The 72089-nt window shown below is 40.3% G+C and overlaps 1 protein-coding gene across 4 annotated transcripts; it reads left to right on the top strand.

Annotated features, from left to right (window-relative positions):
• Positions 1 to 15982: 15982 nt before the first annotated feature.
• MLF2 (myeloid leukemia factor 2) lies at positions 15983 to 36069 on the top strand. Of its 4 annotated transcripts, none has more exons than XM_039338744.1 (9): positions 15983 to 16358; positions 17789 to 17861; positions 19296 to 19422; positions 22003 to 22038; positions 32420 to 32473; positions 33430 to 33555; positions 33861 to 34020; positions 34112 to 34351; positions 35494 to 36069. In XM_039338744.1, the coding sequence occupies exons 2-8, from the start codon at positions 17812 to 17814 to the stop codon at positions 34288 to 34290; spliced, it is 732 nt and encodes a 243-aa protein (XP_039194678.1). In that variant the 5' UTR covers positions 15983 to 16358; positions 17789 to 17811; the 3' UTR covers positions 34291 to 34351; positions 35494 to 36069. The 4 variants fall into 4 exon arrangements, with proteins under 4 accessions (XP_039194678.1, XP_039194679.1, XP_039194677.1 ...); XM_039338745.1 differs by lacking the exon at positions 15983 to 16358 and adding an exon at positions 16568 to 16588; XM_039338743.1 differs by lacking the exon at positions 15983 to 16358 and adding an exon at positions 16636 to 16654 and having other exon boundaries at positions 34112 to 34277.
• The last annotated feature ends 36020 nt before the right edge of the window (positions 36070 to 72089 follow it).

Here is a 72089-nt window from a genome sequence, read left to right as displayed (position 1 = left end):
TGTCTGCCATTCAATTAAAAACTGCCCTCCGTATACAGCTCAGGGTATGATGTAATTCAATACTCAAATCATGGCACTGCCACAACACTACATGGGTGAGGTCGTACATCTTAACATTTGGCATGCACATGAAGCTGTACTGACTCAGTGTTTGGAGGCTGTTCAGGTATGGATGGAGTAAACTCCAGCTCAATCCTGCAAGACTAAGTAGGTATGGTTTTCTCCCCTCCCCCAATGGATCGGGGACATTTTTACCACCAGACTTGGATGGCATTGCACTTCCTCATTTGGGGGTACACAATTTGGGGCCTCTTGTACAATACTCAGTTACTGCTCAAAGTGTAGATGGCAGCTGTGACAAAAAAAAAAAAAAAAAAGACCTTTGCATAGATTCATCTTGTATGCCAGTTGTGTTTTCTTAACCAGGAAGCCTTTCAAATGGGCACTCATGGCCTGATCACCTTACAATTGCACTACTGCAATGTGCTCTATACGGGCTGCAGTCAGACTATATGGAAGATACAGCTGGTGCAAAATGCAGAGTCAGTAATGGGCACTTCTCACTAGGTCCATGCACTGTTCCCACTATGCGAGCTGCGTTGGTTGCCAGTGGGGTTCCAGGTGCAATTCAAGGTGTTGGTTGTTACTGATAAAGTCATTTATGGCATAGAGCATGGTGATCAGAGGAACCATGTATTTCCAATTGTTTCTACCCACCAGTACATATGGGCAGAGTGGGTGCCCCGCCCCAGATCCCTTCTTCTAAGGAAATGTACTTTCTCTGTCACTGCCATCTTCTGGAACAATATCCCCACAGAGATACAGATGCCACCCAGTCTCCTGGTGTTCACCCACTTCCTCTCAGTAAAAAATGCACCCACTTCTCCACCCACCCACCCCATTGAGTTCACTATTTAAAAAATAAAACCTGGCTCTGCTCTAGGCTCCAGGTTCAATGTGTTTGTAGGTCCCCTGTCATGTTTTATTGTTATTATTGTTTCTGGTCTCGGCGGGCTCATTTTATGTTTTTAACTGTATACTGGATTTTGTAAGCTGCCTAGAATCTTACTGCAGTGGGCAGTAATAAAAAATTTAATAACATATATAAATATAAACACAACTGAAATACAAGATATATGAAATGGTTCATTTTGTAATACTCTTAAAGAGATATGAAGAAATGGCATTTTGTACAAAACACATGGAAACTTGATGTTTATTGTTATTTTTCTTATTTAGTATCCTAGTGCTTCTGCGCTTAGAACCTTAAGAGATATTCTACTTGGAAACTTGAAACATAACAGCAACCACAACTTCAATATTCTAACTACCTTCACACAGGAAAGCAAAGATGAAACAAAACTACAAAGCATGATTATTTTACATTACCTTTTATATTACATCAATATTGGTGGTTTTTGGAGTTATTTTAACATTCCCCAATACACCAAGCAATAGGAAGCGGTATCCTTTACACAGAATATTCTGTCTCCAACCTAGGGAAGCACATCATTACGAATCAAAAACTAATGAACACTACTGCTTTGCAAAATTAAAGTGAAGATTTCTGCAGAATCAGCTAAGTAAAAAATGCAGAAGAGTTCCAGTTGTAAATACTAAATATTCAGATTGCACAATTCCTCCCTCACAATTACTGCCCATATCTATCTAAAGTAAATAATATACATTCCCCAAACTGCTATTGTTTTTTATCCTCACCTTTTATTCTACCTACACAGGTTGATCTTTGGTAGCTACAAAATTCCATCTCCACTCCGCTTTGAGCAAATATCACTTTGTTCTGCAGCCAAAAAAGAAAAAAAAAGTGGAATCTTATTGGTTCTTTTCCATATTGCTTATGATGTGCACCTGCACTCTGTGACAGATGAAAGTGTTTTTTTTTCTTCTTCTTCAGAAAAGGCAACTGGAAATAGCGTAAGAGGACTTGAACCTGTCATTACACTGTTGCCTAAATTGGTAGCAATGGTGTTGTTGCTTGTTGTGCCACTGGAGGTCAGGGGGTCACAAGGTAGGTGCTTTGTACTGTACAGTAATGGAGAAGTAAGGGTACCATGTCCTCCCCCCCCCCCCGTGGTTTTGCTGGTACTTCTTTATAGGAGCAGGGTATGCTTATGGTTGCTAGCACAATTCTGGATATGTAGGCTTTACTGAAGTTTCTCCTGGAATAGTAAAAATATGACTACCGTTTTCCAATAGATGCAATATCCCTTTCCCACTTGACACATGGCATATATTTCAATAGTAGAGTGCTAGCCTATTTTCTCCTCCTTCAATCCCAACATCATTGGCATACAGGACTGCTATTGGGAAAATAAACCAAAGTAACGCCAACTATGCCACAGGCCTAAAGGAGATGAAACAGGTCCCAGGGCCACCAGCTATCTAGCCTGCAAAAACATCCCTGTCAATAACAAATCAGAACTAGTATGTTTTGAAATAAGGAAGATCATTTTACATTCTCCCTCAAAGGAAGTTTTTAAGCTAGATTACACAGTGCAATAAAAAGAGGAATAGTTATAAATGTACAAAAACAAAATAGGTGATATGATTATAATTAAAAAGAACAGTATGAAAGATGAAACTCTCACTTCAGACAAAACAGAGCCTCTGTTCAAATGACAATAGAAGTACCACATGAACCTCTTTGATGAGAGATTTCAAAAATTCAGTGCCCTGATTGGGAGAAAAAAAGGGGCTTATCTCAGTTAAACAAGCAGAATCCCGCAGAGTTAGGAATCTGGTTTTTAGTTTATATGCTGCTTTACATAATCCAATTCACAACCAACATAAATGTATGTTTTACAGAGGAAAAAAAAGAGTTCCAAAATTTAAAATATAAACTAGCCTTAAAGTAACCACTTTTAAGCAGACAAGTTTTTCATCTACATTTTCCAGCATCCTTCCAACCACATCTGCAATTAATGATGTTTTCAGGTGTCTTTTTAAAATTAGACATTGGTGGTATCTGTCAAATTACCTTAATCTTCAGTGCACACATCCTTGTTCCTCAATTTTTATTTTTATTTTTAAGAAAAAGGTTCAACATCTTCATCCCCTCAATTTAGTGCTCCCTAGGCACAACAAACTTTAAAGCAACTTCCAGAATTTGCAGCCTAGATCAGTGCATGGATAACTTGGATCAGAATATAGTTGATCCATCACTTGGAAAGCTTGCTCAGGGCACTTGGTGTCATGAAAGGCATATGTACCTCCAGGAATCAACTGGATCTAGAAGAGCATTGAAGTGAAGAGAATGTAACCTCATCCAGAAAAATCAAGACATCAATCTGCACATAGAAGTCACAAAACAGATTCCTGCTTTTTCTAAACTCCATTTCAGTTTACTGAGCTCAAGCCCCAATTCAGGGGTTCCACTCTTTTATTTCAAAAATAACTGGTAATCTCATCCAACAATTAGAAGCATAAGTGACAAAACAGAGCATAGGAGATTCAATATTGCAAGTGTTATGAGGTTGATAGTTTCTCCATCATCATCTTCTTGAAGTGGACATCCAGACAGTGTAACTCTCACAATGTGATGCTTACTTCCCAACTTGGATTAGTCAGTCCAGAACAGTAACAAAGCTGATGATATAAACCTTGATAAAAAATCCCCCAAAATCAGCTCTCTCACTTAGTTTCAACATAGGTCATTCATCAGAGTAAACAAGATTGTCTCTGGTCATATCAAGTTGCATCGAAGTGCTACCCACTTGTCCTCAGGTCTTAACATCTGATGCCTTATTCTGCCACAATAATAAGGCTGACAGTACTATTTTAATGTGGGGTAAGTTAAAGAAAGCAAAGGCTAAGGGAGGGAGAGGGTGCCATTTTTGCCTATTCCACTCCCATTCCTTTCTCCCAGAGATTACTATTGGGTGCTGCTACCAAGAGGCCTAACTGGAGTCATCCTCATTGTAGTTCTCTTGCAGCTATAGTTGAGGAGGAGAGTTTACTATTGATAGTTGTCTCCTGAAATCTCTCATAAAATGAATCCTAACCACTCCCATTTTGTTTTAATGTAGCTTTTACCATGCATGGCTAAGCATACCACATGCATTTCATTTTAAACCTACTGGAATTTAGAAAACAATAAAAATTTAAATATTTCAACAGGCTTTTGAAATAGAGACAAACCCTCGTGGTATACTGTTACTGATTACTGTTGTATGGTTCCTCAGTTTTGAGTTAGGGTACTATTTTTCATTGCTTTAATTATTTTAGTATTGCATTATCTTACACTTTTAACCTTGTTTAAGTGTACTAGGACTATGCATGAGTATATGTGTATTAGTAATATAAGCCACTTAGAGTCACTTCCATTAGCAGTAGCATATAAACCTACTAACATGAATACCTTATAACAATACACAAGTACAGAACTATTGATGCAAAAGCGTATCAGTCAATTTTCATTATATAAAGTTCCTCTAAACCAAAAATTCTATGACTATTAGGCTTAATGTAGTAAGGATTCATTAATTAACTTTAAAGCAATTTCACATGGATCTTTTAAGTTTTCTTTTTTGTCTTTTAAGTGACTTGATTCCAAGAGTCATCCTTGGGAGAATTTATTGCAAAAGAATCAGCACTTTTAACTGTGATGTGATTATTCTAATCTAGTCATTAGTGGGGAACCTAGCTTAGGCAAGCATCTTATTAAGACAGGTTTTTGCAACTGCACAGCATTTATTAAACCTTTGGGTTACTGTATAAGGACTGCACCTTAAGACATGGTTACATTGACACCTCACACATGACTAAATTTAACAAGGCAGTTAAAACCTCTGACATTAAGTGCCACAAACTTCAATAGTTGAGCAGCTAGGTATTACAGTACACTATACCTATCTAGGAATCTTGCTCATATCCTTGGGCCTCCAAAAATTAAATTCATTCAGTAACAGACAAGATTAAATTTTGGATTATTTGAACAGCTTCATTAAGTATGCTTTTATTAATATGGCCTTAAATGAACATATTTCAGCAGGTGAGTTCCTTATTCTCAGTTGGGTCAAATTATCATTCTGCTACAGTGAATGGCAGTGTGGAAATACTATATACATAATAGGAAGGAAGTGCTATGATTTTACATACAGTAGTTGCTCCTGTACAACGTATAGGGTCTTTCTTGTATTTAGTCTTTACTTGAATCTTCCACCACTTACATTGAGTTTTATCATGTTTAATTCTCTTGAAAATTGACTTTAGTCAGTTAACAATCCTGTAAGCCTTCAATTGTCTTTTCAACACAATGATTGACACTACAAGATCTCCAAGTATTTGATTGCTCGGCTCATTTTGGAATTTTAGAAATATGTTGTTGGTGGTCTTGCAATATAGTTTCCTGCAACAGGAACACGACACCCTAAGATACCTAACCAGAAAGCACTGATTTACCAAAAAGTCATCCTCTAGGTTTTGGGGAAAGATGAGAGTACTTGAAATAAGGCACTGGGCCATGGCATCTTCCATTTTTAATTTCTAACTTTGCATATTGGGTCCACAACTGTTCTTCAAAATAAAGTTTATATAAGGAGAATACTGCTTTGCAACTGCTAGGCTCCCCATTTTAATACTGTAAGCCATTTTAAAATCAGGGCAAGTAATTTGTCACTGAATTAGAACAATCTCTGCAGGCACAATGGCACCTTATGAAGCACTAGCCAACCCACACAGAAACTCTTCAGGGAGTCACAGAATTCCCTCCAATTCCATTTGCTTCTATAGTTAAAAAGTTCTTAATAGGCAAGTCCTGCCAAACAATTGGCAGCCTAAACCTCATCATGATTTGGGGAAGGGGGGAGCTTTTCCACAATAGCATTCAGACCTTGAATCGACCCAGATTTTCCATGCTCAAAATGATCTTGAACTGTGATGTCACACATTGAGATACCATAAGGAAGAAAATCTTATTTACCGCTAATGTTTAAAGAATCAGACCAGTGTTTGCTTAAGCGTTTTTTTCCCCCCCTTCCTCACTTTGCTAGCGTTCTGGAGAACTTGACAGCCTTGCATAATTGGTGGTCACCATAAATTGCACGAACGAAAATAACAATATGCATATTGGGACATTTTTTATCGTTGTCGAACGAACAAGGAATGCATCGTCGAAACATCAAGTGCTTGTTTGCTTGTTTGCGAGCGGCACCTAGCGAACAACATGGCGACACGAGTTGCGTAGAAAAGGCTACAAGCCTGAGAACACAAAGCCTCCATCTTGCGCTTTCTCATTCTAGTAATTTTCCACTCCAGCTGCCTGCCTGCCTGCCTCTCCCTCTTTCTGCGTCGCAACGCACCGCCCTCCTCGTTCCGCCCGCTCTTGCTTCTTGACTAATTCCCGGATTCAGAAAAACCTCCTTCCCAGGGTCCTCCTCTAGCCAAGGAGGCGGAGCTTATTCACTTGGGCGCGCGAGAGTACTGAGTTGGGGGGGAGGGGAAGGAACACTTTTTCCCGCGCTCTTAACCAGAATCCACGTGGTTTTACATGGACATGCCGCGTTTCACTCCCCTTAAAAGGAGAAAGCAGGAGAGGCATACGATTGGCTTATTTAAATGAGCAGGAGGCTTAGCAACAGGCTTTTTATTGGCTGTTAGGAAAAAAGCTGTACTGTGGAAGAAATGGAGGGAATGGGAATGAGACCATGGGGGAGGGGAAAGAATATTGGGCGACGGTTTCCGTGGTAACCGGAAAGTGGGTTTTCCCCTCTCGAAAACGATGGGGTGAGGTATTTCAGGACGAAGTGGATATTTAGGGTGGGGAAAGAATATTTCTTTAAAGTTAGCTGCTCCACATATGGCCACACAATAGGAAAAATAAAGCTTCAAACAGCGTAACACCTGGATGTATTAATATTTCATGTATATACAAGACTAATTCTCTTTGTTAAACATAGCATTTAAAAATACAGTAGGCTGCCCATCAAATTCTGTGCAGGTCAAACCCTGTTAAAACCTCTTGTCCTTTGTTAGGTGAAAGTTCGAAATGTTATTTTTCATGAGTTAAACAAAACGTGGCAAAAAGTTGATCCTATGTGGGCCAGGAAGCTTAATAGGGAAATCCAAAAACTCTGAAAAAACACAATCACAAACCACATATACAAAGGGCTTCTGGGATTATTTGTAAATGTTAAAACTGTAACTTCATGTAAAGCTCAGCAGGTTTAAGATACTGCAAGGAACTCCTTCAAACTGAGCAAGTTGCATTGGTCACCTCAAAATTATACCGAAGGGCTGGGCAATCAGCCCACAAATGGCCTTGAGGGCCACAGTTTGCCCACCCTTAGTACAATCCACAGCTTTAGAGATACCAGGGAGTGGGTTTACACATCAAGCCTGAAAAAACAAGCCACATTATGACTTTATGTGAATGAAGTTTCTGTGGCTTGTAAATTGAATTATAAGAATAGAAAATTTAGACTAGACTAAACTAGACTAGACTAGACTAGAACAGAATAGCAGAGTTGGAAGGAACCTTGGAGGTCTCCTACTCCAACATGTTCAAGTGACTCTTCACAGTAAAAATTATGTCATCTGAATCCAAACTGTGGCTAGGTCCGGGCAATTAAGAAATGTTTTCATTAAGCTTGTATCCATGGTTTGCTTTATGTAAAGCCCAATTCTTATCCAAACCATTTTTGGCTGTATATCAAGATTGAAGAACTAGATGTAATCAAAGTTGGATTAGGCCCCCCACTGAACTGTCAGGCAAATTTCATTAGAGGATCTTCATTTATATCAATCTGTGATATTATTTAACCCCGAACAATCATTTTTTCATGGAGAAGGGCCAAGAGAAACATTTTTCCTCAGGATCTTCTCCATACAGAAATCTCCTTTATCAGGCTTATAACTTTGAATGGCAGATATGAAAGAGGGAAACCAGTTCAGCCAGGACCTCCTTGATGTCATGACAGCTTCTACCAACTTGGTTTCATTACCTTCCCCAAATTGTTAAGATTTGCACTGAGGGAAGTGGCCTAGCCACTTGTTGCCTAATATGATCGAGAATTGGATAATTTGTTATGATTGGACTGTGAATGGTTGTGTGTCTTGATGGTGGTTGATGGTCTTTTGAATCAAAAGCAACATATTTAAATACCAACCGCTAAGTGGTGGGTAGGAGTAGACTATTGTATTCCTGGTAGGATTTATGAGCTTTCTTAATGATTTTGATCAGAAACTTGTGACACTGTATGCTGGTCTTTTTGCCTGATCCAACCCAGGTCTTATGTTGATCAGTTTTACTATATCTTGTATTTCATCTGCTGAGGATGGGGAGGCAAGATAAGGAATTGGTAAAGTAGACTCAATCCTGCTGGCACTCCTGAAAGAGCATTAACAGGGTTGGTGAAACAGGGAAATTGTTTGGGCAGAGTGTAGGTCTTTTTGACCCAAAACTGAACAAACCCAGAGGGCTGAGCTGACAGGAAAGAACTCTCCTTTTCTTCTTTTAAAATAACAGTACATTAATATATTGAATTCTTCAAATTTGTCCCAAATAATCTGGCAACCATATGTTAAATGTTCTACTATAGTAGTTACTCCTAAAATATTTTAGAAGGAAATCCAGTATAAATATTTTACAGTAACTTAGATTAGCATTACCCAATCAATCAGGTCAAATTCCAGTTAAGAGGCAGTAATGAAACTAGATAGAAGAGAAGGCTTCAAATATTAGAAAATATATTGCATTGAAAAGTTTTTGTAGCAATATTTATGAAAGTTCAAACAGAATAATGAGCTCTTAAAGTACAAAGTTTCAAACCTGTATCTCAGAAAAAGATAAAGTTGCCCTAGTGTCAAGCTCAACTTCACACAGTTATCTAACATTCATGTCTACCTACTCCATGGAGTTGTCAATTAGGAGGAAAACTTGTATGGATTGACTGCAAAGGCAGGTAAAAATATACAAACAGCACAATGTATCTCTTTGGCATGAAAGTCCAATAATAGCACTTCTATATGTGTGGAATACTGAAATTAAGAAATTATGATGACATCTGGAAAAAAATTATGCATTCTGTAGAAATGTTTAGAAATTATTTTGGATTAAAAAGCCATAATCAATATGGTCATACAGTATGTTTTTAAACAAGCATTACAAACTTATGAGAGTTTATAATATCTTCCTATTAAATTATTTCTGCACCCAGATTCTCGCCCCAATGTTAGCTAAAATATTGACAAATATAAAATAGACAAATTCAGTTCTATACCTGAAAAATAGTCATGGTATTATTTTTTAAAAAATATAAAGGAAACTACGTGAAGTTAGCAATTCAATGAGCTTTTTAAATATACCAGAGAGCTGTTATCTAAGCTCTGGATGTTTGAGAGCTAATATTTATGAAAGAACAGTATGGATTCATAACTTAAAGGGATAATGCAGTCAACCTTCTCATCTTACCTCACCTCATTCCCAATGAGATAGTCATATGTAAAAGAGAATAGGAAACTTAGACTTCTAATAACTATATCATACAAGTTATACCTGCTAAAATTCTGACTTTTATGAGACTACAAAATAAATTTCTACACTTATATCTGGCCTCTCTAAATACTAGCAAGCTCCTTTTTGTTCTTATTATTTTTCTTTTTATTTTGTCACTTTAAATTCCATCCCAGAAGTAAGAATCTCAGATAGTTTAGGTGCATACCATTCTATTTTGGGGAGAGTAAACTTCCTTAAAGTTAGTGGAATTTTCTTCTGAGTAAAGATGGATTATGCAGTACATATACTGCTTCAGCAATAAATAATGCATAATGCATTAAATGCCATAAAATATATTGTTCAGCTAGGATATTTTTTTAAAAAAATCTACTGTAAACAGTACTAATGCTAAAATTGAGGCTGTTTCATCCTGCCATATGCTGTAAAAAGGGAAATATTAAACATATTTTAGATGTTTAGATCTATTATTGGGTCATGAGCCAATATACATTCCCAGTTATTTCTGGAGATTTCTTGAAAGTATTGTTTAGAAATTAGGTTATATGATTAAATTGTACAGACAAGGGCAGGATTTTAACTGCTTTATAGTTTTAGAGTTGTAAGTCATCAGAGTCATTTGGCTGAGATGGGTGGCTATGGGAATGAATGAATGAGACCTATATCTTAATACTACACTGTCCTCTTTTCAGGATAGGTTGGATAACAGTTTCCTTCTGGTAAAGCAACAATAAATTGATTTTAATATGATGGCTTCTATTTCATTTTCAGACAAAGTATTGTTATAAGGTACAAAACCTTTAATAGTTTAGAAGCACATTATGAAGGAATTCTGTTCTATAATTTACCTTTTTTGCTACTCATCCCACTTTTCACACTTACTTTTTATTATATAATTTTATTTAAAACAATAAAAATGAAGATAAAAATTAATACAAGTAATCCCAAAGTTATGACAGTTCATTTACTGACCGTTCGATGTTACAACCTACCCCTTCCCCCGCCCAGTATTTACGACAGTCCCAAAATTACGAATGTTCCAGGACCACGGCAGTCGTTCACACGAACACAGCAGAGGCTTTGCAACATTCACCCTGCCTATTCCCCCTCCCCCCCCACCAAGTCTCTACAGGCACTAGGCCTGTGAGTACTCACCTTGTGAAGATCCAGGGAGTCTTCTGTTTCTTGGCCTGTTCAGTGTTTCAGACCTTCGGTGCATTTGCAGAGACTGGAGGCCTAAAGTACTGCAAGATCACGCAAGATCAGTAGCAGTAGCAGATTTCATGCTACTGATCTCACCTTATGGTACTTTAAGCCTCTGTTTTCTGCAAATGGAGGTCTGGATGAGATCTGCAGCAAAAGGCTTTGCAAACAGAGTGAAGGCCTGAAACACCAAAGCCTTTCCTCAGTTTGCAAAGCCTTTTGCCATATTTGAAAAAACACTTTGCCACCGAGAACAGAGGCTGGGGGGGGGGCGCATGCATCCTTCTGGGCCTCCTTTCTCGTTGACAAAGGCCTCTGCTGATGAGAATGGAGGCCTGGAGGGACATGCGCTCCCCTCCAGGGCTCCATTTTCGTTGGCAAAGTGCTTGAGGAGGCTTTTGCCGCTGAGAAAGGAGCCCCGAAGGGGAACATGCGTCCCTCCCAGCCTCCGTTCTCAGCATCGAAGGCCTCCTTAAGCCCTATGGGGCTCTTTGAAGCTGCACCCCATAGGTGTATAAACAGGCTGAAAGCTTCTGGGGGCCATGATCTCGTCAACTTCAGGCACCCATGCGCTTTTGCAAGAAAGGGTGCCTGAAGTCCCGTGAGATCAGCGCACCCAGAAGCTTCCACTCTGTGCACAAAAAGTATTTGCATGCCAACGGGAGGCTTGAAGCCCCAAACCTTCCTTCAGTGTTCAAACACTTATCCGTGCTGAACCTGGAAACCTTTGGAAGAGACTTACCAAGGCTGCCCACCGCTCCAGAAGTGGCAGGCAGCCTCGGTGAGTCAGAGAAGTCACACAGGGCGCACTCGTCCTGCTCGTCCTCTGCTCCCACTCCTCGCCCAGAGCAGGGAAAGAGACAGAGAGGCTGGAGAGGAGACAGATCTTCACAAGATAAGTGACCCAGTGTGCTTGGATTGGGGGAGGAGCAATTGTGGGGACCCTAGGGGAAAGAGAATGAGGTATCTGAGTGGGTCAGGGGAGACCTTGGGTGGTCTGAAGCAAGTGGCCTGTTCCATCACTAGGCCCCCATGGCCTTCCCCACCCTGAGATACCTCATGTGCATTTAATGACCCGCACATTTGATTAGCGAATGTGTGGGCAAAAGAAAGAAGTGATCCCACTCAAGTTATGCGATTCACCCCTCTGAATCCCCGTGTTAAGAATGTAATTGGCAGGCTCCATTACATTCGTCACTTGACTACCTATATAACTAATACAGAATAAGAAAAAGAAACAAAGAGAAATCAAAGAGAAGGCTAAAAGTGCAACAAAGGGAAAAAAGTAAAAAAAAAAGGTAAGAAAATGCAAAGTGACTTTCGATTTTCTTTGTAGCAGTTATAAACCCAATTATAAATTTACCTTTCTCTAAAGTTGCAACATCTCTCTTATTTCTGTAGTCTATCATGTCTAATCATCAAAACCATAATTCACAAGTTTTTTTTCTGTTTTACACAACAAGTCTATATATAGAGGGTTTCCAGCAGTAAACATATTGTCTTTTTTCTAATCAAACAAGTCAATTTAGTGATCTTGCATCATCTTTACCAACCATTCCTCCATTTTGAGTAATGCTAAATCTTTGCACCTTTGTACATACAATAATCTCGTTGCAGTTATCATGTATAAAATTAAAGTTCCATGATTCTTTTTCTAACTGTCCATTAATCCCAAAAGAAAAACCTTTGGTTTCATTTGTGTATTTATCTTTAAAATCCTCTGAATCACCTTTCTCACATACTCACACTGTTCATCATTAGAAGCAATGAACTTCATTAATTTTATTGGTTAAGGCATTTCCCAGTGCCTTTTCAGTAAAGGCCCCAAAATTATGAACCCTTTTCCTTGAGAAAAACCTTTCTTTTGGCTTTCAAACAAGTAATGCTTCTATTTCATCAGGCATCTGGCTTGTCTTAATAACCCTTCTGTTATGGTTTACTTACGACAAAGATGATGGGTGGGGAAAATTTCTTTCAGTATACCCAGGTGGACAGAAAGCCTCCAAAATGGACTTTCCAGAGGTGAAATATCATTGGATTTGTGCAAATATGCTGATTTCATTAATTAAAATTCATTTAATTGAGTACAATTTTAATTAGCTGAAGCCCTGAGTAGCTTTTGTGATTAGGTATGCTACACTGAACTTTTGAGAAGCACTTTCATATTATATTTACTTACAAATCAGCTATAGAAACAAATTCAGCTTAGTGTTAAATAGTTGATATTTAAAAGTGTTCAATCACTTCAGTTTATTTTAAATAACAGTAATAGGTATTACTGTGACTTAAAACTGAGAAAAATATGATAATAAATCATCCCAAATAATTTCAATGCACATCTTTTATATATTGGCTTCAGATCTATCACTATAATCTCCTTTTTGTGTTCTAATAAGCACATTTGGGATTATGAGAGCAAGTTATAGAAACTATTATAAAATAGCTGCCATAATCCTGTCCATTTCCAAAATGATTAGCAGTGAGTATAGCTAGCCATTAAACATCCATTTTCCAAAATATATACATTAGTTTGATTGAAAGAAAAGTAACTTTCATAAGAAAATGGGGAGAAGGAAGAAGACATAATTCTATCTTAGACAAAACATTCAGCTACCCTATGTATTATTCTTGAGACAAATAAAGTTTAGGCAAACAATGCAGGTCACTCCAAAATATGTAACAGGACAGGAGTATCTTCTTCACACTTTCCAGTCCTCCGTTACCCACTTATAATCTCAAGATGGTCCCCTTTGTGGCAAGATAAGAAGATTTCAGAGCAATCAAGAAACTAGTATTAACTGAAATGAAGGTTATAAATGTATTAATAAATAAATAATAAATGCTTCTCCTTGGCTATTTGAGTTAAATGATGTTACAATTAGGTATAAACTTCACGTTGGCTAAAAGGTACATCTTATTTAAAAACCCATGTCTTCCATTTTGTAGCAATTTTCTCAACATTCAGATACCTCTTCCCTCTCAAACCAGGAGAGCTTAAATGTACTTTCCTATGTGAAAACGGGCTGAAAAGTTAAGCATCCCTTTATATTCTGTGATTACAGTATGTGTGCTACCATTTCACAAGCGTGCAGAGACCTCTGCTGTTCATTTAAGTGTTTTGCAGGTTCAGTGACTACTGGCAACTATCCTACCATAATCAGGAACAGGGCATTCTCTGCCCATTTGTGAGAATGAGGGTGAAGCTGGACTGCTGGCAACCATTTCCTTGGAACAAATCTTACGTTCTTTTATTCTGTCTTGCAATATGGTCAGCCTAAAGGGATGCAGTTTCAGGATATCTATTAGGCTAGTCCCAATTTTTCAGCTTTCAAATGGAAGGGAATTGTGCATCACACAATTTCTATCACACAATGTTGTGTTTTATGTTTTAACAGTGATAGAAATTGTCTAGTCATTTTGTGAGGGAAGAACAAAGTATTATCTTCCAGGGTGTTTAAATAATGAAGTCAAGGGTTTGTTGACATGTTAGGTCTACTGCTAACCATAGCAATGCATATAGTGACCTACACTATTTTATATATGTATGTATGTATATGTATAGTGTGTATATATATGTGTGTGTATGCATATGTATACGCATATATGTATGTATATTAGTACATTGATATATACGCTGTTCTTGAGAACAGACTTCTGAGTTTATTTTGAACATCAACCTTCCTCCTTTTTTTCTTTTCTTTTCTTTTTTAGGCCTATCCTCCAAGAGCAACCATTGCTTCCCACACAATCTGGAAATTTTAGCCCAAAATAGCTAAGAGCAATGACAGGAATTAATCTTTCTAAGTAGGATTTAATTTCTGTGGTACTGAATAGTAGCACACAAATTTTTACAATAAAATTTAAAATTATATCCAAGGAATTTGTAACAATTTTAACACACACACACATTTCCTTGGCAATATTTTGTGTTAACAACTGTGGCTGAAGACTGGGGTTATGTTAGTCCTAACAAAATGACCTCGACATTTGCTAATGCTCATATTGCTGGAAGGTTAAAACTTTGGTCTACAGACTACTACACCTCTTTATTTATAAAATATCTGTCAAACCTTTCCTAACAAGAGCTCAAGATCACACGGATTACATTTCTATTCCTAAAAAATGAATCAGGGAAGGTTGGTCTGAAAAAGAGTACCTGGCTAAAAGTCATTCAGTAACTTTCCACAGCTGCATCTAATCTAGTCCAAGACCATAACCACTATACTATTCAAGGTTTGCCCAAACCACATAGACTGGGACTTCTGACAGTGGAATCCTTCCAAGTGGTGTGTTTTCCTAGAAATGGTTCCTCTTTTGCCTTTCCCCCTGGGAGTGAATGAGCTCCTCTGGAGCCAATAAAGCAACATCAGCAAAGAACAGGCAGGCAGTTCTGAAGGAGCCATAATTTCAGAGGACTAGGTGTACCTTGAAGAAGTCCATCCTAGACCTGTGCTTCCCTCATGCAGGTAGTTCTTATTTAGCAACCACAATTAGGACCAGCAACTTGGTCATTAAATGAAGCAGTTGCTAAGTGAAACCATGCCTGTGCTTATATTACTTTAGCTTTCCTTTGCTTTCCAGGTTTGTAAAGATCATATATGCAAGGATGGCTCTTTAAGTTTTTCATCACTGTTCTAATGGAAAATGGTCACTAAATAAGGCAGTCACTAAGTAAGGACTCTGTATTTTTCAGTGCAAAAGAATAGAAAAGGGCAAAGCTACCAGCCCAGATGTAGTAAAGTAGCTTTCCAAGAGTGGCATATTTTCAGGGGTGAATATTGGGTTCTTCCAGACCTGCATAGTTTAGTCCTAGAGAACAATCCTAACTTTGGGTTGAATTCTGTTCCACAGTTTAGATTAGTGTAGAAAGCGTTGCAGAGTAGTCTAGCATCGGTGCCCTACTCTTATCTTTGTTGCACAGGCACATAAATGTGTGAAAAATGTGTGACCATCCTATCATTGTATAACTGGATATTTGCGTGCTTAGAAGACTTATTTGGAGCTGTTAAGATAATTGTTTTTCCATTCAATTGTTTACCGGTACTAAATATTATATTCTTGTTTGTCTTCCATCTCATGTTTACAAGAATCATGCAAAACTTCACTCACTCACTCATACACACACAATATGTATGTCTACGTGTATGTGTATGTATACGTATGTACACATACAGAGAGCGAAGGAGAGAAGCCACCACTCAACCTGGTAAAAATTATTACTGCGTTGCTTTTCAACAAGCAATTTGGCTAGTAACTCTATTTATGGAAGGCGGAGCTTATAAATGAGGGTGGTGTTTCTGACCTCACATCCTGTTTAGGCCTTGTGGGTTTCTTTGAAAACGAAAAATATCGTTTTGCTGCAAACGGGATTTGCAGCCGTATTTATATTTTTGTAAAGGAAGGCGAGACAAAGTTGGACAATCTGACCTGCTTTTCCTGTTGCCGTGAGAGGCTGCGCTGTGGTAGCCCAGACCTGGCAAAGGGACCCTCTCCTCTCTTCTCCAGCCAGCCGCCCCCCACCCTCCCGCACGCAGCATAGTTACAACAAAGAACATACTGTGGGGTGGGGAAGGGGGTAGGAAGGGATGCAGCATTAATCTTCTCCTTTAGGGCTCGTGGCTGGAGCAAATTCCGTGAGAACAAGAGACAGGAGACGGCAGTAAGAAAGGATTTGGCCAGAGAGGTGAGTAGTTTTGCTGGAGAATTTTGTGTGGGTTTTGGAGTGAGGGGTATATGTGTGTGTGTGTGTGTGTGTGTGTGTGTGTGTGGGCTTAAGTATAGAAGAATCTGAGGATGTGCTAACAAAGGCCCAGGTTTCCCATCCCTGCCCCCAGGTCATTCTTCCTGGAGGCGGGCGCTTATACCGGAATTTGGAAAGGAAGGTTTGGAGAGAGAAGGAAGTCGGAAGATGCGGTAGGCCGGCCCTATAAAGGATACAGGGCAAGCTAGTGTTCTTGATGCGGTACTTCGTAATAAATGGTTGTTGAGATTACTGTGTTCTACCAGTATTTTAGTGGCATTTTTTTTAACCTTGTTATTGTCCCTGGTAATCTCTAATATTAATGCCATGTCTTATAATCGCATTTGCTAGATGTGGTGTGGGTGAGCTAGTGTCAACTTTAGGAGTGATGGGACACAGGGAGAGGAGCTTTCTAATTTGGGGAGAGGAATGCTGAGAAACGCGGAGCATCCTCTGTAGTGAGAAAAGAGCCAGATGATTTGAACACATGTGGGAGATTAGGATTTGAGGACTGTGTTTGGGCAATGCTGCTGGAAAGAAAGAGTGGATAGATGCATTGCTTAGTGTGTGTGTGTGTGTGTGTGTGTGTGTGTGTGTGTCTTACTGTGATTATAAAATCCTGCAGAATTCCTGATTGCTATTGTGTCTTTGATTTAAAAGATTCTGTTATATAAATTGAACTATTACTTCTGTAAACACCACATTAAAGCAGTCAGATTAAGAGGAGAACAAGACTTTATCATTTCTAGCCATTGAGTAAGAGATTTTTGGAAAATAGCTTGTTGTGCAGCACTGAGAAAAAGAATCTACACCCTTGTCACAGTTATTAAAGATGCAAGGATTTTCTCCTTCACATTTGATAGCTTTAACATTTGCATGAATGTGGGAGAGAGGACTGTATGGTTTAACGTGAAGGTAATTTGTGTTGGATGACACAACTTGAGTGGATCTTGGCAACAGTTTCAATTGTTTTTGAAGTCTATTTCTTAATTTGTTTCTCTACAAAGAAAGCAAGTAGCAGCTGGGTTCCAGGTGTTATTGAAGTTTATTCATGAAGTGTTTAATATTGTTTAGGGACTAGTATTTATAACTATCTATTGCTATTGCATGTAAAAGATGTGATTTAGAATAGAATAGAGCTGGAAGGGACCTTGGAGGTCTTCTAGTCCAGCCCCCTGCTCAAGCAGGAGAACCTATACCATCTCAGACAAGTAACTGTCTAGACTCTTTTTAAAAATCTCCAGTGATGGAGCGCCCACGATTTCTGGGGGCAATTTAGTTTGGATAAGAATGAGTAGAGTAAGACTGGTTGGAAGGAGAGATTTGAGAACTTAACAAAATTTACATTTGTTTCCTGTTTTCCTTTTGCACAGCCCATCCTGCATTTGAGGGAATTATGTTCCGGTTCATGAGAGATGGAGAGCCAGAGGATCCAATGTTTATGATGTGAGTCAGGCATCCTAGCTTTTCTATATAAGAGAAAAGGGTTAGAATAATATTCCTAATGGTGAGCCACAAGGATTGTACAAATATCACCGCTAGAATCACAAAAACATTTTTTTAAATGTTCCAAAACTCAGAAAATGCCTAATGTCGCAAGATTTTGATATGTTGCCTGAAATATCTTGAGATTCAGAGCTCTTGAGAGGTTTTTGATTTTAATTCTAAAAAGTTAAGAAATAATGATGGTTTCTCAGACACTACCTGGAATGGTCTTTTTATTTGTATGATGTCTGCAGATATTAAGTCATTGGTTGACTTTCTTCGGAAGCTTTTGCCTGATGACATAGTATAGACCAGGGGTAGGCAACCTTGATTCTTTTATGACTCGTGGACTTCAACTTCCAGAATTCCTGAGCCAGCCATGCTGGCTCCATGACTCCATGCTGGCTCAGGAATTCTGGGAGTTGAAGTCCACGAGTCATAAAAGAGCCAAGGTTGCCTACCCCTGGTATAGACCATATGAAGTAAAAGCTTGTGAACCACTGCTCTAGGACAGGGCTTTTCAACCAGTGGTATGGGTACCACCTGTAATACATTGGCACCTGGCAGGTGGTATGCGACCATCGTAAAAAAGTAGCGGTGGAGGGGAATGAGCTGAACCGCTGGTAGCACCGCACAGGCCTGAGCGAGAGATGGCTGGAGCTGCAGGGCTGTCAGGGCTCAGCGGAAGTGCCAGGATCGGTGCCGCTTTCCAACTGATTGGCACTTCTTTGGGACTGTCAGGGCTCAGTGGAAGCGCCAGGATCAGTGCCAGGCTCCAGCTGGAGCTCGGCGCTGATCCTGGCGCTTCTGCTGAGCCCTGAAGAAGCACCAATCAGCTGGAATGTTGCCTTATCTCCAGGGTCTTGTGATTTACATTCAGATGCGTGGCAACTGATTCATATTTATGATGGTCACAGTGTCCCAGGGTCATGTGAAGTGACCAAAACCTGCTGCAACCACCCATCAGACAGGGGGAACAAAAACCATACACCCCACCCCACTCCCACTGCCAATCCTCAACAGAAATGCTCACAACAATGGAAACCTTGAACAGGAGGAAGAGCGCTGCCATGTGGGCAGGCAGGTGTCTTGCTCGGCTGAAGCATGGGGGGCATTTTTTTTCAGTGCCATTGTAACTTCGAATAGTCACTAAGCGAAGTGTTGTAAGTCGAGGACTACCTGTACTTCCTCATTTTTTTCCTTTTTTTTTTTTGTTCATCAAGTTTTTGACACCTTGCTACGTGACTGGTGGTACTCAGATATTGTCGTATCCTGAAAGTGGTACAATGGGTGAAAAGGTTGAAAAGCCCTGCTCTAGGAAAAGGAAATAAAACTGTGGGATTGATGTGGATTATTTAGCAGTTTAACTCCCTTGCAAAACTTCCTTTCCCACAGGGATCCTCTTGCCATCCATCAGCAGCATGTGAATCGTGTGCTCTCTGGTGGATTTGGATATAGCCCTTTCCTCAGCATTGGCAATGGGACAGTACCCGGAGCACGCCAAGTTAGTCGAAGAATGCAGGTAATTAAAAAGTCAGTGGATTGTGGCTAGACCTGTTTATTTTTCTATCAAACTAAATTTTCAACCTAGTGCTTTGGCTTGATGAGAAGAATCTGGGTTGTGTCTTGATTATGTATCTATACCCAAAGGAAGATGGATACTGTACTTCCCAACATCAGAACAGAGTAATGCGATTAATTTTTAATTTACATTCTACTTTGTCACTCGGTGAGACTCTAGACATATAAATGATTAATCTAAGTTTCAAACTATCTTTCAAAATGCACATAACTACTCCAAAATGAAATAGAAAAAGAGCAACTGAGAATAGCTGCAGTTAAATTCCAGCAATACCATTTTAATTTAGAGCAGACATGTCAAACACAAGGCCCGGGGGCCGGATGCGGCCCACGAAGTGGTTTCATGTGGCTCGCGAAGCCATCCTGGAAACAGTGAGGGAATGGCCCCTGCTGCCTTGGCCCTGGCCCAGGCCAGCCGGGAGCCAATGTACAATTTTGTGGTGGCCATCTTGGCACTTGTCCCGGTGGACCATGCCTTGGCACTTGCCCCAGTCCCACCCCTTCTGCCAGAGACCCTCAGATGTGTCCCACTCCTGCCCAGGCCCCCACAGGCACCCTTGATGCAAATGATGTAGAACTGGCCATGCCCACCCAGTAAACACACCCACTCCATCCACGCCTACCCAGTAGGCTGCACCCACTCTGGCCACACCTACCCACCCCCGCCCCCCAGGGCAACCGCAATGCTGATGCAGCCCTCAATGAAATTGAGTTTGACACCCCTGATTTAGAGCCTGTAACATTGTAAATATTTCAGTGTGTCTGGGAACAGGATTAGGCAAATAGGAAGCCCCATGGAGATGACAAAATACCCGCAACTTACCAAGATTTTTCCCCAAATTGCTACTTTTCAACTTGAGGGCAAAGGCACAGCCATTCCTTACTTAGCAAAACACATGGCTGCCTCTTCCTTGAATAAAACCAATGAACTGCTGTTTTATTGGCTGCCAAATATGAACTTTGGAAGATAGCCTTGTTATCTACTTGATCTACTTTGCATTTGCTTATATATGCTACTCTTGCTCATATATGCTATTCTTACCAATTCTAATTTAGGAAGATCAATCTGAGTAGTTCAGAGATTGAAATTATTCTCAAGATTGGTTTTATCCACAAACGTATTCCTTTTCTGTTATCAAAGATAACTGATGGAGAAATTAAACTTGAACAATCACAGAATAGAGCCCCTAGGATGTGGGAACATTTCATTCCTCCCCTCCCAGTTAGAGCTATACTATCTGCTTCCTTCTTTATCCAGTTGCAAAGCAGAAGAGCTTCTACCCTTTTATTCAATTACTCTTTGGAGAATCTGTGACCAAGGATTTTATGATTTTCTTTTTCATTTATTTATTAAAACTTTATACCCCTCCCAGTGATTTCAGGTGGTTTACATGATTATGCCTATGAACATTCTCAAAATAATTAAAAAGGGAGCTGAAGCCAGGCTTTTTTTTTTTTAATCAAATTTCTATCCTGCCACAATCAGATGATAACTTAGCAGCTTATGGAAGACAAAAATTAAAACATTGAAAGTCAGATTAAAATTCAGTCACAGTAATAATCAAAAGAATAGACTAAATGTGTTGAATAAAAACAAAACCAAATAAAAGATATCAGTAAAAATAAATATAAATAAGAATAGTTAAAGAAAAAACAAAGAAAAAAGAACTTCTTTGCAGATAAAATGCAAAATTTCATTTATTAATGTTTCTGTAGTTGTAATCTTAATCTTGCCTTTCTATTCTTTTACTTTATTTGCCTCTTTTTTATTTGTCAAGATATCCAGCCCATTGACTTTCATTGTATTTAAGTTAACACAGCTTTGGAGATTTTGTGTGTATATTTTAATTTCATCTGGGCAAGATTTCTAGTTGTTAAATGAAGTTGTCTTGCCTTTGGGAGATTTCTTGTCAAATATTGTCATTTTTTTTTGTATTATGATCTTTCTAATTTTTCTTACATGATTTTAAATAATCTTCAGGCTTTTTCAAGGAACTTGAGGCTACAAATAGTGATTCGGTTTTTAAGGAGTTCCTGTTTTGTAATTAATTGATTGATTTGCTTGTCAGTTTCTACTTCTGTGTTTGTTGAACTTTAAAGTCTTCTGGCTAAATTTTTCCCCAAATCAATAACATTTATCAACGTCCATCTTATTTCAATTCCTAGAAACCAAATAAGGGGTTATTTAGCTTTGTCTCTTATCTGATAGTTTCATGGCCAAGACAGCATCTTAGATTGAATTAGTTGAGAATATATCCTATATATTCTCAGTTCTGTTTGTATCAATATAAATTCATCAGCATTGGCAAGCATGCAGAAAACTATATAGACTTTGACTGTTTTAACACAAATTTGGGAAATAATTTGAGAATAGAAGTTCTAGTATATACCTCCTTAATCTTTAAATTGAGTGTAAATTTAAATTAATGTACTTCCTTTGTCCTTCTCTGTGCTAGATGAAACAAGATTACTCTAGAGAGGTGAAGTCTAATTACTTTGTGTCCCTTTCTTGTTTTTATAGGCTGGAACTGTTTCGCCCTTCGGGATGCTAGGAATGGTAGGGCATAATTTTCTTCTTTTGACAACTACTTGTTCTAGCCTAGTTTTTATGATCTTCTTTTCTGGGTAATACTTCACATTTCTTCAATTTGTGGTAGTTTAAATATATAACTGTGAAAATAATGAGGGTAATAACATTTCTCAAATAGCAGCAATGAGTATGATTTTTATATAGCTTTCAGTTATTCAAAATGATGCCAGCTGGAAAGATGTTGAATTCACCTCTTTCTAGACAGAAAGCTGGGGTTTCACTTTTGCATTTAGTGGGTGGAACAGCTTGCCGTGCCTGACTTAGCTTTGCCTTCTAAAGAAGAACAGCTTTTCCTTTTGCCTCCATTTTAGGCTGAGAATTGTTGTTATGTAACATTATTATATATATCATCATCATTATTACTACCATTACTATTATCTAGTGCAGGGGCCGGCAACCTTAAACACTCAAAGAGTCATTTGGACCCTTTTCCCACAGAAAATAAAACATTGGGAGCCACAAAACCCTGCTGCTTCCCCTCCCAGCACTCCAGCGCTGCTGCTGCTTACCCCCTCCGACGCGGAGCACCCTGCCACTGCTGCTTTCTTCCTCTACCTCCCCCGCCTGGAGTGCGCCCTGCCGCCACTTTTCCCTCCAACCTCACCCGCACGGAGCATCCTGCTGCTGCTGCCGCTTTTCCCTCCTACCTCCCCCACGTGCTGCCGCTTTTCCCTCCTACCTCCCCCACGTGGAGCATGCACTGCTCCTGTTTTTTTTTCCTACCTCCCTCGCGCGAAGTGCCCTGCTGCTGCTGCTTCTTTTCCCTCCTATCTCCCCCGCACGGAGCATCCTGCTGCTGCCGCTTTTCCCTCCTACCTCCCCCGCCCGGAGTGCGCCCTGCTGCCGCTTTTCCCTCCTACCTCCCCCACGTGGAGCATGCACTGTTCCCGTTTTTCTCTCCTACCTCCCTCGCGCGAAGTGCCCTGCTGCTGCTGCTTTTCCCTCCTATCTCCCCCGCACGAAGCATCCTGCTCCTGCCGCTTTTCCCTCCTACCTCCCTCACCCGGAACACGCCCTGCTGCCGCTTTTCCCTCCTACCTCCCCCACGTGGAGCATGCACTGCTCCCGTTTTTCTCTCCTACCTCCCTCACGCGAAGTGCCCTGCTGCTGCTGCTTTTCCCTCCTATCTCCCCCGCACGGAGCATCCTGCTGCTGCCGCTTTTCCCTCCTACCTCCCTCACCCGGAGCACGCCCTGCTGCCGCTTTTCCCTCCTACCTCCCCCACGTGGAGCATGCTCTGCTCCCGTTTTTCTCTCCTACCTCCCTCGCGCGAAGTGCCCTGCTGCTGCTTTTCCCTCCTATCTCCCCCGTGTGGAGTGCCCTGTCACTGCAGCTTTCCCCAGCAGCAGAGGTGGAATTTGGGAGGCAGCGGCAGGGCATAACCCAGGCATGGCCCAGCAGCAAAGCTCGTCCTTCCCACTCAAGAGGCCCCCAGTGGCTCCTCGGCTGCATCTGGGTTGAAGAAAGCGGAGGGGCAGCAGAGGAATTGCTCTCAAACAATAAGAGCTGCACACTCGTGTGCGCCTTCATTGAGAGCAATCCCGCTGCTGCGCCTTTGCTTTCTTCAAGTTGGATGGAGCAGAGTGGGGAGGAGAACGAGGTGAAGAGCGGCGAGGCTTTGTGCCTGCCAGCCGGCCAGATGAGGGGGTAGGTCGGGCAATGGTGGCTGGCTGCGGGGGATCATGGTCACTGGGGGAGGGAATCTGACAAGCCTCATGGTAGCGGAATTGGCAGCTGCTCCCACCCGGCCTGTTTCCCCGGCTCCGTACAAGATGCTTGGCAGAACCCCCCCCCCCATGCCCCCGATCGGACCCACATGGCACCTTCTTTCCAGCTCCGATGGGGTCCTCCATCACTTCCTCCACCAACGTGTGCACTCTTACAAACAAAAGAAGCTTGTGGGCAGTCCCACAAACTTCTTTTGTTTGTGGGACTAAAAAAAAGTTCAATCAATCAATTCCAACTTCGCGAGATCTTTTTGTTTTTTTTCGTGAGAAGTTGGAATTCATTGAATTTTTTTTTTTTTTAGGTGGTGGAGGACTGGGCAGAGGACTGGGAGTCGCAGAAGGGGGATGAAAGAGCCCCCATGCGACTCCGGAGCTGCGGGTTGCTGAGCCCTGATCTTAGTGCATCCAAAGAAAAAAGGCGAGGGGAGGGAGAATGCTACAGTATTTTTGGAATCTTGCTATCTGTCCAGATACTGCTTGAGAAGATGATGATGAAGCTGGTAGGACTGTGTGGTGGTATTGAAAGAGGATCCACAGGAAGACCTTGTTTGTGTGGTCTAGGTGTTCCATGGTCAGGTTGGAGAAGCATAATCCATAAGCTATGATGTAGGCAACCTTGGCTCTTTTATGACTCGTGGACTTCAACTCCCAGAAGCATAATCCATAAGCTATGATCTAGGCCAGAGGAGAAGCATAATCCATAAGCTATGATCTAGGCCAGGGGTAGGCAACCTTGGCTCTTTTATGACTCGTGGACTTCAACTCCCAGAATTCCTGAGCCAGCCATGCTGGCTCAGGAATTCTGGGAGTTGAAGTCCAAGAGTTATGAAAGAGCCAAGGTTGCCTACCCCTGATCTAGGCTGATATCACATGAAAGGTACACAGTTCTTTCTTTCCCACCTTTTCTCCTGCTGTTATTTCTCCAAGCAACACAAGCCAAACAAAGAGGCCAGCCGCTTTTTCTTCATTAGCAATAAGTACAGTAGAGGAGGCACTGAAGGTTAAGGTGGGCACTATTCCAGCAGCCTCTCTTCACCTGCCATCAAAGGAAGCTGGACAAGCCATCAACCTATAGGAAAAGAGGTGTCAGGTAGCCAAAAGCATACTCCTCTGAACTTTGAGGAACAACAAAACAGACATTTTGTCAGAGGGAATGGGAATGAGCCCATATAGGTCAGGAGAAGCTTCCATCAACCTTAGTAAAGGAGCACAGGATCTAGAGAAATCCGATCTGCAATGGTTTCTCAAGCAGATGGGCACAGCACTGTTGGAACGTGTCCCCTGGGAGTGGAAGGGATGAGTTTTACTTTGCCAGATCATGGCAGAACTGAAGGTTTCAGTATGGAAAAGCCTTAGAATTTCTACTCTGCTGCTGCCTCTTAGAATACTCGCAATCACGGTCTCAGAAGAAGCAAAGGAGAAGAAGCCCAGCAGGCATCGAATGATACTTATTCAGAGAATGTAAGGTTTATGAGGGAGTATTCTACCACCTACACTCTTGGTTTTTATTGCATTAAGTGGGAACGACAAAGTCACATTCAAAATCATAAAACAGGAGCCTTTGTGAAGCAGTCAGATTTCATAATGAGAAGTTTAAAGAGGCCAACAATAGCTTCCAGAAAATATTTCATGCTGATCTGTTTTCAGTACTGATCAGGAAGTAGGCAAAAGTATTTAAATGAAAGTAGTTATTAGCATTAGCACCAACTAATAAAGCTATAGGAACACAACATGTGGCCATGGGTCCTCATCTTCCTGCAGTTCAGACTTAGAGGCCCTGCTTCCAGTTATTTTCACAGAACTTGTAAAAAAGGGAATGGGCAAAGCTGACCAAGCACACATAGCCCCCCCCCCAAATTATCTTCTGCAGGAGGCCATGAAATGACAAGGCATTGCCCTCGATTGAAAAACAGCTGTCTTGTCTTCAATACTGTACAAAGAGAAAGAGATGAAATGCTTATGGGTCTATAAAATGTAGAGTAGATGGAATGTTAAAACATAAATAAAGCATTGGGCATTTGGGTGACAGGCTGTGTCTTCTATATCCACCAGAGCAATGATAATTTACTATGATAACAAGAATTGTTCAAGGACATAATTCAAAAATTTCAAGGAAGCAATCAGCAAGTTTGCAAAAGCATTCAAACTTGATTGCAGATACAATCTTGGGTGGATTAGAGTTTGCAGACACTTCCCTTGAAATACTGGCATATTGGAGCCTGTGACTTGCCTATTTATTGGCCAGTAGACCACCAGTCAAGAATCAATCTTGCAGCCAAGATTGTAAAAAGAAAAAAAAATTGTTTGGAGAACCCATTGACCCTTTGGGTGGCAGAGAAAAAGAAAATTTCTGCCCTTGATGCAAAGTAGGGAAATATAAAATACTCTACAAGCCACACAATGGGCATTGGAGATATCAAGAGAAGTCGTAGCAATAGATGGGACTATAGAAGGAAAATCCCAGACAAAATGAGTCTGAAATGAATAGCACCACCTCCTAAGCTGCCAAGATTTTGGCATATTGGGAGCAGACTTACAAATTTGGTATAAGAGAATTTAAAGCAGTGGCAAGAAATGTTAAAGCAGTGGCAAGAAATAGGTAGTCTTTGACCTACAAGTTTTCATTCGGTGACTGAAGTTATGACGGCATGAATGAATAGTGACTAAGGCTGGTCCTCGAAATTCTGGCCATCCAAGTATCCCCATGGTTACATGATCATAATTGGAGCTCTAGACCAGGGTTTTTCAACCTTTTCACCCATTGTACCATTTTTAGGATATGGCAACCTCATAGTACCATCAGTCGCCTAGCAAAGTGCCTGCCCGCCCAGCAGCACTCTTCCTCCTATCTGAGGTTTTCATTGTTGTGAGCATTTCTGTTGAGGATTGGCAGCGGGAGTGGGGTGGGGGGATGTTTGGTTTTTATTCCCCCCATCTGCTGGGAGGTTGCAGCAGGTTTTGGTCACTTCACATGACCCTGGGACACTGTGACTGTCATAAATATGAATCATTTGCCAAGCATCTGAATGTAAATCACAAGACCCTGGAGAGGCTGCAACATTCCAGCTGATTGGCGCTTCTTCTGGGCTCAGCAGAAGCGCCAGGATCAGTGCTTTTTTCCAGTGGGATCCTGGCGCTGATCCTGGCGCTTCCACTGAGCCCTGACAGCCCCGAAGAAGCGCCGATCAGCTGGAAAGCGGCACTGATCCTGGTGCTTCCGCTGAGCCAGCCTTGCAGCTCCAGCCGTCTCTCGCTCAGGCTTGTGCGGTGCTGCCACAGGTTCAGGTCATTCCCCTCCCCCGCTGCCTCTTTTCTAGGATGGTTGCATACCACCTGCCAGGTGCCAATGTACCACAGGTGGTACCCGTACCACTGGTTGAAATGCCCTGCTCTAGACAACCAGCTCATGCTTACAACTGATTGTAGCACCCTGTGATCATGTGATCACCATTGGTAACCTTCCCTGACAGCTTCCCCAAAAAGCCAGTGAGGAAGCTAGCAGGGAAGATTGCAAGTCACTAAGGTAAATCTCCCCCACCAATGCACTCTCCTCCAGCCCCTCTGTGGCAGCCACTCATGTATCCCTGTGTACATTCCCCCATCCAGCAGTAGCCACTTACCTGCCTGTCAGCCTGGGACTTACAACTTCCTGCCAACTTCCCCACTGACTTTGGTTGTGGAAAACTAGTAGGAAGTTGCCTGACCAAATAACTATAGGATTTAATTAGCAGTGGCAACCAGGACTACTGGGATTGCCATTGCTAAGTGATGCAATTGTGCTTTACAAGTGCATCACTTGGCAATGAAACTTCCAATCCCAATTGCCCTTGTAGCCAACTTGCAACTTTCCGTGAGCCTTTCCCATTGACTTTGCTTGTTGGAAGCTGATTGGGAAAATCACAAATAGTGATCACGTGACTGCAACACACTGCAGCTGGAATTGGTTGCAGAGTGCCTACATCACAGTCACATGACCACAGGGATGGGACAGTTGTAAGTACGAGGACTGCAAGTCACTTTTTTTAGTGCCATAATTACTTTGAACAATTGCTAAATGAACAGTCATAAGTCAAGGACTATCTTCATCAGCAAGAGTGAAATGAGATTATAGACGGAAGAGTTATATAGTTGGGTGAAAACATACCTGGCTTCTTGTCAACATATAAAAGATGCATAGAATACAATTGTGGACCAGGGGAACCAAGAGCCTGTCATGGGTGGGGAAGGGGATCCTTGCTAGATCCACAGTACCCTGTTTGCAATGGTGGACAATAGGAAAGCAAGAAGATTCATTTGATTTCAGATTACAGGGCAGAAGGAATTGATGCCCTCATGACACTGTGGTCAAAGAGACTAATATATAAATACTAATCCTGACTAAGCCGATACACAAAATGAGGATATCCAGGGCATGTATAATCTTAATTCCCCCTTCTTGCCCAGCAGACCTTGGTACTGAGTGGTATGGAGACTTCCCAGATATCTGTCATTACAGCCAGACATACTGAGCCTAGATCTTGGAATGACTTCATTTCTATGCCTGAAACTTGAATGGGGCATTTTCTGAGTGCCAGCTTGCCAGACCTCAACAGTGATACCATCTTGGCATCCGGGTTGCCTAAATGCCGTCAGAAACTTGGCATGCCTTTGAACACTGGTATGGAAGATAGAGATGAAGAGTAAAAGGTTTCTAAAGATGGATCTGGATGATATCCTTGAAAACCAGTACCTTCCAAAATCAGGTCACTCATCTGGGATTCAAACTGTAGGACAGATCAAAATTTCATCTTGCAACATCCCTAAGTTCAATGTTTTCACAGGGGCACTAGTCTACTATTTCCCTCTAGTTACGCACCATTTTCCTTTATGGGATCTGATATTAGTTCTGGGACTAGTTACCCCTGTCCCCTTTAACACATTACAGTGAAGAACCCCATGAGCACCCTTGCACAGAAATAACACTTTTCTACTGGAAATGTCCTTTGCCTGTAAGAGCTGAGAAAGGAGAGAGTCTCTCAAAGGAGACTTGTATGCACTCCACCACCCCGAGGTAGTTTTGAGACTTTCCTCACGGTTTTATGCCAAAGATTAATTCTAACTTTCTCAGGGGATACGAGATACTGCTACCAGATTTCTTCCCAAATAGATATAAAATATTAGATATATACAGAACCTTAAGAATGTGCCTTAAGTCCCTTCTAGGGAGTGGAAGGCTGATAGCTTATTCCTCCTCTTTGAGAGATGAAATGAGTGACTCCACCTGTATACCGATGGATCAGTGACTGTATTATTCTGACCTAGTCAAGCAAATCCTGACTGACATCACAGCCTATTTAATCAGTCTCAGGAGATCTAGAGGTGAGGATTCTGCTAACAGACCTCTACAGGGTGAGAACTTGGCAAATGCAACTAGCTTCATTAAGCATTCCAAGGTAGACAAATTCAACTTCGCAGAGGCAACATCCTGATACTCTACTACAGATAATGTTTTAACTCATACTTGTCAACCTGGCACACTGCTACAGTTTAGACTTTCTGGTTGGTTCCATCTTTGGTGACTGAGAATTTGTATTTGGACTTGCCACACTGTTGTGGTAACCAAAAGATGGACCAACAATCCCACCCAAATGTACTCTACGGATATGTAAAGGTAATTATGAGGAATTTGTTAAACTTGTTCTTTATACTTGGCTTGTACATAACTGGTTTTATGTTTGTTTTCCTTCTTTACCACACTGAAAACATGTTTTGTTTCTAAATCATTTTCTCAGCTGAAGTCATTATGAGGGTATTCCTTTCACCAGATGCAAAATACTAAGCTGTGCTTTCTGACTAGAAGAGAGAAAATCTTTTCAAAACAATTAAAAGAGATAAAAATCAGAAAATTCTGGTAAAAATGTAAATATATTTACTAAATTTGAATTAACTATTCCCAATTATCAGTGATCAAAGATATGGAGTTTGGTACCTTATAAATCCAGTAAATAAATATATATACTACTAAAATGCTAGTTGTCAGTATCTTTAACCAGGCAAAAAGTGCATCATGGGACAACCATTTTTGAACTAAGGTAACTTAGATGGGCTAACTTACAGAATGTGTCCAAATTTGGGACTCATAAATCCCAATGGAATGAAATTTGGGGAAATGGTGGTTGCTTCAGTACTTCTGGCTGCTGCAATCACATGATCTTCATTTTCAACATTCAGTGACAGTTTCTCAGCCAGTCTTATATTACCTCACTCCTTCCCCGATACCCAATAGCAGCCACTTACCTGCCTGCTGAAAAGGGAAGGAAAGGGATATTTCCAGTGTTCCCTGCCAGATCCCCACAAGGAAATTCAATGGGGAAGCTGGCAGGAATTCACTCCTTCTTCTTCTGCTTTTTGCCCACTCTTGGTCATTTTGTTTTTCTAATTAGGTAAGGAAATGTCTCTGAAATGAGGACCTAACAAGTTGTTTAGTACAGGGCTTTTCAACCTTTTCACCGGCTGTACCACTTTTAGGCTATGGCAATATTCGAGGACCACCTAGCAAGGTGTCAAAAACTTGATGACCAAAAAAAACAAAAACAAAAAAAAACTGTTCAAAGTTGCAATTGCACTGAAATGATGTATGACCATTTTTCACACTTATGACCATTGCAGCATGCCCAGGGTCATGTGATTTATATTTGGATGCTTGGCAAGTGATTCACATTTATGATGATTACAGTGTTCCAGGGTCATATGATCCCTTTTTGCAACCTTTTGACAAGCAAAGTCAATGGCAGAGCTGCTAGTGGCCAAGTGCTAAGGCAGGACTTCCTTCCTTCCCTGTCTCCCTCCTTCCCTGCCTCCCTCTTTCTCATGCTCACCTCCTTCTGAAGGAAGAATTTGACACCCCCCCCCCCCATATTTTCCCTCTTCCATATATTCATCAAACAAGGAAAAGCCTCCATAGACAGAAAAGTGAAGCTGTTGAGGGAACTAGCTTAAAAAGGCACATTCCCCTTTAAGAATTAGCTACTGGCTAGAAAGCAAAGTTAATGAGTGCAGCTGGCACTTAAGGAAGAAAAAAAATATAGTAAGTATTGGCTGCCGGCTAAGGCAGCCTCCCCAAATGGCTCCATTCATAAGTAAAGGAATGCTACAGGCAAAATCCATTCAGGAGAAAAATACTTCAAAATCCCTTGCAGCAAAACTTACAGCTAACAATAGCAGAATAGAAGCTAACAGGAGACCTCAGCCAAATAGAAATTGCCAAACACTCCTTAAGAACACAAAGCCCACATTGCACAAATCCCAGAACTTCTAAATCACAAAAGCACATAAGAATCCTTTCACTCTCCATCTCCCTCCTTCCGTGTCTTACCTCCAACTGATGCTACCTTTCTTCATTCCTCCTGGAGGGCAACCCCTCCCCTGCTGCATTTCTCGCCTGTTTGTTGCTGCCAGCAACAGGTGGCTGCCACAGAAGTTGTAGATCAGCTCATGGCCGGCCTGCTTGGACTCCTTGATCTCCTCTCCTCTCCCCCCACCCTCCTCCTTCCCCTTCGGTACAGCTAGAGCTGACTCCATATCCTCCCGAGGCTGCTTCTTTTTTTTCCCCTCCCCCACCCAAACTGCCTCCTTTTATAGCTTCTCCTGTCTCCGCCCCCCCCCTCCTCCTCCTCTCTCATGGGGGGGTGATCCAGAAGTGAGCCTGGGGTGGGCTCAGCCTCAGCCACTCTGCAGCTCTAGAGGACTCTCTCACAGTTAGTGTCTGCTGGCTCTTTCCCTTCCCCACTACACTTGGCTAGCAGGGCTGTGTACCACCTGCCACTTGTTAATGTACCACAAATGGTACGTGGACTACTGGTTGAAAAGCCCTGGTCTAGTATGTCCTAAAAGCATATTGTATATGTTCTTAAAGGCATATTTATTCCAGTGTATCAGATGGTACTTAGCAGATTGCAGATAGGGAGGAAAAGATCATTCAGAGTTCTAGAGAAATTTAGATAGATATTCACCAGAAAGTTATCTGATTATGATAAAAACCATTTACATGTCTTCTGTTTACAAATCACATATAATCTACTCCAACTAAATAAACAGGTCTAGGTGTTGCCTCTAAGCATCAGACCTGAGATCACCTAAGTAGATCCTGACCCACATCCAGAGCCTGGATATTAATTTTCCCTAGCGCTAAAGTCCAGGACACTCCAGCACTAGCTGGATCTCTGGAAACACGTGCAAGCCTCCTGTTACAGCAGCAGGATAATCGTCCATAACATCAACCCAAACATTACTTTCTGGCCCAGCTTCATTTAACTTTCTGGTGAATATGTATCTAAATTTCTCTAGAATTCTGAATTATCTTTGCCTCTCTATCTGCAATCTGCTAAATATCACATAATAGTGGCCATAACAATGCATTGCACAGTGGTCTCCTCGAATTCTTAAAAAAACATTGCTACAGATATGTTTAGTAAGCTGAGAAGTGTTTTCAGAATCTGTGCCCTTGAGTTTGGAGCATTCATATCATTAAGGGTATAGAACGTACTCATGAACAGTTGCTAGAAAGGGCAACGGCTCCTAATTTCACTATTTGACTTCCCTATCTGGTCACTCTCCATAAAGCTCTTTTTCTTTCTCTTCAGGCAGGTGGCTTTATGGACATGTTTGGAATGATGAATGACATGATTGGGAACATGGTGAGTTCATTTTGTCTGCATCTCTTTTCCAATATAGTTCTAGTGTAAAAAATCCCTTTAAATGGCAGAGAAGCTGGAAAGGCTCTGGTTTCATGGATGTATGATGATAGCATTGCAAAAGCACAGTTTTTGATCAATTGAGCTTCAATTATTATTTGTTTTAATTACAAGCATTCCAGAATGCTACCATATGTAGGGAATAGAGTAGCAAACCCTGTAGTGTTACTATGACAGAATTTGTGCTTCTTTCCAAACAATTCCCATTTTGGAGAGGCAAACACCAAGGGTTGTGTATATGTAGCACATTCCACCTGAGTGCAAAGAAAGAAACCAAGTCAAATTATGCAACGCTATAAATATTTCAAAATAAGATTTGTAAAATAGCTGCATACCTCAGCTAAAATGGGGGAGTTTTCTTAGTGCAGAATTTGAATGAAGTTATGGAGGATTTAAAATTAATAAACTCACCACCACTTCTAGTGCAGGAGGTATACAGCCGTGCTAATTTATATACTCTTCTTGGGGGCAGAAACAGAATTTCTTTTTCCCATCTCCATATTTGGTTATTTTCCCCTTTCTTTCTTGAAAAATACTGCAGAGACAGATAAATCAAATCTTGTTTGGGAATTATCAAGAAATCATCAGGAAGGGAACTGAACAACTACAGCTTGCAGCTGCTAGATTTTTGATACAGAATCAGAGCTGCATACGAGCCTTTTCCAAAACTGCTGCAAAAATTGTACTTTGTAGTATTTCAGAAGAAGAAAATTATGAATCAACATGAAATCACATGAGGAATAGCTTTCATCCAAATTAGGTTTGGTCTGGCAATTTTTTGAAGTGTACTTCAGGAGAGCCATTGAGACCTAATGCTGCTGCTCTTCAGAAGATTCATATTTTATACAGTGGAAAGATTCAGTGCATTTTTTCTTATTTTATTTTTTATTGTACCTTAGGAGCACATGACAAGTAGTGCCAATTGCCAGACATTTACTTCTTCCACTGTCATATCCTACTCAAATCTCGGCGAGGGCCCTAAAGTCTATCAGGAGACCTCAGAGACACGCTCTGCACCTGGTGGGGTAAGAAATTGGCTGCTTCCTTTGACAAAATGTTTGAAGAAGCACCAAGATTGGTTAATTCACCAGGCATTCATCTGCATGAGTACAAACTTAAGAGAAAACAAGATAAGACGTAAGACTTGTTTTCAGATAGGGGATGAACCCTTTTGTGTGGCAATTAACAGGGACAAAAAAGGGTGCCTTTTTTATCATTTGAAACAAGTTGGTGCCTGCTGAGGCAAAACTGAAGAATTTCAAGGGGAACTTCAAGAAGGCTACCAGCAATATTATATTGTTCTAATTTTGACCTGTTCTGCTAACCTCAGATCCGGGAGACGCGGCGGACGGTGCGAGATTCCAACAGTGGACTGGAGCAGATGTCAATTGGGCACCACATCAGAGACCGTGCACACATTATGCAGCGCTCACGCAACCATCGCACAGGTGACCAGGAGGAGAGGCAAGACTACATCAATCTGGATGAGAGTGAGTGTTCCTTGTCGTTGCCCTTTTGTCCTGCAGCAGACCGCGCAGCATTACAACACTCAGTTGCTGCCTGTTCTGTTTTGATTTTCAGATGATGCAGCTGCATTTGATGATGAATGGAAGCGAGAGACTTCCCGCTTCCGGACACAGAGGGGGCTGGATTATCGACGTCACGATGGAAATACTGGCCGAAGAATTGAGGGGGGTCGTCTTGCTATTCAGGGACCTGAGGATTCTCCAAACAGACAGTCGCGTCGGTACGACTGGTGAATCTACAGCAGATTTAAGGGGGGTGCAGTGCAGTCACCCCCAAAACTACATTCATGCTCTTGTAAGTCTTAATGGTTGCACCTCGCTTGCACTGTGTGTGCCTTCAAGCTTCTGAGATAAGAGAGTATGGGACCTTGTGAGCCAAACCATCTTTTTCAACATGAGTTGAATCAGTGGTTTATCTTACAGCCCAGCAGAGTTTGCTTTCTTTTTAACCTTTCTGGCACACAAATAAAATGGTTAAACTAGTACAGCAACATGTACATTGGTAAGCTGGAAGACAAAGTTGCTGCTTGCAGAGCATGAGGAAATACTAAGATCTGGCAGACTTCCAAAAAAGCATGAATGAGCTTATATTTATTGATATTTACCATATTAAAAATTGATATATTTGACAAATATTTATTGAATTATGTAAAAATATTAAATTCAGATATTAATACAAATACAATTATTTCTTATGAAAACCCTATTTTTAACAAAATACTGAGAAGAGTTGCTTTAAATATTTGCAAATGGCTTCAATATTTAGCAAATAATTTTGATTTTCAGATCCTTAACAAAGTCTTGGGGGATTCTCAGATCACATTTTAAGAAATGCTGCCTTGGAGTGATTTGGAATGTCTTCTTTCTCTTAAATAGCTGTATAACTTTAATTTTGTTTAGCTGCTGAGGCATTTCTGTGAACAGTTTCTATACTTGAAGTACCATGATTCTGGTTTTTATAATGGAGTATAAAAGTGTTGTAAATGGTTACCAAAATAATATATTCTGAATAGGAGCTAGATATCTCAGGTGCATAAAAATTGAATTGGATAAAAGCAAAGTGTTACTTCTTTCTGGTGACAGAAGATTATAACTATTATTCAAAACTATATTCAATAAAGAATAAGATCTATTTCTCATTAAGATGGTAAATCTGTTTGTGAATTGTACTCCAGATTATGTCTAAAAAATTACCTGACTCCAGTTTTAAAAAGAAAAAGATTTCTCCACAAAGAAAATCAGTGGGAAGAAGAAAAATATTAGTTTTCTTCCTGTATACAGAAAACTTCATCTCAGTTTTCTAAGTGCAATACATTTATTTTGATTAAAAAATCCAATATTTGAATTCCAACCAGGGCATTGTGTTTCTCATTGCTTACTTGACTGTGCCTTCTGACTTCTGTTGATTCTTTTCTTTCTTCCCATCCTTTTACTTAGGTAGACAGTGAAACTCTGATGGTGAAGCCCCTACAAAACAACACTTGGATCTTCTGCAAGATGAATTCTAGCTTCCTGCCCTCCTAAGATTTAAATTGACTAACTCTGCATAATTATATTTCTTGCATAGAACAGTTGGCCAAGGAGAATGTGAGGGACTTTTGTCTATAAATGAGTAACATATAAATTACTGTTTTCCTCCTAACTCCTTTCTGTCCTACACAGGCTCCCCAATTTTCTATTTGGATGCTTTGGGGAGATTCAGGAGTTTTTGTTCATCCCCATACCTCATTTCTACTTACCCATCTCAAACAGCAGCCACATAACAGTTGATCTGCTATTAGTGTCAAGTAGTTGGAAAACAACCTTTAGTTGCCTCTGCTCTTGATCAGCCTGCCTTCCCTGGAACTTGGGATATGTATGAAGTGCAAGAGATCAAGTAAAGTGTGGACAAACCAAGCCGGTCCAGCCTCTATTCTCCAGTTGTCACCTCCCAATCTTATAAAATTTGATTTTGTGAAACTTGTAACTAAATGTCTATTGAGTTGAATAAAGAAATGGAACCTGTAAAGTAAATGGAATCGCCTCTACTTCAGTGTTTGTGTCCAAGTTCTCAAAAGACAAAGGAAGACTTATTGAATGTATATGACACTTCATAGTTTGTATCCTACTTTACTGAATCCGCATTTCAGTTGACGTGATTTATTTTATTTTTTTTTTAAAAAAGGCCCATATTGTATGTGAGTTAGGGAATTCTTAATGGAGCAAGGATAGCATTAAACCCTGTAGACCAGACCTACTGCTCCAACCTTGATTAGAACGAACATGGCGTTTTTTCCATTCTCTTTGAGGGCAAAAGCTTTGAGGTTTAGCTATATTGTTTTTGCTTAGACATTGCTTGACAGTGGGATAAAGTTTTTTTTAAACCATTGCTTAAAGATATTCAAAATATTGAATACAAACATCACATGCACTCATAGAATGCTTACAAAATGGGGAAATAGTTTTGGCTATTAAATGTATAGTGAATGTATTAATAGCATATACCGATGGGACAATATTAAATAAGCAATTAATCAAAGGCTCTTTCCAAGTGAGGACCAGATTTTTTTCCCAGTGGCCAGTTTATTGGACTGCTACACTTCTTTGTACAGAAAAGTGGGGCTACATGCTATTCATACAATATGCTTTAAATCGTTGCAGTTAATTGGTCCAAGTTTCAAAGCACTACCCGAGACATAGGTGAATATGTAAGAATCAATTTGATGGAAACATCTTGTTTCTGAATGACCACTTGGTTGCCTGTTGATTCTGACCCGCTTGGATCTCCAGAGCGAGAACAAGGCTCTTAATTTCAAAATGTCTTTTACTATGGCCTCCATATGCAAATAGGTATGGGCAGTCTAAGATATATGTATCATGAGTAACACCAATAAGCTGAAGGAGAATGAAAAGGATTCTATAATGAAAGTATGTAAATCTGGAAAGGAAATAAGCCCTGCAGGCATTAGGAGGCAAAAGGAGAAGCTGTTAGAATGGAAGACAGGTAAGACATGTGAATTTGGTTTGATGGATCTGTTTTTAAGTGTTGCAGAATCTGAAGCAACAGATTGTAGTCCTGACTCAAAAAGGAGCTAGCTGAGCTTAGGAATTGGTGCGTGGAAGTAACCAGCAGCAAATTCTTAGTTGTCTTGAGAAGGGGAGGTGTTCACAACAGCACCTGTAAGAGCAAGCAAGGTCAGACATGACAGCTTTTTTGATGCAGTAAATAAGCAATGTTCTGAATGCTAGCACGTAGCATGTTTTCTATGATCTACTTTGGCTTTGTGCCACAAGAAGAAGGATATAGGGGAAATAGCTGTTATCTTCTTGAGCTGCCTCAGTTGCCCTGCAGTTATTTCCAGAATTTGTTTTCTCCAAATTTGACAATGCGTCTAGTATACTATTGAGTTTTTTTTAATTAATATTTGAATATCTACTTGGAAAGTGCTTATAAAGATTTTATTGGGCGATCATCCTATCTTAATTTCCAAATGTCCAGAGATCAGTATCTTCAATAGCCCAAGCTTTCCCACAGTTTCTAACTTTCAGTGCAAAAATCAGTTAAGGAAAAAAAGACAGAACAGTTCTGCAAAGTATTTTATTTATAAATAGTAGGCCTCCAACAGGAAGCATCTTACACTTTAAAGTTCATATTGAACTGTTGATCTTCCAAAGTCAGTGTAAGTACAAAACTACTTTCAGTTGATGGGATCCCTTCCTGTTCTTGGAAGATCCCTTCCTGTTCTTCCACTGTAGTAGTGCGTCACCAATTATGCAGCGCTTTCCAATTTCAGAGTGGGAATTCTTGTGCATATGAGGAGCTGAAAATGCATACAATATTTTAATATTGAACCTGGCTAAACTAAATTCTGCAACAATGCATTTATGCACATCTATGTTTTTCTTCTCCATAATTTCTTATTTAACATTTCTTTTTATTGTACCCTGTTTCAGTTACGACAATGTTGGGAGAGAATATGATAGCCCTGCTTTTTCCTAGGAGGGTTAGTCTCTGCTTTCATTATTTTTACTATTATTTATTATTTACTAATATTTTAATAGTACCAGAAGCTGATACAATATTAAAGCTTATTTAACCATACTTTTTAAAAGCATAGTGTAGTAAGCCAATAGTTAAACCTTAGCTCTATGGGGCAAGAGCAGTACATGCATTATTCAAATGATTGATTTAAATTTTTGATTCCTAGATAATTATGGAAGAAATTCAAATATTGTAATGCTGCTATTGGGAGCAGTAGAATCTCTCTGAATCAAAGAAACCACATGTTTTGTCTTTAGAAGTAAATTGTTCTTCCTGTGATACTGTAAACAGTATCAGGAAGGAATGAAACTTAGATCTTGCTATATCAGTGGTTCTCAACCTGTGGGTTGGGACCCCATTTGGGGTCGAACGACCATTTCACGGGGGTCGCCAAACAACGCAGTCCGCCATTTTTTCCCCCTTTTCCTTAGCTGTGCTACTCCCTTTTATTCTATTGGCTTTTGAAATCCAATAGAATAGACTCTCTTGAATAGAGTCTAATTCTATTGGCTTTCAAAAGCCAATAGGAATTGTCCAGGCTGTCTCTGCCCTGCTGAGCCTGCCAAAAGTCCCATTCTGCAAACGGTGCTGCACCAGGTGAGTAGTCCTCGACTTACGACCGGTTGAGTAGTCCTCGACTTACGATCGGTTGGGGAGTCGCGGCATTAAAAAGGTTGAGAACCACTGTTGTAGATGTTAAAACAATTATACACAAAGTTATTTTAGTTGCCATCTCAAATACTTCTTAAATTTGTATTTATAAAAGGGGAGATACCTCTCTTGTTTTTGGCTGGAGCATGATCATGAAACCTATTTTTAATGCAAGAGAACATGAAATAACAAGAAACATATACGGTGTACAGTTCCTGCCTTCCTGTTATATTTTGGAAGGACTAGAAAGGTCTCAAATTTTGAGACCTTGCAACTGGACACCATCCCACTGACCTTCTCATTAAGAAATTTGGAAAGAAATTGCTTCTGATGCTTGTATTTATAATGAAGTCAGTTACTACTGCAATGACAGCAATGTCTTTTTGATTTCTGTTTTCTACTTTTCAGCTAGTGGTTGATGCACAAAAATGCATGTGTATAAAACAGCTGGATAAGCTGTGCATTACCAAGAGATTCAAAAGAATTCTATCAATGATGGTAGTAATGTTATTAGGATTATCCAAAATAGCACAGAAGGGTGCAAACTTTCAGGCTCAAAAGACTTGTTCATCGGGCCAGATGTTACAAAAACCAGGAGTTAAAGAACAAGAGAGAATTTAACATCAGTCTCAAAATGAAGGTTGTGGACTCTGTGTAAAAATTTAAGCTAAGCATTTCAAATTGAAATTGAAATCTTTTGAGACATTTTGGATCTATTTAACTATTTAGGTAATGTCATCTTTTTATGGACCAACAAGAGCTATTGCTGCTTTTTATCTACGAAAAAAAAGTGACTAAAAAAAGTTCTTGGAATAAACTTGTGAAGTACTCCTGCTCTAAACCAGTGTTTCCCAAACTTGACAATTTTAAGGAATGTGGACTTCAACTCCCAGAATTCCACAGCCAGCAACGCAGCATGCCTTAAAATTGTCAAGTTTGGGAAACACTGCTCTAAACCAAAGTATAAAGGGAAAATTGTTTCTTCTGATTGGGAGTTCACTGCAGAGCCCATTATCTCCTGTGTAAAAGCCCTGCTAACTAGGTCTCTTCTCTTTCCCTCTTCTATTTTTATGACTTTGCCAAAGTCATAGTTAGATATTCTAGATAACTTTCTAGGGAGAAAGATATGATCACTGGTGCAGTTGAATTGATGGTGTTGTTTGGGATGAAATAATTTCAAATCAGTCAACAGGGAAGGTGAAAAGACCTGGTTTACAGGAGCAATTACATATTCTTCAGTCCACAGATTCATATTGGTCTGCCTTATTCCCGTAATCTGTTCCTGTAATGCCGTGGAATGTGCTCTCTCAATTACATTGGTTTATTATAGATTATATCCATCTTGAAAACATAGAACATAGAATCATAGGGTCAGAAGAGCCCTCTGAGGTCTTCTAATTCAACCCACTGCTCAAGGAAGGAGACTTTATATCATTTTGGTCAAATGGTTGTCGGGATTTTTTTTTATATCATGGTTACCAGAATTGTTCACAGTATTTCAAGCTTGGCCTCACTAGTGATGAAAGTTAGCCCAGAGAAGAAATATTAAAAAGGGCAGAAAAATATATTTTTCCTCAAAAGGACTTTTTAAAACCAAACCTGGCCCCAAATCTATCTCTTTGCCCCAAGCAAGACTTTAGCCCTATACAAATGCAGATGTAAAACCATCAGAAAGTTGAAGCCAGAGCAATCAAGAAGACAAAAGAGAAGATCTGCATACCCCACCCAAACTCTAGGAGTCAGCCCCATCACCTGGGAAGCAGGATATGATAATAGAATTAAACCACAGATATCAAGGCTAGACAAACACTCAGAAACAGCCTCAAGGTTCATGCCACAGGAACAGGAAACTATTCCAAACAAGGCTAGAGGGGGTATAAAAGCCTACTGCCCCATGTGCCCTGCCCTTCTTCTTCTCCCTCTCTCCTCTGCACTTTCCTGAAGAACCATCTTTCTGCAATAAACTGTAACCTTCTTCCCAAAGCAGTCGCCATGTTTGCTTATTTATTCCCAGCTTGGATGAACCAGGATGAAGACTTTACTTCTAACACTAGCAATGTTGTTACTTCTTCCAATCTTGATGTTATCCTTCTGTTGATGCAGCCCAGGACTGCAATTGGCTTTTTTGGTAAGATTTTACAATGTGTAGGTGTGCCTGTTGTAAAATGCTTTATAAAAGTTGCCCCTGGGGATATCTGGGTTACAGGATAAAGTATCCAGTTTATGAATCACTGTCAATGGCAGCTCATATAAATTAGATACAAGCTTAGGAATATGTGAAGGCAGCTTTTTTACCATCAGTTGCAATGGTACTTACCTTTGCTCAAATAATATTTGGTTCTTACGAAATGTTGCCTGAGACCTGTAGGTCTTCAAATTGATTTCCCCAGCTTGGTGTCCTTAATGTGTGATGGGACTACAACTCCTGGAATTCTTAATCACTAAGCACACTGACTAGAAATTTAGGGAGTTGTAGTATCAATACATCTGAGGGCTACCCAACTGCAGCAGGTTTATCTGAAGAGAGACTACCCTTCTTTCTCTGATAAGGCCTGGCTTAATTTCATCATTGATAAGTATATCCACCTCTAGAAAGAAAGCAAAGCCTGGAAAAGATTCCTCTTTGCATTTTTTTTTTAAAAAAGGACTTGTCTTTCTATCTGATGGAAATGTCTAGGAGAGCGATGGCAAACCTTTTAGAGACTGAGTGCCCAAAATACAACCCAAAACCCACTTATGCATCGTCAAGTGCCGGGTGGGTGTGGCCCACTGGCTGGGTGTGGCCAATTGGGTGGGCATGGCCAATTGGGTGGGCGTGGCTGCAGTGGTAATGGCAGACTGGGTGGGACTAAAAAATTCAATCAATCAATTCCAACTTTGCAAGATCTTTTTTTTTCCTGCAAGAAGTTGAAATTGACTGATTGAACCTTTTTTTTTTTTTTGCACATGGCAACGGAGGCCTAAAGCGAAAAGGTTTTATAAAACCCAGGTGAAGGCCTAGGACTGGGGCAACAGCGCGTGTGTCCACAGAGAGGGCTCTGAGTGCCACCTCTGACGCCCGTGCCATAGATTTGCCACCACTGATCTAGGATCACATGTTACAATTTTATATGATTTTTATTTTTACTCAATCTTCTTCGAATATGTATTGTAAAAGCATACAAATGATGAAAATAATTAATCTTCAGGAAAATGTTTGCTTTTTTCTTCCTTCTGATATCTACAGTACAAGTGCAAGAACAGTTTTGGCTGCTGGGCTATGAAAAACTCTTGTGGCCATGATAGCTATGCAGGATTTTAAAGAAGGCAAAAAGAGCCACAATAACAACTGTGGAAATGAAGCCTGGGATTCTGCTTTCTATAGCATTTGATGAAATAATTAACTAGAATATGATTGATAGCAGTATCTGAATATAGCGACACGTGCCCAAAATTAGCGTACTTAATTTTCCTTTAACTAGCATTATGTCTGAATACAAAAGGATGGCCCAAGAGATAATGAATAAGGAGTATAAGCACATGCTCAGGCTGAAATGGAATTTCAGTACCAAAGCTGTACTCAGCCCTTCTTCCACCAACCAAGCTGATATGTTAGCCATTTAATGTGTGTGTGCGTGCAATTGCTCTAAAACAGCTGTGGCACAGAAAGTGGAGGAGAGGTGTAGGTGCTTATTGGGGAGGGAATAACAGTTCACATATGCAGAGGCAACTCCTTCCCTTTTAAATCACACACTCTGAAATGAAGCTTTGACATGGAAGAAAAGTTCTGCACAGCTACAGGAAACTGGATCCAGCCCTGTTTGTTTGAATGCTATCTTTTCACCCCATATTCCAGGATAGAGCTTTTAAAAAAAAAAAAAAAAAAAGTTTAAACTATTGTTTTTCCTTTGAGACTTGGAGTCTGCATCAAAAATATTCAGTGCTGGTCTCTGCTGCTAAATGAACCCCAGCTATGTTTAATGTGGAAAAGGATTCCTGTAGGGCAGTGTTTCTCAACCTTGAAAATTTTAAGGCATGTGGACTTCAACTCCCAGAATTCCACAGCCAGCATTGCTGGCTGTGGAATTCTGGGAGTTGAAGTCCACATGCCTTAAAATTGTCAAGGTTGAGAAACACTGCTGTAGGGGCACCCATCTTGTCCAAACCCTTCAGTATTGCCTGGCCTGGATTGTTTCCTGAATCAATTCTTAATGAGCAAAAGTATCCTTCTTGCCTTTTGTGTTTTAAGGTTTTCAGCAGTTCAGGAAAAGGTAACTGATTTTGTGACTCTTTTCCCCATATGTCACCCAGTTCTCTTTTTAATTTATTAATTGATTAATTCATTCCTTTAATTTCTTTCTCTCCTCCCATGGGACTGGAAATGCCTCGTTTCTTAGTCACCCCTCTTCTGTCCCTTTTCCAACTTCCCCCAACTTCCCCTCCGTGTACACTTCAAGGCCTGACATCCCTGTGCCTGAAAAACTGCCAGTGGGTTACTTGAAAGACAGCAGGAGATGGAAATGAAAACCAGTATAAAAACAATGTGTCTCTTTTCTATTGTGCTTGCATTTGTCCCCCAAGAAATAAACCAGAATCAGCTCAAGCAGGCGAACTGGTGGCTGCGTGTTTGTTTCCAACAGATGGCTGCTATGGCACCAGTCTTTTCAACAACACACCTGTATAGCTGTAGGAACTGTGGTTAGCAAAGGGACACCTGGGGACTTATGTATGGTACACTAAGGTTTAATCCAGAGCCTTTCTGATTTACACCTGTCATCATGCCAAATGTATCTCCTTCCCATAAATGTTTTTTCTCTCCATTTTTGGTTATTTCTATTCCTCTTATGGCTGTCCCCTACTGAAATTTATCTACATCGGCAACTCAAAGCGTATAGCTTCAGAATGTATGGCAAGGTAAAAGGAGACTTAGCAGTCTGCAGTAGTGAAATGGCTGACAGAATAGGCACATACAAAACTGACATATCTGCACTGTTTGAATAATGGGGCAAATAAGGCTGGAGTTGATGAGCCTGAAATGGAGTAGCAAGCAGTGGAGGAAACAGCTGAGAGGCTGAAGTTGGCATGCCAAAGCTGATTATAGTTGATGCTCACTGTGATGATTACTTATTTGCCAGAACATTTTATAGCCGGGGGGAAGCACTGTTGGGGCTGAGTACATAGTTACAGATGCTCATTTTATTATGTTATTTTTCCATATGATTCAACAGGACAGAAAATCTTCAGCCCATCAATACTGATAAACATTCCCAAACTTTGTTGAGCTGGTTTCTAATGAACTCTGAAGTCCTCTCCCCCTTTTCTTTTTTTTGAGAAAATAGGCTGAAATAGGGTAATTTCTGTTTGAAAGCAAAAGTCGTTCTAGAGCTGAAAAATGCAACACAAAATATAACGTACACTTTCAAGAATGCTAATCGAGACTTTGATGCTTATAAATGAAAAGCAGTCCAATTATAAAGGAGCAATACTGCCTTGTTTTTAAGCAGATGTTTCTGAGTTGATGATTCCCTCCCCTCGCATGTACATTTACACACATACACCCAGCTACTTTTCCCATCCCCTGCAGCAACAAACTGGAAGTTCACAGGGTTTCCATAATGAATTTTAATGGCCCCACTCATAGGCAGGATATATCTAATTGTAGCAGCAGCCAACAAAAAATGTTATTATGGGGACTGTTATGAAATACCTTCACTCTAAAGATATTGAAGGCTTGTCAAAGGCTAATCAATCATGTTCTGACAAGAACACCGTTGCCTTGGCTGCAGCTCCTGTTTTCGAAATTATTTTCACAGCCCATTAAAACTATCCCAGTACATCACCAAGTTTCAAAATTATCAATGAATGCATGAACTTTCACAGGGAATGGGAGAAGATGTCCTTGAGGGTTTTTTCCCCTCAGATTCTTGTACTCAGGGCCATTCTACAATGTGTTAAATCAAAGCAGCTTAGTGGATTATTGCAGAATCTTCAACATAGTAAGCAGAGATGTATATAATGCTGTGATAGAGCACATAGTTTTTTTTAGTAAAAGGGTTCCAGGTTCAATCCAAACCCAGTCGCTGGAATGATTTTATTTGAAATTATGGAAAAGGGAGGACCAGTGCTTTTTTTCTAAAAAAAAAAAAAAAGGTGTCAGAACTTGCACACATCATACAACCCACCTTGCCTACCCTACAAGTTTCCATCCGAAAAAGGTGCCGGAACTCTGTTCTGGGTGTTCTGTGAGAAAAAAAGCCCTGGGGAGGACCAACAGTCTAGTCCAGGCCATAATGAGTTGGAAGAGATCATAAGAAAAGCAGTGTTAGAGGCCTAATGCAGTGTTTGTCGACCTTGGCAGCTTGAAGATGTGTGGACTTCAACTCCCAGAATTCAGGTTGGGGCTAATTGGGAAATTCTGGAAGTTGAAGTCCACACATCTTAAAGTTGCTAAGGTTGACAAACACTGGCCTAATGCAGTATCAGGGCAGGTTATTGGGTAGCAAAAAGCAGAAACTTCAGGCAGCTGATTTGAAGTAAAATGAAGTAGTAAATGTATCATCCTTTTAAAAAAAAACCTACACTTCAGACATTTTTTCTCCAGAATAATTTTTCCAAATTTGGTGACAGTACTGTGTATCTTTGAATGTAGTGAGCAGAATGCAATATAGCTCATTGCTCTTCTCAATAAAGGGTGTGGATCAAGTCATTCTGGAGCCCATAAAATAGAGCATTATATTCCAAATATGATGCTATCTTGATTGCGAGAAAACCAGTTTTGATGATGCTTGGCAACCTGGTTGTTGTTACTAATTATTTTGGGCTAGAGCAAGATTTCTCTTCCCCTTCACTGTTTCTGTTTGTTGTTCCAGTAACAAATGAGTTATAATATTAATCAAAGTATCCCTACGCAAAAATCAATGCAAGCTCACCACTGATCCCTATTATTTTAAAACAGAGGAATAAAAAGTGCTTCCTGGGGAAATTATCTAGCAATTTCCATAGAGAAATTATTAACACTGGAAGAAACAAGTTCAGAGACAGAAAATGTATAAAAACACAGATGAAATGCTGACTCATAGCTTGCCTAGGCTCAGGAATCTTGAGTCTAATATTTAGTATTATTTTTATTTTATTGTGCTACACTAATTAACAAAAGAAACCCAAATAATATGTGTTAAAAATCAATAGAACTTCACAAATTATAAGCATAACAATAAAAAAGGAAAAGGCCTCAAAATTATTGATAGAAAGCTCCAGAAGCTTTGCTATAAAGTCATCTTCCTTCAAGAGAGAGTTGGGCAAAAATCTGGAATGCTGGAGGGAGGTCCCACAGGTGCCTTAAAAAAACACCCAAAACTAGAACAGCCAGGATCAGGCTCATCCCAGGGCCTGGCAACAACTGTTTGTACTACACAAGTACCTGAGTAGAGTTATCATATCTGCTAAAATTGCTCTTTATAAATAATAAAAGTGGAATATAAATAAATAAATAAATCATTACAGAGAAGCTATTCCATACATTAATTTCTACCTTTTGATTTTATTTTATTGTTTGTAGTTGTGACCTGGGGTTCGTGGAAAATTTAGGCATGGATTAGCATTTAGAAATATGTATATTTATACCAATTAATGTGCTGGTTCTTTTTCTTGGCAATCGGTTAATTTAGTCTAGCTTGTCAAAGTTTAGTTCAAAGACTGGCAAACAAAAAACTAGTCTAAGTCCAGATTTTAACTTCTCTCTCTCTCAAACACACACACACACACACACACACACACACACACACACACACACAGAGGTCAGTTCTGAGCAGTAGCTGTGAAAAATGTGCCTGAAAGCAATGCCTTTGGGAATATCTAATATCAGACAAATGGCTGAACAAAACTTTTAATGATGATCTGTCTTCCTTCTGCAACTTCTTGCTCAACAGCATGAAATAGGATTCATGCAAATACAAGAATTTAGCTGGACTATATTCTATTATTTCAACTGTAGACTTGCTGAGGCCTAACTTTTGTACCTCATAACTGCTTTTGGCTTTGGACTCGCCCATGATGCAAAGCAAGATGCTTTTTCCTCAGGGAAGGGGGAATTGTTTATCATCGTTAGCAGAACATGCACATATCAGTGATTAAATTTCCCATAAATGGGCAGTTTCATAAGGACAATGATAAATAATTGCACGCTCCTCCCATGATGTGGCGCTGAGTTAGTTGCTAAAATGGCAGCAGGCTAGTAGATATCTTTCTCTGGTACTGCAAAATAACTTTGGGGCCTTGGAGATTTGAATAAGATTTATGAGCAGCCATAGCTTACAAATGTTTTATAAAAAAAACAGCAAACACCTAACACCAAACTAAGCAGAGGCAAGAAAAACTGCAAGGTAAGTGTACCCTTGAGAGCGTGGAAGCCCACAATTCTTGTCTAAGAATGCCTCTGTCAGCTCCTCATTTTGGCCTGTTTCTCCTGGCAAGAAGAAAACAAACAAAAATTCCAAAGACAACAAGTTAATGTAACATTGTTCAATATTCCCCTTTAAAGATATTAATTTAATGAATCTCCAAGTCTGGAAGGCTCAACAACACATTTGGCCTGAGAAGAAATATACCACCTGGAAGTATGAGTGAGAAAATAATCCATAAGCCTGGCAAGAAATGATAGTTGGGAAATAAAGTATCGATGGTCCAGGTTGGAACAGTTTCTAACAGTCAAAGCTCTTAATAAAAGGATATTTTTCCAGGAAAGAAGTGTAGTCTTGCAGCAACTGAGCATGCTTGCTGGTGGCAGTTCATCACTAATCTTGGCTACTCTCAAAAAACCTATGCAGTGTCCACTTTTGTTAACACTTGGATGGAAAACCTCAAGGAAATCTCTTTGTTGCAGGTAATAGGAGCAGTGGTGGGATTCAGCCGGTTCGCACCACTTCGGCAGAACCGGTAGCTAATTTTTTGTTGCCCAGGCCCAGAATGGACTTTCAGAAGTAGCATCCACACAGAGAACTGGTTGTTCACATATTTGAATCCCATCACTGAACAGGAGGGTATAGAAAGAGCATTTTGGAACAAGGCAGTTGTTTGGAAGAAGAGAGCCAGTTTGGTGCAGTGGTGAAGGTCTGGCTTAGAAACCATGACCCTGTGAATTCTAGGTCTCCAGCTGGGTGACCTTGGGCCAATAATTTTCTCTCATCCTAGCCTATCTGGTAGGGTGGTGGTCATGGGGAAAATAGGAGGCAGGAGTATTAGTTATGTTTGCTGCCTTGAATTGATCAAATGTATTTTTGTGTGTTTGTGAAAATAAAAGGCATTATAAAAATGTAATAATAATAGTAGGTAATTAGCCACTTGACTATACAGACATGTCCAAGTCACTAGCGGTGAAACTCAAAGGAGATTTTGCTTTTACTGTGTTTATACTTCTACTATTCAGGAGTACAGGCTAAGAACAAAAAACTATTCTAAGCATTGCAGCTCTCTTCATAAATCATAATTCATCTGCCAATCTGAAAATGACTATATTTTTCTCAATGCAACTATTCTCTCCTACGCCAACCATTAAAAGTGCAGGTGATCAAACACAGGTCAGAATTTTTTATGGGCACTATCAATCTTACCATAGTGCAGGATTGCAAGAGTTCAGGATTTCAGATGGAGAGACAAATCCAAGATTCAAGAATCAGAATACAAGGAGCACAATTTCTGGGAGTCAGGTCCAATGTAGGAAAGTTGCTCTTTAAAAGAAACTTGATTCCCCCAAGACTTACTTTTATAGCACTGATTCAGACCTGCCAGTTTGATCTCATTTGATCTTTCTGTGTGAGCAAGGACTGAGGATCCTTTCCAGATCAAGAGATTATCTCATTGCTCCAGGCCTACAGCCTCATCTTCCAATGGTGCTCTTTCTGAGGCTCTTCGGCAGACATCTGAGGAACTGCTGTTCCCGAGCTGCAAGTTGGAATATGTCAAGCTGTGTTCCTCCAAACTGAAGTCTGATTCTTCAGCTCAGACCATAGCATATACTTGGCTGGAACTTGGTTGAGGCCAGAAGAACTTGCATTATAAATGAGATGTGCTACTAACCCCACAATTTGGTGATGTATGATTGTTGGATTTAATCCATTACAGGGAGGGAAATTTGTTCTTGAATCTCTCTTTTGCATATGGGCAATGTTACTAGTAGAAAACTCTACAGAATCAGCTTCATATCTACCAAAGGAATGTTTAATTTGCCCCATTCTTCCTGTATTATTGAATCTCTTTATGAGGGAAGATGATGGAAGCTGTAGTCTAAGGCATCAAATTGGTTGGTTCTTGCTGCAGACATATGATTTCTGAGATGATGTGTCAGGCTTTGTCCTTTCTTCATCCTTTAGCTGCTTGTGATCATTTTTTAAAAATATTATAAGAGGAGAACATCCTCTTAGAATATATTTTAACCAAAAGAATAGACATCTTCTTCACTTTTACATTCATGTAGGTTTGCTGCTGGAGTATAAGAGAAGTTTAGTACATAGTGAATCTCCAGAGAAAACAGAAGACTTTCAAGAAATATAGCATGGAATGAAAAAAAGAGACAAGTACGTAACTCAGTTCCTATTTTCTCCTCCATTTTTTTTCTGTCAGGAATGGGAGGGGGCGGGAAATATCAGTTACAGGTAGTCCTTGACTTACAACCACAATTGAACCCAAAATTTCAGTTACTAAGTGAGACATTTGCTAAGTGAGCTTTTTCCCATTTACAACCTTTCTTGTCACAGCTGTTAAGTAAATCACTGCAGTTTTTAAGTTAGTAACATGGTTGTTAAATGAAGATGGCTTTTCCATTGACTTTGTTTGTCAGAAGGTCGCAAAAGGTGATCACATGATCCTGGGACATTGCAACCATCATAAATATGAGTCAGTTGCCAAGTGTCTGAATTTTGATCAAATGACCATGGGGATGCTGCAATGGTTGTAAGTGTGATAAATGGTTATAAGTAACCTTTTTGGTGCTATTGCAACTTCGAGCTGTCACTAAATGTACTGTTGTAAGTCGAGAACTACCTCTATATAGATAATTGAACACTGGGGCACAAAGATAACCTTTGAACAGGGGACTTTCTGGTCCTTAGATTCTGGGTATAAGAAGGGAATGTTCATTTTTCTCCAGCTAGTGCAGTCTCTGCAAAGAGCACAGAGATTTACCTGCTCCTGTCACTTCCTACAAACACATATTGCAAGGCCATGCAGATGGAACTGTTAGGAAAAAATGGGAGTCTTACTTTTGAATGTTCAACTTTGATTTTTTTTTTTAAAAAAAAGTCGAAGAATACCTATAAACCTTATAGAAAATAAAAGTTTAGATAGCATTCTGGTGATTATTCCATAAATAATAAATCTTCCAGCCTTCTGACCTTTTGTCCAACAAGGGTAAAATCTTAGAATGACTGAAATGCATCAGTACACTAATCTGTAATTATGGAAATGTAATGAATTAAACTTTTGCCATTTAACACTATTAGCTTTTGTAACTAATTGAATAGTGAAATGTCATGCAGGAAGAGTGTGTATGTTTCTGAGTATGTGCATATACATGCTTACGGCAAATCAATTAGAGGGACAATTTAGAGGGAGATCAGTATAAGAGGCAGAAAAGTCTTTAACCTTTCTTCTATCATATGTTTTCCAAGAATATCACTGCCAAAGTTCCTATTTGTCTTGAACAAATAAGACTCCAAGAGAAACCATATAAATTAGAGGCATTATTTTTTTGAGCTGAGAGCATAGCATGAATTTGAAAGCATGAAATGGGTCTGCTCACAAAATGGCTACCAGGGAGGGTTCTCTATCTTAAGATGACCAACTTTTTTACAACAAAAAGGAGGACACGAATAAATTTAAGAAAAAAATATCGTAAATAAAAGAAACATTGTATTTATTGCAACAATAATACAGAATATACTATAATATGATAAATGCATAATAAAAACATTTGTTACAATAACATTTTATATTGTAATTATGCTTACATGCCTATTAATTATTTAAATGAGTACTTTTCCATTGAATGAATATTTTTTGTCAATGTATCATCTTCTAACAATATATTGGAAATATCTGAACAAGAAATATCCTTCATATTGAATTTTACGGCAAGTGCTGCAGCTAGTGTATCAATATTCAATCTCAATTTCTCACTTGTCCAAAAATCTACACGGCTGGACTGCACGGGGGTGCGGCGGCTTCCAGGTGGCCATGTAGATGCGCAGGCGCTCAAGTATGCACGGCTGCTGCGCCAGCATGGCCGTGGGCGGCGGAGCAGGTGCGCAGGTCAGCACTGTGTAGACCACCAGCTGGTGAGCCCATGGAAGGTCAACTGCCCGCCGCGCCCCCGCCCACAGCCGCCCCGCCAGCACTGCTGCCCTGCCGTGGAGAGCCGGCCCTACGGCTCGCAAAGCACCACCCGCGCCAGCTCCGGCCCTGCAGCCGTCCCCCAGCACCACCGCCCCCCCTGCCCATCCCCATCGAGCCGGCCCCGCAGCTTGCAAAGCACCAGCCGCGCCGCTCTGGCCCTGCAGCCTCCCCCCAGCTGCTGGGGGGCAGCTGCAGGGCAGGAGCCGGCGCGGCTGGTGCTTTGCAAGCCGCGGGGCCGGCTCTATGGGGATGCGCAGGGTGGATGGTGGTGCTGGGGCAGCACCACCATACACCCTGCGCATCCCGGTAGAGCGGCCCCGCGGCTTGCAAAGCACCAGCCGCGCCGGCTCTGGCCCTGCAGCCGCCCCCCCAGCCACCCCCAGCACCACCGCCCCCCCAGTCCCCCAGCACCACCGCCCCCCCTGCCCATCCCCGTAGAGCCAGCCCCGTGGCTTGCAAAGCACCAGCCGCGCCGGCTCTGGTCCTGCAGCCACCCCCCCAGCCGCCCCCCAGCACCACCGCCTACCCTGTGTATCCCCGCGTAGAACCGAACAGGGAAGATCAAGTGAAACTTACCGCTCCAGTCTCCTCCAGCTATCTTTGGAACTAAGAAGTAGGAGATCGTGTAGTTGGGTAGCAGTGAGGGGTGCAAGTTCCTGCAACTTGCACGTGCAAAGTTTGCCGCCCGGGTGTTTTGTTGCGTTCAGCAGCAATTCCTATTGGCTTTCGAAAGCCAATAGGGGGAGTAGATGCAAAAGTTGAAAAAAAATTTAAAAAAGGTCCCGGAACGCCTTCTGAGCCTTCTATGAGGAAACAAAAGCCCTGAAGATTAGTCGTCAAAAAGAGGACATTTAGGAGGACATTTTCGAGAGAGGACAGAACTCAAAAAAGGAGGACTGTCCTCCCAAAAGGAGGACGGTATATGGAAAAGGAGGACATTTAGGAGGACACTTTTCAAGTGGTCAAAGCGGTGGAGATGGCGGCTACTTTGTAGCCGTCCTCCTGAGAAGGTGTCAGATCCGCGGAGCACAGCGTTTATCAGCTGGCCCGCGGCTCGCAATCCCCTTCCCGGGCGAAGGGAAGGGGTAGAGATCGCATGAATAGAGGTAGAACCTCTTAACTCTCCCTGGATTTTTATTTTTAGGGGGGTAGAAAGAGGGTTCCCTCGGAGTTCATTGCCTTCTCCGCCTCTCAGCTGTCTTTGTTTCTTCGGAAACAAAGCGAGACGCCGCTACCATCTCCGTACTTAAAGAAACCGTGAGTAATCTTAAACCGGACAGAACTGTTTAAAGGATTTTATTTATAGTTTAGTTTTATTTTATTTTTTTTAGCTTATTTAGTTTATTTAGTATCTGCTGATTTTTTTTTTTTATTTTTTTGAGCTTTCTCTTTTTTTTTTGGGCGGAAAAGTGAGAGTGAAAGTAAAATGGCGTTTTGAAAGTTTTTTTTTCCTTTAAAAGACGGATCGGCTGAATTGTTGTTTAATATTGCTTTTTTTTTACTTTTTTTACTTTTTTATTCTTGGGGACTTTTAGATTGATCTTATCTTATTCTATTTTATCTTATTTTTAATTTTTTTTTGGATTATTTATTTTTATTGGTATTTTTAAGAAGAAAGGAAGATAAATTAAAATGGCTTCAAAACGACAACCAGCTACTGCAGCTTCTAAAGTAACTTCTTCTCCTGCTACTTCTACTGTGCAACAACAACTTAAAATAATACCCTCAGTGCAGCAACCTAAATCTACTCCACCTTCACCTCCCCCATCTGGCACATCAGCACAAGACATTAAAGAAATAATGGTAAGTGCTGTCTCACAGTTTAGGGAGGAAATGAAACAACTTTTGGATCAGAATAAATCTGAAACTAAGGAGGAAATGAAGAAAGAGATGAAGGAGCTTTTAGAACAGAATAATGCTATTTTGAGGGATGATATACTTTTAGCTCTATCTGGAATGGCCTCAGTGGTTGTGAAGCTGGACTCCAGAGTAGAGGAAATTGAAGAAACAGTTGAACTTTTGGATTATAAATTTCAAGATATGGAGAAAAAAGTGGAGACTTCACAAGATGATATTCTTATGTTCCAGTATAGACAGATGGAATATGCTTTGAGAATAAGGGGTCTGAAAGAAGATAAAACTCAAGATTTGATGGAAATGGTGATTAATGACTTGGCTGTTATTTTGAATATTGATAAAGAAGAGTTACGTGGGGATGTGGAAAGAATTTATAGAGTTAATTCTTGGATTGCAAAACAGAGGAATTTGCCTAGAGATGTGGTGATATATTTTGCTAAGAAGTCTTTGCGAAATCAGATTCTACAAACTTTTTATAATAAAAGATTTCAGATTGCTGCCCAAGATATTATTATTTTAAAGGAAATTCCACCTAAAATTTTAAGAAGCAGAAAAGATTTTGCTTTTTTAGTAAATGAACTTAAAGCAAGACAAATGCCATTTAGATGGGAGATTCCGATGGGCATTGTTTTGAGCCATGCGGGGACACGTTATAGACTTAATACAGTTGCTAAAGCTAAGGAATTTTATAAAACGGTCCTGGGAGCAGGCTCTCCTTTGCCCATGATGCATAAAGTCTTGAGTGACAAAGAGATGGAACAGAAATCTGAAGGTACAGGGATGATGACTGCTGGACAGGTGGTATGGATGTCTCAACCAGAGGTTAAAGAACAGAGAATGACCCGTGCAGCACATAAACGTAAAGAAAAAGAACAACAGAAAAAAGAAAAAGAAAAAGAAATTGAAGAATCTACTCAGCAAATTGCTTCAGTGCCGGTGGGAGGAGCAAGACCCAAAAGCTCTGCTACATATTCATCAGCAGCAGAATTTGAGCGGATCTTCTCCAGGCTGAAGGCCAAGGGAGATGGCAAAGCTCCTGTCCTGGAATGTTAATGGATTAAACATTCCTCAAAAGAGAAAAAAAATTTACCACTATTTGAAACAACACAACAATGATATTATTTGCTTGCAAGAAACTCATATTACAGCTAAAGATCAAAAATATTTAAATAATCCTCGCTTGGGATCTCATTTTGTATCTCCCGCCCCTGGGAAGAAAGGGGGTGTGGTAATCTATGTTAAACAGAATTTATCTGCTACCTTGTTAGAATCAGATCCTTATGGAAGATATGTTATGCTTGAACTTGGTTTATATGGCAAGAAAATTCTTATTGTGGGGTTGTATGCACCAAACCAGCAACAGGAGCAATTTTATAGGTTACTACATCAGAAAATAACTTTGTTGGACTATAGATCCGTGATTTTAATGGGAGACTGGAATGGTGTCTTAGATATACAAATGGACAAAAAAGGCTCTTCTACCTTTTTTAAACAGGCTAAATTACCTAAAGCCTTTTTTGACATGAAAGAAGATTGGGAATTGAGAGACTATTGGCGTGAACGTAATCAAGAAGAAAAGGATTTTACGTTTTTCTCAGATAGACACCAATCTTTCTCAAGAATTGATTTCTTTTTGATCACAACAGATTTATACAACAGGGTGAAGAATGTAAAAATTTTTCCTAGGACATTGTCCGATCATAGTCCAGTTTGGATGGAACTGTTTGTAGAGAAGGAAGATAGGAGATCCTGGAGGGTGAATGAGAATTTATTTAAACAAGAAAAAAATGTTCATAAATTAAAGGAATGTTTAAAGGAATATTTTACTTTAAATATGAACAAGGGAACATCAATGTCAATGGTCTGGGATGCAAGTAAAGCTTTTATGCGTGGTATTTTGATAAAAATGAATAATTTGCATAGACAGAAACAGATTCAGAAACGGAAAGACTTGGAAGAGGAGATTAAATTAAAAGAGAAACTTTTAATTTCAAATCCCTTAGATGAAAAGATTAAAGGAGCTTTAAAATTGTTAAAAACACAATTTAACATGCTGATGGCTGATCAAGCTGCAACTAATTTGCTATTTATGAAACAAAATACATTTTGTAATGCTAATAAACCAGGGAGATGGTTGGCTTATCAGTTAAGAAAAAAACAGAAACAGAGGAATATAGATAAAATAAATTATAATGGTAAATTGGTTTATCAGAAAGAATTGATTAAGAAATCTTTTTTAGAATACTATCAAAAATTATATAAGGGTACCAATATTCAAATTACAGATATAAATAATTATTTAGGCAAAGTCAACTTTCCTAAATTAACAGAAGATCAGGAAAAAAAGATTAACGGTTTAATTACTAAGGAAGAAATTGTTACAGCTATTAAACAATTGAAATTGGGCAAAGCGCCGGGTACGGATGGGTTGACATCTATTTATTATAAAGCTTTAGTAGAAGAGATGATCCAACCGTTGTGTGAACTGTTTAATAATTTATTACAGGGGTTAGAGATCCCTCCATCCTGGCGTAATGCATTTATATCATTGATTCCAAAAGATAGTCAAGATCTTACTTTGCCTAAAAATTATAGGCCTATATCTCTTTTAAATGTGGATTATAAAATTTTTGCAAAAATTTTAGCTAACAGGCTTATGGGGATCTTGCAGCAGTTTATACATAGGGATCAATCGGGTTTTATAACTGGAAGGTATATGAAGAATAACGTTAGACAAATTATTAATTTATTAGAGTATTTAGAAAAGAATAACCAAGTCTCTGCAGGCTTGATATTTTTGGATGCTGAAAAAGCCTTTGATCAAGTGAATTGGCAGTTTATGCTGTGTTTAATCAAGGAGATGAATTTTGGACAAAATATATTACAAGTATTATCCAATATATATCAAAAACAGACTGCTCAAATTATTGTAAATGGGGGTTTGTCAGAGGCTTTTGTAATAGAAAAAGGAACAAGACAGGGATGCCCGTTGTCTCCGTTATTGTTTGTTTTAACACTGGAAATTTTGTTGATTAAAATTCGGGAGTCTCAAGAAATAAAAGGAATAGAAATTAATAAAAAAGAATATAAATTAAGAGCCTTTGCAGATGACTTGGTTGTTACTTTGTCTCAACCTGTTTCTTCGGTGGTGAAATTATTACAATTGATTCAACAATATGGACGTGTTTCTGGCTTTAAAATTAATAATAATAAGACCAAAATATTAGCTAAAAACATGACTAATGGTGATAAACAGGCTCTAGTTAACTTAACAGACTTTGAAATTGTTGATAAGGTAAAATATTTGGGGGTTACATTATCTGCTTCTAATGTAAAATTGTATAAAAATAATTATGAAAAGCTGTGGATGGAGGTACAGAAGGATTTAAAAAACTGGAATAATTTACAGTTATCCCTTATGGGCAGAATTGCAGTTATTAAAATGAATGTCCTGCCAAAGTTTATTTTTTTGTTCCAAATGTTACCTATCTTAAAGAACGAACGTAATTTAGATGAATGGCAAAAAGGTATTAATAAATTTGTTTGGGCAGGGAAAAAACCAAGGGTGAAACTTAAAATAATGCAAGATTTTCGTGAGAGAGGTGGACTCAAGGTACCAAATATGAAATTGTATTATGATGCTGTAGTATTGACATTGATTAGCGATTGGGTGAATTTAACAAATACAGAAATACTTCATTTGGAAGGCTGGGACCTATTTTTTGGATGGCATGCCTATTTAATATTTAATAAAAAAGTGGATTGGGTTTTTAAGTCTCATATTATAAGAAACTCTTTGCTAAGAGTGTGGAGAAAGTATTATAAAAGTGACTTCAAAATACCATTATGGGCTATACCTCGGCATGCCATAGAAGGTATAAGGAAAGGGGTAAATATGGACAAGGTCTCTTACGTACAGTTATTAAGATGGGACGGCCAAGACTGGCAGTTAAAATCTTTGGAAGAATTAACACATGAAAACTTAACTTATTCATGGTTCCAATACAGACAAATAGTGGATAGATGGAAGATGGATTGTAAAATGGGCTGGCTTAGAGAAGATGGAATTTTTTTAAAACAAGTAAGAGATCAAAGGCCAACCCATATTAAGAGAGTTTATGGGGTTTTAGTGGAATTAGATTCAGAACTTGAACTAGTTAAAGATTGTATGATTAAATGGGCACAGAATATTGGTGAAACGATTTCAATGGATACTTGGGAACTTATTTGGATAAGAAATGTTAAATTCACACAAGCGCAAAATTTAAGAGAGAATTTTTATAAGATGTTTTATAGATGGCACCTTGACCCAAAGAAAATGTCCATTATGTACCCTAATCTACAGCCGAAATGCTGGAGATGTGGATATTTGGATGCTACCTATTACCATATTTGGTGGACGTGTAAGCATATAAAAGCTTTTTGGATTAAGATATGGTGGAATATTCAAAGAATTTTTAAAAGAAGGGTAAAATTTACTCCGCAATTATTTTTACTAGGTATTGTTATTGACTGTGATGCTAAGGAGGTTATATTGATGTTAAATTTGATTACAGCCGCTAGGTTGTTAATAGGACAATATTGGAAGAAGGAATCTTTGCCTACTTTACAAGAATGGTTTCATAAAGTTTCGTATTTGGCAGAAATGGCAAAGATTTCGGCTTTCTTAAAGGAGCAATCTCAAGAAAAATTTTTTGCGGTATGGGAAAAATGGATAAATTTTATACAACATAATTTGGATATGGAAAAATATTATTTAGCCTTTTTATAATTTGTAATGATTGTTTTTTCTTTCTTTCTTTCTTCTTTTTCTTTTTTATATATATACATTTTTAATGTATTATTATTCATATATTTTTTTTTTTTTATATATATATATGCTTTATTTTTCGTCTACTTTCTTCTTTCTTCTTTCTCTCTCTCTCTTCTCTTTTTATTTTTTATTTTTTTTTCTTTTTTAGTATATATTATTCATTTTAAAGTTTATGTTATGTATATTATTTCTATATATATTATTACTGTGATTTTTATTATTATTATTAATTATTTTATAAATTGCAAATGTTATTTTTAAAATATTTGTTAAATAATCCTATATTCAGTTCTGGGAAGTCGGGGGGGGGTGGGGTGGTTGGGGAGGGGGGGGTGGATTTTTATTTGTAAAACTTTTGAAAAATTTCAATAAAAAAAAAAAAAAAAAAAAAGAAAAGGAGGACATTTAGGAGGACACTTTTCAAGGGAGGACAGAACTCAAAAAAGGAGGACTGTCCTTCCAAAAGGAGGACGGTTGGTCACCTTATCTATCTTCATAATGGTTTCCTTTATGGGCCTGGCCAGAATTTATTTACCAGAAGTCAAACTGGCCTTGGGTCACCCTGCACCATCTGAAAGAGATCTTTGTGGCTCTTAAAGGTATTGCTGCAAATAAAAGGATGGTAGAAATTAGTGCCTTGCTTTGCTTTGCTTTGCTTTGCTTTACTATATGCCAATGTCCTGTTTAATTTATTTCTTTAAAATAACTTTTGAAAAATCGGATGAGACATGAAGTCTAAGGGAATCAATAAGTTATTTAGAAACATATTGGTCCCTCTGGGCACTTAAATGGGGAAAAACAGGCCAGAGTAAAGTAACTTTTCTCCCATAGCTTTTTTAAATTTGAGTTTCTCATCAATTTGGGCCTTTTAGCTTGATGTTTCATTTTTGGATTGACTTGCAATGGCTTCTTCTTGACAGCTTGTATGTATGCTGGATTACTCCAATCACTAAGCCTACATGATCTGTGCTGCTTCTATGCAGGAATGACAAGATTTGTGATTCACCATGTATGGTGAGTGCCATGTTGGGAAAGGACTCTATAGTGCAGTGGTTCTCAACCTTTTTAATGCAGCGACCCCCAACCGGTCGTAAGTCGAGGACTACTCAACTGGTCGTAAGTCGAGGACTACTCAACTGGTCGTAAGTCGAGGACTACTCAACTGGTGCAGCACCGTTTGCAGAATGGAACTTTTGGCGGGCTCAGCAGGGCAGCCTGGACAATTCCTATTGGCTTTTGAAAGCCAATAGAATTAGACTCTATTCAAGAGAGTCTATTCTATTGGCTTTCAAAAGCCAATAGAATAAAAGGGAGTAGCACAGCTAAGGAAAAGGGGGAAAAAATGGCGGACTGGATTGTTTGGCGACCCCCGTGAAATGGTTGTTTGACCCCAAATGGGATCCCAACCCACAGGTTGAGAACCACTGCTATAGTGTGTGGTATTTAAACTGAATATAATGAGCTTAAATGTTTGCAGACATACATTTTGAATGTGGATTCTATCTTATTTAAGAGTGAATAGGTTTAAATAATTTTCAGCTTTTAGAAGTTTTTCCCCCTTCCTTTTATTCATTTTGCAAAAAGCAAAATAGCTTAAAAAAAATAAAACAGGTTTAAAACAGAATAAAAATAGCCTCAGCAATACCACCAAAAAGATCATTTAATGCAAATAACAGTAACTCAATCATCAAATGCCTTCCAAAATTTATTTTTTTTTCATTACACATATCAATGTGGGCAAGATGAGCACCTGGGTAATTTCCCAAAGGAGACAACAATTCCACATTCTGGTGTTACTATTAAAAAGGCACATTTCTGTTTTCTGCCAATTTGATTTGTATGAATAATGGACCATTAAGCAGAATCTGCCCTATCATTCTTCAGTTTCAAGTAGGTTCATATTAGCATGATCTTTCAGATAATCTAGTTCTAGGTCATTTAGACTTTCAAGAGTTAATAAAAACCAGCACTTTAAACTGAGCTTCCATCACTATTCTATTTAGTCACCTTTTATCAAGCTTACTTTCTGATCTCTCTTTCAAAAAAGTTCATGTGACAGAAGATGAGAAGATAATGGAAAACTACTGCCAAATGTTTCCAAAGCTTTTTACCCATCCATTTCTTTTAAAGATTGTGAAAGGTAATGTCTGGGTTAATATTTATTTACAGTGGCTGAGTTCCATGCCTTATACCTTTGGATTTTTCCCCTCTTGTCCTCTCTTGGGATTCTCAGATGAAAAGATTGGAGTAGCTGTGAAGTGACTTCCATCTTTCCCTTTGTAGATATGTCCCAGTGGGTCTCCATCCTGCTGCTTCCCTGCAAGTCTTGGACTGGAGATGCCATCACTTTTCATTAGTCAGATCCATCATGTTTTCCCCTCCCAGCAGCCATGCTGTCTCTGCCTTTTAAAGGAATAGAGGTGACAAACTTTTGGAAGATCCTTAGGGATTATATGGTCTCAGACCACTATTAGCACCTCTTTTTTGTTTACTTTATATTTGTCCCAGGACTGCACACACCCCAACCCCTAGCAACTTCACCAAAACAAAATGGAAGAACTAGACCAGGGGTGTCAACCTGGTGGCCCACAGGCCAGATGCGTCATGTTCAGGCCACACCCACCTTGACTCCACAAAGGCAAAATACTCGTGATACGTCATGATATGTCATGTGACATGATCGAGTTTGACATCCATGATCTAGATCACAGATCAGCAACCCACAACTCTGGAGCCGCATGTGGCTCTTTTTGCCTTTTACTGCAACTCCCAGTCCTCCTCCGCCATTTGCAGAGACAGAGACAGAGAGAGGCACTTGCACTTCCCTTCTCTCTCTCTCTCTCTCCGATATTCTGCTCACCTGGCCAGCTGGGCTCACGCTGTTCTCCGACAAGCTGACAAGCTTATTGGGTGGGCTCTCTGCCCTTTCTGCATCTCTGCACAAAGCAGCATCAAGCAGCATCTCTCTCTCTCTCTCTCTCTCTCTCTCTCTCTCTCTCTCTCTCTCTCTCTCACTCACACACACACACACACACACACACACACACACACACACTTTTACTTACTTATTGGGGGAAGAGGACTGGCAAACCAATGGCAGGAGAGAGCCAGCCCAATAAGAATGTGTGTCAGCTTGTTGGAGAACAGCGTGAGGCCAGCTGGCCAGGTGAGCAGAAGATCGGAGAGAGGGGGGGAGAGGAAATAGAGAGAGAGGGAGGGAGAGGAAAGAGAAAGAGAGAGAGAGGAAAGAGAGAGAGAAAGAGAGAGGGGGAGAAAGAGAGGGAGAAAAAGAGAGAGAGGGAGAGGGAGAAAGAGAGGGAGAAAAAGAGAAAGAGAGAGAGAGGAAAGAGAGAGGGAAAGAGAGAGAGAGGGAGAGAGAGAGAGAGAGAGAGAGAGGAGAGAGAGAGAGAGAGAGAGAGAGAGAGAGAGAGAATATGAATATATGTTGTCCTTATATGTTGTCCTTACTGGACTTTTAGTAAAGAATGTTTAATGAAATATTTTGATTTTTTTTAATTAAGAGGTGAGGTATGGGGATAATTGTGCTGTATTTAAAGATGGTAGATAAGCTACTAAAATTGTTTTCACCTCTTGGGATAAAGGAGAAAGGTTTTTTTTCCCTTCTTTCTCCAGCATAAAAATTTGTTCTCTTTGTAGCAATTCATTGATTTCATAAATGCAATACACTTTAGTTTTTTTATACATAGCATAAAGATAAAAAAAAATATATGCAGTGTTATCTTCATTTTAGATGTCAAAAGGGGTTTGTGGCTCCCAATGTTTTTTTTTCTGTGAGAAATGGGTCCAAGTGGCTCTTTGAGTGTTTAAGGTTGCTGACCCATGATCTAGACTCATACTCTTTTGAAAACAGAATAATATTTGAAAGAGGATTTCTGGATGCCATAAATCTTGACTATTATAAATCTTGCATTGGCAAGCAGTTGATATACATGGGGTGAGATGGCGTATTGTATATGAAAAAGATTTTATTGTGTCTTATTCAAATAGTGCCTTGTGATACTTTAAAAATTATAGCAGGATGAATAAATAACAAAAAGGTCTTATGAAAAACATAAAAGGAAACATTTCCAGAAAACAGATTCAGACAAGATAGACCCATTTTTGTTCAGTGATTCATACGATTCGTCAGCCAAAAACCTGAGACAATACCAGCCCACAGAATCTCCATTAAGCATTGGAATATTACAAAAATAAAGAAAAAGAACAGTGTTCCTCCCACTAATCTTCTAGTCTGCAGTGCCAGAATTATTAAATTATTCTAATTTTGGAGATGTTATATCCTAGCATCATCTAATCTCCATAGGAGTGGTGCAAGAAGGCCATTGTACAGTTGTGGTTTCAGACAGAAAAAGCATTACAGTTCATGTGGATAAAGTAATAAAGACAGGTGAGATTCAGGGTCTGACAATGACAACCTCTTCTAGCCTAATTTTCTCACATTGTTACTGGCACACGTTGGAAAAAAGCTATCCATGTTAAGATCCTTAATAGGAACCAGTAATTATACCCTAATTCTATTGGTAAGAACTTTTTAAATTTTATTGTTCTATAGAGTTTGACCATTGTAATTTGTTTGTTTTTTGCTTTTGTCTGTAACTTCCTCAAAGGGACTACAATAAATTTCCTGTGTCTGACAAGCAAACAGGAAGATTCTTATCATAGTACTGCTTCTATTCTTCTATCCTTGAAAACCTGACTTCATTTCTGCTTCAGAATGGAACATGATATAAAAGCAAAAGGGGTCTACAGTATATGAAGTTGACTCAGAACTAAATGCTCAAGGCAGAGATAGAATCCCCATAGATACCCTTGCTTAATTGACCCAGAATTTTCCAAAATGAGGAAGTTGTGTCAGTGGGCCAGTCATGCTCGCACAGCCCTAGTCAGCAGGCAATGGCAAACCATTTCCGAAATCTTGCCCCCAAAATTGCAGAGACTTGTCCAGACAGTTGCTAGGAGTAAAAAAAAAACCTTCAAGGCACACAAACATGGTTTGTGAAAGAAAACTTTCCCCAACTTTCTACTCCACATTCACCAAGATATCCTAACCTATTGTTTTTCTTTTCTTTTCTTTTTTCTTTTTTTCTTTTCTTAATTCAAAAAATGGTGGTCCCTGACTCAACTGCTTTTCGTTCACCTGGAAAATAAATCTCCAGGAAGCAGTGAGCAACGGCAAGTAGTAAAATGATTGCCAAAGATGCTGCTTTGAAGTTTCTTAACTTTTTATGAGCATCTGAAAACCATGGAAGAGCAAATAGAGCAGCGGTTCTCAACCTATGGGTCGCGACCCCATTTGGGGTCGATCGACCATTTCACGGGGGTCGCCAAACCACGCTGTCCGCCATTTTTTTCCCCTTTTCTCTAACTGTTCTACTTCCTTTTATTTGGCTATAGAAAGTGCCGTTCCTGCCTCCCTCCTCTTTGCGCATGCGCAGCTTTTTTCTATTTAAAGTTAGGAAGTTTCTGTTTCGGAGCACATGGAGGAAAGCAATACAGAGGACAAGCGAGAGAGAGCAAGCAGCAGAAAGCAAAAGAGAAAACAACTAAAAACAGTAAGTTTCCTCTCTGGCCTGCCGCTGAGCTTCCTCTGCTTGGCAGAGGAATATATGTACCGTATTTTCCGGCGTATACGGGTACTCTCTAATTATTTCAGTGCAGTTTAAGTTTGTAGTTCGTTTTGTTAAAGATAAACAAATGAATCAAAAATCCTTGCTTACTTATCTCTCTAAGCGTCAAGGATCGCAAAGCAACATGAGCCCCAAATTACTTTTGTGCATCAATTTCTCACTATTTCCCATTGTGCTAAACATGTCCTGAATTTGTAGGCTCCAGGTGAGAAGGATTTTGTCCGTTGCTTGCAGAAAAATGGTGGGACTCCCAGATTTTTTAGCCTGGCTGGCTGCAAAGGAAGCAGCCACTGCTTCTCCATGCAAGCCTTTGCGGAACAAGAGTTCCGTGCAGCAAAATGCAGCAACCAATCGTGCAAGAAACATCCCGCAAGAGAATGGCTTCCCCCTCTTATCCAATAAAGCGGACAAAAAGCTTACCGTTTTTGTACTGCATGGCATTCTACACGCACGCAATCTCCCAAACTGAGAAACCGACCGCAAACAAGTTTGCAAGCCAACTTCTCCTAGGGTCGGAAGGGCAAAGGCACGCCAACGTGCCAAGGCAAGGCTTTTTTTTTTGCATCCTATCGTAGAAATCCTCGCATCTTCCCTGCTTCTCCGGCTTCCCAGCCGCTTCTCTCTTTGTTCCGGCCTCTCCCCTCGCCGCCTCTGCGCTCTCCAGACTACTGTTTTGGGCTCATCTCGCCACCGCCCCCTCACTCACTTCTGAGCACCACCTCCGCCTCTGGAGCCGACCCTCCCCTCCGCCCACTGCCCTGGTCAAGTCCCTTCGCGCGCTCCACTCACCACTCGCTTCTCTCCATTCAGCGCTGTTTGCACTCTGCTCCTCATAGCCACCGACGCCGCCTCCTCGCCATGTCCCAGCGTGGTGCTCCTGCTGGCGCACGCTCCACTCCCCGCTCGGCTTTAGGTGCCCTCCATCCCCGAGGCGCACGCCAAACGCACCACAAGGATCGAGTCTCTCGAGCTCGACCTACCAGCAGGAGCGCCGCGCTGGGACATGGCGAGGCGGCGGCTATGAGGAGCAGAGCGCAAACAGCGCTGAATGGAGAGAAACACTTCTCTCCATTCGGCGCTGTTTGTGCTCTGCTCCTCCTAGCCGCCGATGCCGCCTCCTCACCATGTCCCAGCGCGGCGCTCCTGTTGGTAGGTCGAGCTCAAGAGACTCAATCCTTGTGCGTTTGGCGTGCACCTCGGGGATGGAGGGCGCCTAAAGCCGGCCATGGAGTGAGGAAATGGGGTCGGGATGATCTTCTGGAAGCTGAGGCAGGCAGGAGCCATGGAAGTGCAGTCGGTATCTGAGCCGTCGGTGGCAGCGGCGGCAGGGGCAGTGGCCCCCGGCACCAGTGCTCTCCCCAGAGGCGAAGACGTCAGCTGCGTCTTCGCCTCTGTGTCCTCAACCGAGCAGGATTACGTGGGCACCCTGCGCTTCCTGCAGGGTGCAAACGCCGGGGCTCCGGAGGGTATGCCTGGACCCCGGAAAGGGGAGGGAGTCACTGGGGCGGGTGAAAGGTTGCGTCGAGGAAGAGGAAGGGCAGCTGTGCATCTGTTGCGGCGATGGGACCCGCGGCGGCCACTTGGTGGCCCCGCCCACTCGACCACGCCCGCTTGGTGGCCCCGCCCACTCGACCACGCCCACTCGGTGGCCACACCCACTCGGTGGCCACACCCACTCGGCCACGCCCCTGGGGTCACCACAACATGGGGAGCTTATTATGGGGTCACGGCATTAGAAAGGTTGAGAACCACTGAAATAGAGCTTTACTAAATAATGATCCAACATACTTCACTGTATAGTTCCTTGCCTACTCACAGTGAAGGAGGAAGAAAGAAAAGGAGGCAGTTAATATAAACTTTAAGCTTTTAATTCTTTTCTTTTCTTTTATGAAAGTAGGGAAAATGTTACTTCTTAAACAGTGGGGAGTTCAGGGCATTTTTGGGAGAATAAATTTCCTTAGAAAAAAATGCTTCCAGAGATTTTCAGCTTCTCATTACTAAGCTTGGATAATTCGCATTACATAAAGTAAAATGTCTATGAATCCCTTTTTGGCTGTGTTTTTTGGTGCATAGTTATTCTTTCAGGTCCTTCCTCTTCAGCAGTGTTACTTAACCTTAGCAACAATAAGATGTGTGGACTTCAGTTTCCAGCATGGTTGGCTGGGGGAATTCTGGGAGTTGAAGCTCACACATTTTAAAGTTGCCAAGGTGAGCTATACTGCTCTATAGCATCAACAGAGAATTTGGCAATTTTTTTATCTATGACTACCTCATCAGTTGCTGACTCTTCTAGATTAGCTAGTGCCAAAATTATATTGAGGGTACTTCTTTACATCAAGTACCCTTCCCATTCTCAGAAAAGTATTCTGACATAATTTACACCCCCACCTCCCCACAGCTGAGCTTTGCCCTGCCTCAGCAAGAAGCCAGAGAGAGATGCTGCCTTTAAAGATTTAAGGACAGGTGTCAAGACGTCCTATTTGAGCTTCACAGATAAGCCAGTAAACAGGAATGCTTAGACCACCAACAGCTTTATTGCAAGATTGGCTTTCTTTACCACACCCCACACCCCCCCTACATGGGTGAACCAGTCATCGGTCTGACGGGGTTGGGGCTCTTGGATTCTGCACTCTGGTATTGGCACGAAATCCCTACCGTACACCACCTGGAAAGGGGTGAATCCAGTACTGCTATGTATGGCATTGTTGTACGCCACCCCTGCAAACACTACTAGATCCACCCAATCTGTCTGTTGGTATGAGACGTAGCTCCAGAGGTATCGCTCAACTGCAGCGTTGGCTCGTTCTGCTGCACCAGTGGTGCTTGGATGGTAGGCCAAACTAAGACCTTGGGTGGAACTGAGGAAATGGACGAATTCACACCAAAACCGTGCTGTGAATTGGACCCCGTGGTCTGAGATTATGTGACGTGGTGCCCCGTGGAGTTGGTGCACATGGGTCAGGAACATTTTCGCCAACCTTTTAGCCGATGGTAGCCCCTTACAGGGGATGAAATGGGCCTGTTTGGAAAACAAATCTACTACAGTCCATATCACTGTGTATCCCCGGACCTCAGGCAACTCCATAATAAAGTCCATTGCTATATCTTGCCATGGACGGTCCAGATCCGCTACGGGCTGGAGCAACCCCATCGGCTTCCTGGGATAGGGCTTTGATTGAGCACATACATGACAGTTTTTTACATACGCTTCGAAATCCCGTCTCATCCGGAGCCACCAGAACTGACGCCTGGCTAGATGTAAGGTCTTTAAAAACCCAAAGTGGCCCGGTTGTTTTGAGTCGTGACACCAGTGACATACTTGGTCTGACTTACTGTCACGACGTCCTATCTGAGCTTCACAGATAAGCCAGTGGCTTGCTCCCAGTGCAAGTACATACTGTATGCGCACTCCACCCTAGAACAGCCCCTCCCTTGCCTGGGCCCACCCTACAAACTAAGCCACCATCCAGGTGGAACAAAAGGAACCCAACCTCCCAATTGCTAGCCTCACCCCCCAGGGAGTGCATATAAGTCCCATGCTGCAGCCCAGTCACCAATCAGTCTGCTCAATGTCCGCTTTCAGCTGAGGCACACCGATATGTTGCTTTCCTTTGCAGGATCAGCCGGGTGCTCCTGGATGATTGTCAGCCTGATGGCGCTTCCCGATGACGTCATCGTAGCCAGGCACTTCTCGATGATGTCACCACCGACGGGAGACCAGCAGCAGCAGCAATGGCAGCAAGACGGCAGACAGGTAGCAAGGGCCTTGCCGGATGGTGGACCGGTGAAACGGTGTCGTCTCCAACCTGTCCGGGTGGGCAGGCCTCGCAGGGTGTGACATTAGGGATGTGTGGATGCCTTGGTTTCCTTTTCTCTCCCACTCTGCATTATCTTCCAACAAAAAACTATAACTTATTTTCCATAATATGAGGCCAGACAGGGTTAAGAAGACTCTGGGCATTCTCTTCTATTTCATCCTGCCTAGAAGGGTAGATGGACATTTACTTTTTATTTTTCCATGAGTCCTGATGAAGCAATGATCCTGTATTAAATAAATCCATAAGCCATCATTTGGGACATTGTTCACATGCACATTAAAACTACCTCCTGCTTAATCCTACACAAATCATATGTCCCAATGACCAGTCAATGAGAGAGCTTTTGGGGTGGGATGGTTGTGCGTTCCTCTCCCCCATCACTTTATAGTACTATTGATCTTTTGGGAAATTGAAAATCTACTGGCAAAAAGAAAAAGAAAAAGAAATTTTTTTTACTTTGCACAAGCATCACATCCAACTTCTTTTGCAGTGCAAGCCAAAATAGATGGACATTGTTCAGGGATGTCAGATTTTGGCTGACTCTTATGGGTGAAAGGATAAGAAATCAATATTCCTTTGTTCAAAGACTGTAATGTTCCTATGATGAAATAAACAAACAAAGAATGCTGTGGAATCCAGGTAATCAACCTCTGCACCAGCTTAGGTCAAATTGACCATAAAGGGCAGTGACCAATAACTGGATGGGGAGGAAGCCTGCACTAAGTGGTCCATAGGAACTGAATGTAAGGGTTGCAGCTGAGTTGCAATGCCCCAACATTTTTCATTTGACAAAATCTTCATATGCTGCTGCTCTGGAGGTCAAAGAATTCTGTGTCTGTGACCCAGCCATTAAGTGGGTGGCAAGTCCTTGGATGAAGCTAGGTCTGTGTGAGGCTTCTCAGTCTAGTTTCTCTTCAGAACATGGTCTCAAATTACACTAGAACAGTGGTTCTCAACGTTTGTGTGACGGCGACCCCCGTCACACAAACGTTCTGCGCATGCGCGGCGGCGCCCCCTGAGGGGAGAAAATGGCTGATCGCCCTCTTTGGTGACCCCCCAAAAATGGTCGATCGACCCCAAATGGGGTCGCGACCCATAGGTTGAGAACCGCTGCACTAGAAGGTGCTGGTTGAAGCCAAAGACACTTTTATGCCAACTGGAAAAAATTCTCCCAAGATGATAAAATATCAATAAAAAAACCCTTCCTCAATAGTTTATTAGTCACATATTGTGTTGACTGCAATTCACTGCTTTTATTATATTTTGTTTTCCCATGTTTCTTCTTATCTTGTATCTACTGTAGATGATATCTCCTGTTATATCTGGCTTATCATTGACCAATAAAAGATTTTACTTATACACATTTACTACATATACACAAGCCTATGTCACTGTACGGACTTTGAAGAAGCATGATAGGAAGAGTACAGGTAGTCCTGGACTTACAATTGTTTAGTGACTGTTTGAAGTTACAATGGCACTGAAAAAGGCGACTTATGACTGTTTTTCACACTTACGACCACTGCAGCATCCCCATGGTCATGTGATCAAAATTCAGATGTTTGGCAACTGACTCGTATTTATGATGGCTGCAGTCCCCAGGGTCACGTGATCACTTTTTGCGACCTTCTGACAAGCAAAGTCAATGGGGGAGCCAGATTCACTTAACAATCATGTTACTAACTTAACAAGTGCATTGATTCATTTAACAACTGTGGCAGGAAAGTTCGTAAAATGGGGCAAATTAACAACTATTTTGCTTAGCAGTAGAAATTTTGGGCTCAATTGTAATTGTAAGTCGGGAACTACCTATATTGACACCTTTGAACGTTGGTGTTGTAAAAGACTCCTGAGAACACAGGGGACAGTCAAGAAAACAAGCCAGTGGATCAGCAAACAAATCAAGCCAGAATTTTTACTAGAGGCACAATAACTAATGTATCAATTGGTCATCAAATTATCCTACTTTATACATTAGGCAAAGACTTAGCCTTCCAGTGAAGATGCTAATCCTGGAAAGGTGGAAGGAAAGAGAAGAAGAGGATGACCAGGCAGGAAGCTGGATGGACTCAATTACAGTGACAAAGGGGTGCTACTGTAATGTGGAATGATGAACAATCACTAGAATAATGATGTGTCTACATAATTACTGGAATAGTGCTGTGTTAGTAATATGTGACTAATCTAAAGTGCATTGCACTTGGATACAATGTATGTAGCAAACTCTCCATTGTATACCCGTGAGAAACGAACCTAATGTATTACAATGTGTATTTCAATGTGTATTCCTTTGTTCCTGAGAAAAGGAAAGTATAAAACTGAAGTCTGAACCTGCCCTCGGGGTTCAGAATTGCTGTTGCTATTGCATCTGAACCTGCACAATAAATCTCTCTGCTTCTCCACAAGAACTGGATGACCTAAAAATCCAGGTTAGGGATAGAGCATCAGGGAAAAATATCTACTGGGTTAGAAGGAGTCAAAAATCAATCCATTGTGTCCCTATTATACTAAATGGTATAATATTCAATAGATACAATTCTAGCATTTTATTCTAAAAGTATTTTTATTAATTAATTTAGTCATTTTGAACTTAGCCCTTGGGTTCTATTTTTAATATCCTGTTATTCATATTTATTGTATTTCAACAAATTTCATATTCACTCTTACTGAATTGGAAGAAATGTTTCAGACTTTAAGGCATTTTATTGCTTTTCTAGGGAGCCAGTTTGTTGTAGTGGTTAAAGTACCAGGCTAGAAACTAGGAAACTGAGAGTTCTAGTCTTCCCTTAAGCACAAAGCCAGCTGGGTGTCTTTGGGCCAGTCATTCTCCCTTAGCCCTAGGAAGCAGGCAATGGCAAACTACAGTACTTCTAAAAACCTTGCCAAGAAAGTTCCAGGGACTTGTCCAGGCAGGTGCCAGGAGCCACAACTGACTCAAAGATATACACACACAAAATTGTTTTTCTAGATTATGGTTGCTTCCCTATGTTATGGGTTCCCAAATTTTGTTTTTTATTCTTTTATTATGTTGACTTTAATTTGCTTTTCAGTGATCGTAATAAAGACAAAGCTATTTGCTTTGAGGGGAAGCGGTAGGGCTTATAGTTTCTGTCATTTAAATCAGATCATTCTTGAAACACTACTCTGAAGAACATCTTTCTCTTCATCATACATTCAGACAAATTTACAGAATTGAGGTCACTGTTTAAGACTTTCCAATCAAATGCTACATTTTATAATACTTTTATTGAACAAAACAGATAAAACTAATACAAACTACAAAAAATGTAAGAATGAAAATAATGGAGAAAAAAGTAAAGTAGAATCGAATCGAATCGAATCGAATCGAATAGAATAGAATAGAATAGAATAGAATAGAATAGAATAGAATAGAGCTGGAAGGGACCTTGGAAGTTTAGTCTAGCCCCCTGCTCAAGCAGGAGAACCTATACCCGTGATGGCGAACCTCTGGCATGCGTGCCACAGGTGGCACACAGAGCCCTCTCTGTGGGCACGCATGCCGTCGCCCCAGTCCTAGGCCTTCAGCTGGGTTTTATAAAACCTTTTCGCTTTAGGCCTCTACCGCCGTGTGCAACAACAAAAAAGGTTCAATCAATCAATCAATCAATTTCAACTTCTTGCGAGGAAAGAAAAGATCTCTCAAAGTTAGAATTGATTAATTGAACTTTTTAGTCCCACACAGTCTGCCATTACCACTGCAGCCACGCCCACCCAATGGGCCACACTCACCCAGCACCCAATGATACATAAGTGGGTTTTGGATTGCAGTTTGGGCACTTGGTCTCTAAAAGGTTCGTCATCCCTGACCTATACCATTTCAGACAAGTGATTGTCTAGTCCAGTCTCTTCTTAAAGACCTCTAGTGATGGAGCACCTACAATTTCTGAAGGCAAGCTGTTCCACTGATTAATTGTCCTCATTGTTAAGAACTTTCTCCTTAATTCCAGGTTGCTTCTCTCTTCGGTCAGTTTCCAACCATTGTTTGTTGTCTTGCCCTCTGGTGCTTTGGAGAATAGTTTGATGCCCTCTTCTTTGTGGCAGCCCCTCAAATACTGGAATACTGCTATCGTGTCGCCCCTATTTCTTCTTTTCTTTAGAAAAATAAAAAATAAATGAAAATATAGCAAAGAATAAAGAAAAATCTGCAAAAACAAAGGAATGAAAATAGAGAGAAAAATGGAGAAAAATAGAAAAGAAATGAAAGAATAGAGCAAAGAAAATAAAAAAGTAAGTATATATAAGGTGACCAACCGTCCTCCTTTAGGGAGGACAGTCCTCCTTTTGTAAGTTCTGACCTCCCTCAAAAAGTGTCCTCCTTCATATCCTCCTTTTCGATATTTGAAGACTAATCTGCAGGGCTTTTCCCCTCCCTCAGAATGGCGTTCTGGCACCTTTTTTTGATGATTATTTTTTCAACTTTTGCATGAGCTGTGCTACTCCCACTATTGGCTTTCGAAAGCCAGTAGGAATTGCTGCTGAGCACGCCAAAACACCCGGCTGGCAAACTTTGCACATGCAAGTTGTCTGTATTATTGTTGCAATGAATAAAATGTTTCTTTTATTTATGATATTTTTTTCTTCAATTTATTTGTGTTCTCCTTTTCATTGTAAAAAAGTTGGTCACCTTAGTATATATATATAAAAAGAGTGACTTCATCTTTATCACAAGTATAAATAATTTAGTAAATTATCACTTTCTCTTAAAATACAAGAAATGATTTCTTCATTTCATCATTTATCTATAAACAAATCCTTAAAACCTTGTCATTCAGCAAAAAGTCCATTAACTTTGATCAAATAAATCCAGTGTCTATTTCTTCCTTTACTATTAACAATCT

The sequence above is a fragment of the Crotalus tigris genome, unplaced genomic scaffold, assembly GCF_016545835.1.
Source record: "Crotalus tigris isolate CLP2741 ecotype Arizona unplaced genomic scaffold, ASM1654583v1 scf7180000017716.2861928, whole genome shotgun sequence".
NCBI classification, from domain to species: Eukaryota; Metazoa; Chordata; class Lepidosauria; order Squamata; family Viperidae; genus Crotalus; species Crotalus tigris.
This window is presented reverse-complemented; position numbering and strand designations above follow the sequence as displayed.

Bases quoted from the DNA above. Each gene is read 5' to 3' on its own strand.
- MLF2 (XM_039338744.1), top strand. From the start codon at position 17,812: ATGTTCCGGTTCATGAGAGATGGAGAGCCAGAGGATCCAATGTTTATG. The intron at 33,556-33,860 runs GTAAGAAATTGG...TGCTAACCTCAG, and splicing joins CACGCTCTGCACCTGGTGGG to ATCCGGGAGACGCGGCGGAC. The intron at 34,021-34,111 runs GTGAGTGTTCCT...TTTGATTTTCAG, and splicing joins CTACATCAATCTGGATGAGA to ATGATGCAGCTGCATTTGAT.